This window comes from Salmo salar, chromosome ssa24 (assembly GCF_905237065.1).
Source record: "Salmo salar chromosome ssa24, Ssal_v3.1, whole genome shotgun sequence".
Classification (NCBI taxonomy): Eukaryota; Metazoa; Chordata; class Actinopteri; order Salmoniformes; family Salmonidae; genus Salmo; species Salmo salar.
In genome coordinates, this window is record NC_059465.1 from 25,306,404 (window position 1) to 25,378,492 (window position 72,089).

At 42.0% G+C, this 72,089-nt stretch overlaps 2 protein-coding genes and 1 long non-coding RNA gene across 12 annotated transcripts; all 3 read left to right on the forward strand.

Moving 5' to 3' along the window:
- Positions 1-8,685: 8,685 nt before the first annotated feature.
- Positions 8,686-14,548, forward strand: LOC106585448 (phosphatidylinositol 4-phosphate 5-kinase-like protein 1). Of its 4 annotated transcripts, XM_014171658.2 has the most exons (11): positions 8,686-8,777; positions 8,893-8,952; positions 9,659-9,847; positions 12,114-12,164; positions 12,313-12,467; positions 12,584-12,708; positions 12,802-12,836; positions 12,913-12,968; positions 13,043-13,152; positions 13,330-13,492; positions 13,699-14,547. In XM_014171658.2, the coding sequence occupies exons 3-11, from the start codon at positions 9,659-9,661 to the stop codon at positions 14,105-14,107; spliced, it is 1,293 nt and encodes a 430-aa protein (XP_014027133.1). In that variant the 5' UTR covers positions 8,686-8,777; positions 8,893-8,952; the 3' UTR covers positions 14,108-14,547. The 4 variants fall into 4 exon arrangements, with proteins under 4 accessions (XP_014027133.1, XP_014027136.1, XP_014027135.1 ...); XM_014171661.2 differs by lacking the exon at positions 12,913-12,968 and having other exon boundaries at positions 12,584-12,626; positions 13,699-14,548; XM_014171660.2 differs by lacking the exon at positions 12,114-12,164 and having other exon boundaries at positions 13,699-14,548.
- Positions 14,549-14,771: 223 nt separating this feature from the next.
- Positions 14,772-35,570, forward strand: shlb2 (Endophilin-B2). 7 transcript variants are annotated; one of them, XM_014171393.2, is made up of 14 exons: positions 14,772-15,070; positions 16,212-16,353; positions 16,603-16,614; positions 18,615-18,743; positions 23,849-23,982; positions 24,204-24,296; positions 25,590-25,601; positions 29,953-30,015; positions 30,436-30,459; positions 30,673-30,762; positions 31,439-31,539; positions 31,703-31,717; positions 31,857-32,058; positions 34,261-35,570. In XM_014171393.2, exons 1-14 carry the CDS (start codon positions 15,008-15,010, stop codon positions 34,366-34,368), a joined length of 1,188 nt encoding a protein of 395 aa, XP_014026868.1. In that variant the 5' UTR covers positions 14,772-15,007; the 3' UTR covers positions 34,369-35,570.
- Positions 35,571-39,973: 4,403 nt separating this feature from the next.
- Positions 39,974-42,630, forward strand: LOC106585449 (uncharacterized). Its single transcript, XR_006761788.1, has 2 exons — positions 39,974-40,553; positions 42,070-42,630. It is a non-coding gene; the product is annotated as an uncharacterized lncRNA (long non-coding RNA).
- Positions 42,631-72,089: the final 29,459 nt, after the last annotated feature.

Sequence of the window (72,089 nt, forward strand, 5' to 3'; positions counted from 1 at the left end):
GTTTGAGGAGAGTGCACAATTTTGAACATGAAAAGTTATTAATAAACAAATGAGGCACATTTGGGCAGTCTTGATACAATTTTTTAACAGAAATACAATGGTTCATTGGATCAGTCTAAAACTTTGCACATACACTGCTGTCATCTAGTGGCCAAAATCTAAATTGCACCTGGGCTGGAATAATACATTATGGCCTTTCTCTTGCATTTTAAAGATGACAGTACAAAAAAATACAAAATAACAGTTTTTTTCTTTGTATTATCTTTTACCAGATCTATTGTGTTATATTCTCCTACATTCTTTTCACATTTCCACAAACTTCAAAGTGTTTCCTTTCAAATGGTACCAAGAATATGCATATCCTTGCTTCAGGGCCGGAGTTACAGGCAGTTAGATTTAGGTATGTCATTTTCGGCGAAAATTTAGAAAAAAAGGGGCGGATGCTTCATTTGAAATATTGTCAGTTCAATTTAAATATTGTCGGTTAATCATTCCACTTAAGCTGGCTGGCTAGTTAGCTGACAAACTAACATACTGTGCAGAGACTACCTACATTACTTCAGCTGGCTGCTTTGAGCAAAACTTGAATGTAATATAACCTATTCTAGGAGCCTATTGTTTGTGTGTGATCTTTATTCATTGTTCACTTGTTTTTCAACAATGTCAGGGACAGGCAGGGATGACTGGGGCCTTCAGCAAGTAAGATAGGGGTTAAGAAATTATTTGAACATCACAGATATAAATTCCCACTGTGCCCATGATAAAGTTAACTATATTACTTTAGTTGGCTGCTTTTACCAAAACGTGTATGTAATGTAACCTATTCTGGGAGCCTAGTGTGTGAGGAATATTTTTGGACCATTGGCTACTGACAAAAGGTGTGACGAGAACACTGATCCAGTGCCTCCTCCCTGCAAAACCCAATTTGATTGGAATAAAACCTCAAGGTAAGATAAAAACTGATTTGTGTACAAAAAACTATTTATAAGATATTTACAGATGTTCACTGTTGCAGTGCCAACTTTGGGAGCATGTGGTCCTTGAGGAACCTGTCTAGTGCAGCAATATGAGTCTGCCAGAGGTCGTCACGCTGGATGGGGATAGTGATGGAGGCTTTGGTGGTCCACACAGCGAAGAATCAAGTGTCCCTTCCAGTGATGTGGAGCTGCCTTTGGACCTCAGTGAGGATGCTCTTCAAGGAGGTGGTAAGACCCTCCCTCCTCTTGGATATAAAAATCCTTTGACTTCACTGCCTTTTCAATGGTAGGGACACTTGACGTCCACCACTGCTGTGGTGCCCACCAGACCATCCGGTGAGGCACCCAGGATCCCAGACCCTGTGACCCAAAGCCCTGACTCCTGCACATCCATTCCTGTGGACATTTTGAATGCCTTGATGCCCACCTCTTCATTATCTGTGCTCCACTTTACACACAACACCCCATCCAACGTCTGTGATCTGAGTACCCTTTTTAGCAGTGACGGAGTAATGCGCTTGGCCCTAACCACTACTCCACAATTGCTGGCCGTCAACCTTCCTCACCTCATGGTGTGCCAGTTTGGGTTGTTGCGCTGTCTAACTGTTGCCTGCCGTATAGCATTTACATTACATTTACATTTAAGTCATTTAGCAGACGCTCTTATCCAGAGCGACTTACAAATTGGTGCATTCACCTTATGATATCCAGTGGAACAACCACTTTACAATAGTGCATCTAAATCTTTTTCTAAATCTTAAGGGGGGGGGGGGGGGTTAGAAGGATTACTTTATCCTATCCTAGGTATTCCTTAAAGAGATGGGATTTCAGGTGTCTCCGGAAGGTGGTGATTGACTCCGCTGTCCTGGCATCGTGAGGGAGCTTGTTCCACCATTGGGGTGCCAGAGCAGCGAACAGTTTTGACTGGGCTGAGCGGGAACTGTGCTTCCTCAGAGGTAGGGAGGCGAGCAGGCCAGAGGTGGATGAACGCAGTGCCCTTGTTTGGGTGTAGGGCCTGATCAGAGCCTGAAGGTACGGAGGTGCCATTCCCCTCACAGCTCCGTAGGCAAGCACCATGGTCTTGTAGCAGATGCGAGCTTCAACTGGAAGCCAGTGGAGAGAGCGGAGGAGCGGGGTGACATGAGAGAACTTGGGAAGGTTGAACACCAGACGGGCTGTGGCGTTCTGGATGAGTTGTAGGGGTTTAATGGCACAGGCAGGGAGCCCAGCCAACAGCGAGTTGCAGTAATCCAGACGGGAGATGACAAGTGCCTGGATTAGGACCTGCGCCGCTTCCTGTGTGAGGCAGGGTCGTACTCTGCGAATGTTGTAGGATCGGGTCACCGCCTTAATGTTAGTGGAGAACGACAGGGTGTTGTCCAGGGTCACGCCAAGGTTCTTAGCACTCTGGGAGGAGGACACAAGGGAGTTGTCAACCGTGATGGCGAGATCATGGAACGGGCAGTCCTTCCCCGGGAGGAAGAGCAGCTCCGTCTTGCCGAGGTTCAGCTTGAGGTGGTGATCCGTCATCCACACTGATATGTCTGCCAGACATGCAGAGATGCGATTCGCCACCTGGTTATCAGAAGGGGGAAAGGAGAAGATTAATTGTGTGTCGTCTGCATAGCAATGATAGGAGAGACCATGTGAGGATATGACAGAGCCAAGTGACTTGGTGTATAGCGAGAATAGGAGAGGGCCTAGAACAGAGCCCTGGGGGACACCAGTGGTGAGAGCACGTGGTGCTGAGACAGATTCTCGCCACGCCACCTGGTAGGAGCGACCTGTCAGGTAGGACGCAATCCAAGCGTGGGCCGCGCCGGAGATGCCCAACTCGGAGAGGGTGGAGAGGAGGATCTGATGGTTCACAGTATCAAAGGCAGCAGATAGGTCTAGGAGGATGAGAGCAGAGGAGAGAGAGTTAGCTTTAGCAGTGCGGAGAGCCTCCGTGACACAGAGAAGAGCAGTCTCAGTTGAATGACCAGTCTTGAAACCTGACTGATTTGGATCAAGAAGGTCATTCTGAGAGAGATAGCAGGAGAGCTGGCCAAGGACGGCACGTTCAAGAGTTTTGGAGAGAAAAGAAAGAAGGGATACTGGTCTGTAGTTGTTGACATCGGAGGGATCGAGTGTAGGTTTTTTTAGAAGGGGTGCAACTCTCGCTCTCTTCAAGACGGAAGGAACGTAGCCAGCGGTCAAGGATGAGTTGATGAGCGAGGTGAGGTAAGGGAGAAGGTCTCCGGAAATGGTCTGGAGAAGAGAGGAGGGGATAGGGTCGAGCGGGCAGGTTGTTGGGCGGCCGGCCGTCACAAGACGCGAGATTTCATCTGGAGAGAGAGGGGAGAAAGAGGTCAAGGAACAGGGTAGGGCAGTGTGAGCAGGACCAGCGGTGTCGTTTGACTTAGCAAACGAGGATCGGATGTCGTTGACCTTCTTTACAAAATGGTTGACGAAGTCATCCGCAGAGAGGGAGGAGGGGGGAGGGGGAGGAGGATTCAGGAGGGAGGAGAAAGTGGCAAAGAGCTTCCTAGGGTTAGAGGCAGATGCTTGGAATTTAGAGTGGTAGAAAGTGGCTTTAGCAGCAGAGACAGAAGAGGAAAATGTAGAGAGGAGGGAGTGAAAGGATGCCAGGTCCGCAGGGAGGCGAGTTTTCCTCCATTTCCGCTCGGCTGCCCGGAGCCCTGTTCTGTGAGCTCGCAATGAGTCGTCGAGCCACGGAGCAGGAGGGGAGGACCGAGCCGGCCTGGAGGATAGGGGACATAGAGAATCAAAGGATGCAGAAAGGAAGGAGAGGAGGGTTGAGGAGGCAGAATCAGGGGATAGGTTGGAGAAGGTTTGAGTAGAGGGAAGAGATGATAGGATGGAAGAGGAGAGAGTAGCGGGAGAGAGAGAGCGAAGGTTGGGACGGCGCAATACCATCCGAGTAGGGGCAGAGTGAGAAGTGTTGGATGAGAGCGAGAGGGAAAAGGATACAAGGTAGTGGTCGGAGACTTGGAGGGGAGTTGCAATGAGATTAGTGGAAGAACAGCATCTAGTAAAGATGAGGTCAAGCGTATTGCCTGCCTTGTGAGTAGGGGGGGAAGGTGAGAGGGTGAGGTCAAAAGAGGAGAGGAGTGGAAAGAAGGAGGCAGAGAGGAATGAGTCAAAGGTAGACGTGGGGAGGTTAAAGTCACCCAGAACTGTGAGAGGTGAGCCATCCTCAGGAAAGGAACTTATCAAGACGTCAAGCTCATTGATGCACTCTCCAAGGGAACCTGGAGGGCGATAAATGATAAGGATGTTAAGCTTGAAAGGGCTGGTAACTGTGACAGCATGGAATTCAAATAGCCTCTTGCAGCTCCACCGACAGCGCCATGCCAGGCAGGATGCCTGCATGCCCCAGGTGCCCTTGTTTTTTTAACAATGTCCGGTACAGACAGGGATGACAGGGATGGTAGTTGTTGTTCTGGGACAGGTTCAAGGACACATGCAATTCCACTGAACCTGCGACAGAGACGGTTCCTTAGCCATTGAAGATCCTCCTCTGTGGGCTCTAGGGACAGAGGCTTGTAGTGTTCGTTGTCGTGGACGAATCAGAATTAGTTGGGTAACATAGATAATTAAGATGTTTTATTTGTATAATATGCTTATTTGAGGTACTTGTCATTAGAAAGTGTCCATTGGACTCTGGTGTCTTTTCAGTTGCATGTCTACCTTAGCTGGGGCTCAGACACTTGGGGCCCAGAGAGGGGAGAGGTCAGACTTGTCGTCATGGGAATGTGTCTTTACCTATGCTTAAACCATGTGAAGGGATGGCGTGATTACTGGGAAACCAATGACTTGTCTCCACAATGTCTGTGAGCAAGTCACACCCTCCTTTTCCTTATTGTGGGGAGGTTTATGGCAGTGTCTGGGACCATGGTCTCTTAGATCTCACACTTATCCTGTGATAATATATGGCCTAGAGGCTCACTCCCTCCAGTGAGCCTGTCCAGGAGTGGGGTCAAGAGGGGGTTTGCTTGAGATGGGAGTATCTAGAGTTGACAATTGATATATGCCATTGGATGAAATAGTTATGTTCAATACCGTACCAGGGAGGGACAGTTCTAAGGAGACCAGATACTGGGCTATACCATTAATCCTGTTGACATAGCAGTTACTGTCTGATGTGTTTTATGGATATCTGTCATACAAAACGTAACCTTTGTGAACTGTTACTAAGTATCTGTGGTTTGTCAATGTACGTTGAAGGGGCTGTATCGTTGCTATAAAAGATCCCTGTAGCCATTCTGCAATCACCTCATTAAATGATTCATTCGAGAGAATGCATTATTGGGGGTCAAGAACTTTTGCAAAAGTATCTTAATTAAGTATTAAAAATGTAGTTAACTCGGACTGGTGTGTTTGTAACTCCTCATTTGGTAATGCAGAAATTAGCCACCACATCGTCCAGGTACAGGTCCTCCACTGACTGCATCTCGATGGGCACGGCTGGCTTCCTCCACTCACATTCCACATCCATACAGCTGACATTGTGAACTGCATAAATAGCCAATGCAGCAGCATGGCTACACTTATGAGCGTCACGGCTGCATTCGCATGTGGTAGAGAGAATCCCCTGGTCACCTATAGAGACCTGCCAAGAGGAAGGATGTTAAGTGCCACATGCCTTTCAATGCATGACTTTAAACACCTTCAAATGCCTTTGTTTTAAGAAATGTGCTGTATAAAGTTTGATTTGATTGATGGTATTACAGCTGTAAAGTATTGAATCAACTGTAATTTTCATGAGGACAAGTGCCGTTTTTCCCTAAACTTAATTGATAACTTGGGATTTTATCACTTGGCATATCAATCATACAGTGGGAAGGATCCTATAAATCAAGACTGTGTGAATGCATGTTTTTATTCATTTATTTCACCTTTATTTAACCAGGTAGGCTAGCTGTACCATTCAGGATAAATAAATACTGTGCTCTGGTGATGCAACTACAATACAGGCTGGTTGTCTAAACAAAGTCAATAATTCTGAATGTCAATAGATTGTTTGATTCATTCTCATCAATGACAACATTCTAGAACTGAGTTATCACTCATCTAAGTCTGGTATACAGGGTAATCTGGTTAATGATTATATAATTGATTAAGTGTCTCTTTCCTTGTTCAATGTTGACAGCTGTGTAGAACACATAGTATTGCTAAGATGCTCAAACTTAATAGCTACACTCACCAACACAGGATAAACTTTATCCCATGCTGGCCCTTACCCAGTGGTGGAAAAGTACCCAATTGTAATACTTGAGTAAAAGTATAGATACCTTAATAGAAAGTTACTCAAGTAAAAGTGAAAGTCAGCCAGTAAAATACTACTTGAGTAAAAGTCTAAAAGTATTTGGTTTTAAATATACTTAAGTATCAAAAGGAAAAGTAAAACTATAAATCATTTAAAATTAATTATATTAAGCACGGTCACACTCCAACACTCCAACATTATTTACAAAAAATGCATTTGTGTTAAGTGAGTCCGCCTGGCCAGAGGCAGTAGGGATGACCAAGTGTTCTCTTGATAAGTGCTTGAATCTGACCATTTTCCTGTCTTGCGAAGCATTCAAAATGTAACGAGTACTTTTAGGTGTCAGGGAAAATGTACGGAGTAAAAAGTACAACATTTTCTTCAGGAATGTAGTGAAGTAAAAGTAAAAGTTGTCAAAAATATAAATAGTAAAGTAAAGTACAGATACCCCCAAAAACAACTTAAGGAGTACTTTAAAGTATTCTTACTTAAGTACTTTACATCCCCTCACTATAGCTGCACTTCTCCACATGGCCAGACTTTTCCCCTTTTAATGCTTTTGAAAAATACCATAAGGTCTGAACTAGACACCAAAGTTGACATACTGTACAAACATTTATCTAGGCAAAGTAAAACAAAATGATTTTTACAGCACATGGATTCATCATGGATTGGGCACAGAAGGTCTCTGATCGCGCTGGTGAATGGTAGCTGACAGTGTTGGCTAGAGATGACGTGTAGGAACTTCTTGCAGGAATTTGTAGTCTTGCAGAGGTCTTCTCTGTTGCTAATTAGCGGTCAAACAATTTTTGTTGTATATTGAGGCAAATATATTGATAAAACTCACCTTGTCCGAGAGACAATTACACGTTATCAAAATGTCATGCCAAGGTTACCCTACAGCTCAGCGTTCAACACCATAGTACACACAAAGCTCATCACTAAGCTAAGGACCCTGGAACTAAACACCTCCCTCAACAACTGGATCCTGGACTTCCTGACGGGCCTCCCCCAGATGTTAAGGGTAGGCAACAACACATCTGCCACACTGATCCTCAACACTGGGGCCCCTCAGGGGTGCGTGCTTACTCCCCTCGTGTACTCCCAGTTCAACCACGGCTGCATGGCCAAGTACGACTCCAACACCATCATTACGTTTTCTGACGACACAACATCACCGACAGTGATGGGACAGCCTATAGGGAAGAGGTATCTCAATATGAGCAAGACAAAGGAGCTAATTGTGGACTACAAGAAAAGGAAGGCCGAACAGGCCTCCATTAACATTGACTGGGCTGTAATGGAGCGGGTTGAGAGTTTCAAGTTCCTTGGTGTCCACATCACTAACAAACTATCATGGTCCAAACACTAAGTCGCGAAGTGGGCATGACAACACCTTTTCCCTCTCAGGAGACTGAAAAGATTTGACATGGGTCCCCAGATCCTCAAAAGGTTCTACAGCTGCACCATCGAGAGCATCCTGACCGGTTGCATCACGGCCTGGTATGCCAATTGCTCGACATCCAACCGAAAGGCTCAACAGAGGTACATCACGTACGGACCAGTACATCACTGGGGCCAAGCTTCCAGCCATCCAGGACCTATATACTAGGCGGTGTCAGAGGAAGGCCCAACACATTGTCAAAGACTTCAGTCACCCAGACTGTTCTCTCTGCTACTGCACGACAAGCGGTACCGGAGTGCCAAGTCTAGGTCCAAAAGCTTCCTAACAGCTTCTACCCCCAAGCCATAAGACTGCTGAACAATTAATAAAATGGCCACCCGGACTATTTACATTAACACCCCCCCCCCCCCCCAGCACATGGACTCAGTACGGGAACCCCCTGTATATAGCCTTGTTATTGTTATTTTATTGTGTTACTTTTTATTTCATTTTTTTACTTTAGTTTACTTAGTAAATATTTTCTTAACTTTATTCCTTGAACTTCATTGTTGGTTTAGGGCTTGTAAGTAAGCATTTCACGGTAAGGTCTACTCCTGTTGTATTCAACGCATGTGACAAATTACATTTGATTTGACCAAATACATACTTAATTTGAAGTGTTTGAAAAATTCACTATGTGAAAAATGAATGGTAGAAAGATGATTGGAATCATTTCTGTGTTTGAACACTAGGTTTTATGGGTATTATGACACATCCAATGTGGGGAACTATTATGGTGCTTTCAAGACAACTGGGAACTCTGAAAAAAAAACAAGGTAAAATCCTGACATCAGTGATCTTCAGGTCTAGCTCTAGAAAGATGCCAGAGTTTCAGACTTCAGACAAACATTTTCACCAGTTGGAGCTAGTTTTCTTCCAAGTTCCCAATTGTCTTGAACGCACTGAAGTCGTAAGTTGCAGATTTCCAAGTTCCCAGTTGTTTTGAACATGGCCTACATCACTACAATAGGAAGTAAACACCCTCACTGCTTTGCACACAACTTTTAGGTCTCTGCAGGTGTGATACACCCTGAAAATCTTGTCCAACACGCTTACTGTGGTACTACTCTCGGCTGGAGAAAGAGTTAAGAGAATATAGACAATTGTCATGAAATGTGCTTCTTTTTCTATATATGGCTAAACCAAATGCTATTCAATTGAATATGAAAATAATGACTAATGATTTTCACTGAATTCAGATATTCTTGGTACAGCCAGGCATCCAAAGATACAGGACAACGTCAGGAAACCAGGTTAAGGTAAGAACCACTATGTTCACAAAAGTTATCAGCTTTCATGCCAGTTACTCAGACATTGTTTACTGTTGTAATCAATATACAGTTGTCCATGTTCTCCCCAAAAATATGAATTTCTTAGCCACGAGAATTCCAATTTCTTCAAATTAAAAACACCTGTCTAACTTGAAATTGAACTACTCAGTATACACTGATTGTACAAAACATTAGGAACATCTGCTTTTTCCATGACAGACTGACCAGGTGAAAGCTATGATCCCTTGTTGATGTCACTGGTTAAATCCACTTCGATCAATGTAGATGAAGGGGAAGAGACAGGTTAAAGACATGGAGACATGGATTGTGTATGTGTGCCATTGAAGGTGAATGGGCAAGACAAAATTAAGTGCCTTTGAACGGGATATGCTAGTAGGTGCCAGGCACATCGGTCTGATGAGCGTGGTTTTTTTCACGCTCATCAGTTTCCTGTGTGTATCAAGAATAGTCCACCACCCAAAGGACATCCAGCCAACTTGACACAACTGTGGGAAGCATTGGAGTCAACATGGGACACATTGTAGAGTCAATGCCCTGATGAATTGAGGCTGTTCTAAAGGGAAAAAGTGGGTGCAACTCAATATTAGGAAGGTGTTCTTCAAGTTTTGTGCACTCAGTGCGTGTGTGTGTGTGTGTGTGTGTGTGTGTGTGTGTGTGTGTGTGTGTGTGTCAGATGGAGAAGAGGATCGGTCAGCCTTACTCTGGGACAACAAGGCGGAGGCGGTGGTGGGGTCTGAGGAGGCGCTGGAGAATGTTAGGCCTGTTTGAAATCAACCAGGAACATGAGTTCTACAGCTTCACCTGTCTTATGAAAGAGGGGCTGCATGCTGCCCTACAGACCGGCATCGACCCACCAGGACCTGTCAGTAAAACTATAGACAACAATATACACACTATTTCAACTGTCGCACAGAATACATTTTTATACCATAGTAACTTACTACATTGACACACCTCTGAGAGAAGTACTGTACATACAGTACTTGCATTGTACATCTGTCCTGAACAAAAAATGTAAATGCAACAATTTCAAATATTTTACTGAGTTACAGTTCAGTCAATTGAAATAAATTATTAGGCCCTAATCTATGGATTTCACATGACTGGGCAGGGGCGCAGCTACTTGGGAGCCAGGCCCAGACAATCAGAATTCGTTTTTCCCCACAAAAGGGCTTTATTACAGACAGATATTTTATACAGACAGATATTTTATATTTTTGTTCAGCATATTTCGAAGTACAATGCAAGTACCTCTTCAAAGAGTTTCTTAAATAATCCCACGGCACCCCCCCCGCCCCCAATTTAATAAGATTGCCTTTTGTGAACTAATACTCGTATTTGACCAATCCCCACTACTAGCACTGTCTTTGGTAGCTACTTTGCGGTAACAGTTACTTACTATGACTGAGATATGTGGTTGTCCCATCGACAGTGCATTCGGAAAGTATTCAGGCCCCTTGACTTTTTCCACATTTTGTTACATTACAGCCTTATTCTAAAATGTATTAAATTATTTTACATACAATACCCCATAATGACAAAGCGAAACAACAAGTTTTAGAAATGTTTTGTAAATTTAAAAAAACAAATGCCTTATTTACATAAGTATTGAGAACCTTTGCTATGAGACTCGAAATTGAGCTCCGGTGCCTCCTGTTTCCATCGATCATCACTTGATTGGAGTCCACCTGTGGTAAATTCAATTGATTTGGAAAGGCACAAACCTGTCTATATAAGGTCCCACAGTTGACAGTACATGTCAGAGCAAAAACCAAGCCATGAGGTCAAAAGGAGTTGTCTAAGAGCTCCGAGACAGGATTGTGTCGAGGCACAGATCTGGGGAAGGGTACCAAAACATTTCTGCAGCATTGAAGGTACACAAGAACACATTGGCCTCCATCATTCTTAAATGGAAGAAGTTTGGAACCACCAAGACTGTTCCTAGAGCTGGCCGCCCGGCCAAACTGATCAGTCGGGGGAGAAGGGCCTTGGTCAGGGAGGTGACCAAGAACCCGACGTTCACTCTGACAGAGCTCCAGAGTTCCTCTGTGGAGATGGGAGAACCTTCCAGAAGGACGACCATCTCTGCAGCACTCCACCAATCAGCCCTTTATGGTAGAGTGGCCAGACGGAAGCCACTCCTCAGTAAAAGATGCATGTCAGCCTGCTCGGAGTTTGCCAAAAGACATCCTAAAGGACTCTCCGACCATGAGAAACCAGATTCTCTGGTATGATGAATCCAAGATTGAAATCCAAGCGTCACTTGCGGAGGAAACGAGGCACTGCTGATCACCTGGCCAATACCATCCCTACGGTGAAGCGTGGTGGCAGCATCATGGTGTGGGGATGTTTTTCAGTGGCAGGGATTGGGAGACTAGTCAGGATCGAGGGAAAGATGAACGGAGCAAAGTACAGAAAGATCCTTGATGACAACCTGCTCCAGAGCGCGCAGGACCTCAGACTGGGGCGAAGGTTCACCTTCCAACAGGACAACAACCCTAAGCACACAGCCAAGACAATGCCGGAGTGGCTTCTTTGAATGTCCTTCAGTGGCCCACCCAGAGCCTGGCCTTGAACCCGATCGAACATCTCTGGCGAGACCTGAAAATACCTGTGCAGTGATGCTCCCCATCCAACCTGACAGAGCTTGAGAGGATCTGCAGAGAAGAATGGGAGAAACTCCCTAAAGACGGGTGTGCCAAGTTTGTAGCATCATACCCAAGAAGACTTGAGGCTGTAATCGCTGCCAAAGGTGCTTCAATAAAGTATTGAGTAAAGTGTCTGAGTACTTACGTAAATGTGATATTTCAGTGTTTTTTTTAAATGTCTTTTTATACATTTGCGAACATTTCTTAACCCGTTTTTGCTTTATCATTCTGGAGTATTGTGTGTAGATTGAGGGGTTGGGGGGACAATTTAATCCATGTTAGAATAAGGCTGTTACGTAACAATGTGGAAAAAGTGAAGGGGTCTAAACACTTTCCGAATGCATTCTAGCTACAGTATCTTAAAATGAATGCATTAACTGTAAGTCGCTCTAGATAAGAGCATCTGCTAAATACCCATAGTTTTTATCGTGTTGCATATGACAAACCTTTCATTGTGGGTTGATTTATTATTTCACTCAGGATGAACTTTCTGCTGAACATTACAAATCGGAGCAAACTCAAGTCCACAAGGTGCTCTTTAAACAATATTCACATGAATAACACTATGAATCACTATTCGCATGGAAAACCAATCCTGACAATTTACTGTCTATTTTAGTAAATGTTTTGTGGGACATATCTGTTTTGATCCATGGTCCTCTGTTGCCTGTCCCTGTAGGACTATGAGATGCAGACATTTGCAGGACTGGTGTTTTCCAGCCTGCGGCGGTCCCTGGACATAGAGGAGGAGGAGTACAAGAGATCCCTCTCTTCAGACTGCTGCTATCTACAGTTCATGAGCAACTCCAAGAGCAAGGCTGACTTCTTCCTCACGTGAGGCCAACTGAAGGACAACATACAAATCATAAAATCAACACATTTAATCTATCCCAACTCTATAGTAGCACATGTAGAAAATGCCTTATTTTTTATTTATTTTTTACCTCAAGGAATGACAAGAGGTTCTTCCTAAAGACACAGAATAAGCGGGAGGTAAAGTTTCTTCTTTCCAACCTGATGGCATATATGGATCACTTGGAGAAATACCCCCACTCGTTGTTGGTCAGGTTCCTGGGTGAGAGAGAAAATATCCCATGAGAAATATTGGGTAGAATGTCACCTGTTGCATATAATTTTGTCAGCTGTGCATGCTCTTTTCTTATTCCAGGTCTCCATAGTATCCAAGTACCAAATGAAACAAAGGTGATTATAATGAAGTACACATTAAACACAGCTGTAAAAAAACAACTATTTTAACTCTTCTCTTAATCTTTCTCAGAAGTATTTCATTGTGATGCAGAGTGTGTTTTACCCGGACGAGAGGATTGATACAAGGTGAACATCATTTGTGATGTAGTTAAAAAAAATCTATTTCTGGATTGTGTGACAATTTTGTCCTTGTCTCTTAGATATGACATTAAGGGCTGTGAGGTGGGTAGGTGGACTGACCCTGCATCTACTGGAAGCCCAGTTAAGATTCTGAAGGATAACAACTTTGAAGGAAAGCACATCATTCTGGGTAAGAGCCTGGTATGCCCTATATCTGCCAGCACCTGACGGAATGGAGAAAGTAACATTTTATTGTGTTGTTTCCTTGTGTCTTATGACTTAAACAGAAAGGGAAATGAAGTGCCATTCACAAAGGTAAAAACACATGCATTCCCCTAAGACGTAAACGTTTATCATGTGTTGACAGATCAGAAGAGCTCCTGGCTTGTGGATCAGGTTGAAATAGACACAGCTTTCCTCCGTAGCCTCAATGTGCTTGACTACAGCATCCTGTTGGCCCATCAACCCTTGCACAAAGATGAGCTGGACGGGAAGCACTCCTTTAGTAACCTTATTGTGCGCACTGAAAAGTAGGTGTTCCGTGGCGCACAATCTACTGTATGGAAGAAAAAAAAATGTTACTGAGTAGTCTTTATTGGACACTCCAGACATGCAGTTGTTGCTCAGCTAATGTAAGGTAACACAGTGAGAAGATCATTGGTAATGAGGGCTTTTACTCTTATCCTGATTGTTATCTCTTTTGTTATTCAGTTCTTACACGCTCTTTCCTCTGCAGGTCCATGGCCCAAGACAGTCCCACAGAGGAAGATCACCCCACTACTCCATTGTTGGGGGGAGACTCTTCTCGACTGGAATCAGATGCAATAGACAGTGGGTCAGACCATTCAATCACCTGCCAGGAGATAAACCTGCCCTCTGTAAACAGTACAGATGCAGAACTCCAGGAGTTCCATGCTCATCACCGTAGGCTGCTGCCTAATTTCAAGAACTCAGTGCATGTCATAGATGGGCCAGAGCTGCGCTACTTTGTGGGTATTGTAGACATTTTTACTGTGTATGGTTTGAAGAAAAGGCTGGAGAACCTGTGGAAGAGTCTGCGCTTCCCTGGCAGAGCCTTCTCCACTGTCAGCCCATCTACCTACTCCCAGAGGTTCTGCCGGTGGGTAAAGGACCACACCAAGTAAAACGGACACTGTGTCTCTAGAAATGCATCTAGCCATCTCAAAGCCAATTGAAAGACACAGATAATCTGGGCATTTTTTTCAGTTTTTGTTGGTAACAGTATGCACAATAAGTGGCACCACAGCTTCTGTTGTAGTGGTGGTAGCCTATTTCAAAATACAGATACAACACGCACAATTTAATTAAGCAATAACGCCTGAGGGGTTGTGGTGTATATGACCAATATACTGCGGCTATGGGCTGTTCTTAGTCACGACTCAACGCGGAGTGCCTGGATACAGCTCTTATATTGGCCGTATACCACAAACCCCCGGGGTGCCTTAGTGCTATTTGAAACTGGTTACCAACGCAATTAAAGCAGTAAAAAGAAAAGTGTTGTCATACCCATTGTATGTCAGCCAATCAGTATTCAGGGCTCAAACCATCCAGTTTATACTTATTATTAAATTTGTTCATATTATTATGGTATTCTGTGTGTTTATATAAATCAATTACCAACAGGAATTTCACTGAAGATATATTTTACCCAAACAATTATGTGCCAAGTTTCTCAGAAAACAATCACGCATGAATATCTATGACATTTTCTTGCAATTAGTCGTGAATACGGAATCAATAATAAAAACATGTCACTGCATAATAAACCATACGCTGCATAAATTGTAGTATGGGTAGACGATAAAGGATATAAGTAATGATTCCAGGATGATGTGTAAATACCGGGGACACATTGCTTGACAGTGACAGATCCGAGCTAGCGCTGTCACTGACTGGGCAACGTAACGTCATGTCCCTGACTGGACATACAGTAGCTAGCTTGATGCGGTGAACTCTCGTGGAGACAGTGTGTGTTCATCATATATAGCTAACGTTAGTCGTTGGTTTAGCCAGATAATACTGACATGGATTTCAACGTGAAGAAATTAGCTTCGGATGCAGGAATTTTTTTCACTCGAGCTATACAGGTAACTCATCTAACAGTAACTATATTTGTACATTAAATGTATTTCGTGTCTCCAATAAATGGACTAAATAACGTTACTAAAGTTACTGTATACTGTTGCTCGCTAGCTAGCTAATGTTCGATAACTAGCTAGTTGACGTTAGCTAGCGTCTGGCTTCAGTAAAAACTGGAAGCATCATTACATATCTGATTTATGCATATTTGCCAGTCCTTTAGCTAGATATTAGAAGGTTTCTGTGCCGTCTGCTATAGCATCAAGCTAGCAGTGCCAGTGGCTATCGACAGCTACCTATGTTTTGGCTAACAAACGTTCGCTATCTAATTTAGCTATGTTTTTGAAAAAACTATTTGCTTTTCGGTTTCGGGTACAGTCAGTGTATCTATGTCTATGGGGTCAGATGTAAAAACTGGAAGCATCATTACATATGATTTAGCATATTTGCCAGTACATTAACTAGATATTAGAGGAAGGTTTCTATGCCGTCTGCTATAGCCACTGGCACTGCTAGCTTGATGCTAGGTAGCTATGTTTTCGCTATCTACTATAGTCATGTTTTCGAATAACTCTTTGCTTTTCGGTTTCAGGTACAGTCAGTATCTATGGGGTCAGACGTGACCTTTCGTACCCTCACCCCCCCAAAAAATGCCAACGCAAGAGACATTTCATTATTGTGACTGTGTAACAGGTCATGATGAAAATCTCCCCAGGGAATGACAGTCAGACTGATTTCCTAATGACTATGTTGCACATAAAGCAATGAATGTCAGCTCAGCCCATAGAAATTGCATTCAGATTAGTTTATCTTTGTATCTGAACCCATTGGCAGAGGATACTGGGAATGGGGAAAAGACTGGTGAAATATTAGATGGGGAAACTAGCAGGTGTATTGTTTAATGGCCTATTAGGACTTGGGATTTAGTTGTATGCTTTCCAGTAGCCTATGAGGAGACCATGACATGAAGTGCATCCCCAGAACCAGTGATAATGATGCCGCTTCTAGTGGCATGACATAGGGCCACCATGTGAAAGAACAATGATACACAGAAACAGTGGAAGGTCACTATTGATGTTGAGTTGCTGCAATAGGCCTTGTTTACTGAGAACTGAAAGGGTGATGCTGTTATTGTTTCTTTTGCCAAAGTTCACAGGGGAAAAGTTTGGACAGGTAGAGAAGACTGAGCTGGATGCCCACTTTGAGAATCTGCTCAGCCGTGCTGATTCCACTAAAAACTGGACAGAGAAAATCTTCAGGCAGACAGAGGTTCTGCTGCAGCCCAATCCCAGTAAGGCCCAGCATACAAACTGAATTGATCAGGACAGAGGCCTCCAACTCCCACCACCCATCCCTACTCCCTGCTTAATGCAAACACACACGCACACACAGGATAGTTAACCAAAAACACATCAATTGAAAACCGCTTCAAAAACTTCAGATCAGTTAAAAAAAAAAAAGTGAAACATGGTGGTTAGGTTACACAGTGATGGAGAGCAGGGATCGCTAACCTGTGCCTTTCTGATTCTCCATGCTACAGTTGACAACACTGGTGAGTATCTCTGTCGTGCAATCTTTTCATCCGTGTGGTCTGTAGTGCAACAGACAAGTGTTACGATGCTGTATTGGGTGTTTTCAAGCACCAGTCTTTTGTGAAAACCTGTTGTTTAGCCTATCCTCTGTCGCAAGTAGTACTTATCAGTGAGCAGCTCAATAGCTGTGCCTGTTAGCCACACCAGACAATGACTCAGCACTGCAGGCTTGTTGGTAACATGCAGAAATTAATTCCCATGTTAGTCTCTCTACTAAGTAAGCTGTACCAGAAAAAATATATAATCTTTGTAGACTGAGAGTCATCTGTTCTTTCAACCAATCGATTGGTCAACATTTTAAAGTTAGTATTTTTCCATATATAGACACACCCTATTTTTGAATAAAATCAACTATGTGTAGGCTAATGAACTTTTCTGATGCTTTAAGCCGCCTCCGCTGCTGCTGGCCTTAGCAGATTCTGCCATTAAGCTCTTGAAGTTGCCGGTAATAGGCTACACCAGCGGTCGGCAACCTTTTCCATTTGGAGTGCCACGTTATCGTACCATTCCTACTGATCTGCGTGGCAGTTATGATTTTAATATGCACATTTTTGTGGAACAGGTTAATTTAATTTATAATAGTCTTCATAACTCAAAATCAATGTCATGTGGTTAATCAAAATTATAAATGAAAATGATACGAATGAAAAAGTAACTTCTATTGCCAATATGTAAAAATAGCCAACATAAAGCCAACAAATAAAAACATTGCATCCTGCAGGTAGAGAATATTCTGATGAAAATAAATATCCTATAAATCACATTGGCTCTGCATGGCCTATTTGCAAGGAACTTGAAACATTGTATCAACTATGTATTGTATTGGTCCAGCCCAAAGCTAGTGCTAGCAAACTTGCAACATTATATAAAATATTCTGTGTTAGAGTTTCCTGCCCCAAACAGACACAGTTGTAGGCTATTTTGCGCAAGGGATAAGAAGTAATCAGGTAGGCCTATTTTATGTTGTTTCCACCAGCTCAGAGCATGACATTTTCCCCCTTTCATGCTGAGTGGTAATCGAATTGGAGAGAGCTGAAAATATTTTTCAAATAGGCTACGTATAGGAACTGTTGTCATTTTCAGTGGATGTAAAAACGGACTTTGTTTACTTGCTGTTTTGAGGCGAAGAAAAAATGACTTAGAGAAGCTCCACAGGGATGGTGAGTTAAGACAATCAGAAAGGGTGTCAGATCCCCAAATAGACACACTTCTAGGCAGGCCTACATTTGCACATAGGCCATGTAGACTAGTCCTACTTCTATATGGTTAATCGGGTGTGTGTCCTAACTCAAGATTGACAGGAGCACTCCAAACAAAAGACAATGAATAGATTGACTACTCGTAATTGGAATGAAGTAAACCAAAACTTTTTCTCACAAGTGTAGCCTAGGTTGTGCACTCTGCAAACAACGTGTCCACTCCTACAATGACAACAGTAAGACTGTAATAATAATAATATATAGAATGCATTTACAGAAATGACCATAACCAAGGAAACATTGTAGATTAGAAATGACAGGAACTAATGGTAAATGTACTACTGGTGATACTGGTGTGCCATCCCCGTGGCCTCCGCAATGGATTAGTCCTCTCAGCCAGGCGTGAATCAGACGTGTCTCATGTGACAATTATTTAGTATATATTTGCCTCTGCTCGACTAAAAAAAAATCTTGGTCGACCAACAGCCTATGGACCAAACAATCGACCAGTCTACTAAATGGAGTCAGCCCTACTACTAAGGCTAGTTCTTTTCATTATCTGAGTGAAATAACATTTATTTCCATGACGACTTCATTCAACACCTTATTCCCACAATGTTGAATTACAATACTGTACATTCTCATACTGGGCATTGGCTTACTTTGCTTTGGCATTCTCCTCTCCCACCAATTTCCATTTTCATTTGATGGCTATTTTTGCCAGTACTCTCTTGAAGCAGGCCCCTTCTTTCGATCTGCAGGTTCCAGGATTGAGGAGTTCCTGTATGAGAAGCTTGACAGAACGGTTCCCTCCAGACCAAATAATGAAGAACTGCTGGGTCATTACATGCAAGATGCGGCAAAAGATTTTGGTCCTGGAACTCCATATGGTGAGTGTGACTCAAGCTACACGGTCTTTCCAGGTGGTATAAAAATGTTTTTTTTATTTTTTATAGGATTGGCAAGTGATAATACAATTTCAGAGAGGAAACTGAGGCCGTGTCTTGGGCCCCAGTCAAATCCAATAATTAGAATTTCTGGAAAATGCATTTCACCTGATGATCTTACTTAATACATCTCCACTCTGTGCTCTCTCCCTCATGCAATCCCTAAGAATGGCTCGAACCATTTGTGGTACATTGTCTTCAGAAAGCATTCACAGACCTTGACTTTTTCCACATTTTGTTGTTACAACCTGAATTTAAAATTGATTCAATTTAGATGTTTTGTCACTGGCATAAACACTATCACATCATGTGAAATTGGAAAGATGTTTGTAAAAGTTTTACAAGACTCATAAGTATTCAACCCCTTTGTTATGGCAAGCCTAAATAAGTTCAGGAGTGAAAATGTACTTAATAAGTTGCATACCCTATATGTCCTACACAAAACATTGGTTCAGCTGACATGAATTATCCTCCCTTCTCTGCAGTAGCTGTCGTAGCTTTGTATGCTTGGGTAGCTTTTCTGGCTTGTGCTATAGCCAGACTAATGTTAGATATTAGAGGAAGGTTTCTGTGCCGTCTGCTATAGCCACTGGCACTGCTAGCTTCGCAGAACTCTTTGCCTTTCGGTTTCAGGTACAGTCAGTGTATCTATGCGATCAGACATGACCTTTCGTGCCCCCACCGCCCAAAAATGCCAATGCAAGAGATATCTTTCATTGTTGTGACAATGTGTAACAGGTCTTGACGAAAATGTCCCCAGGGAATGACAGTCAGATTAATTTCCTAATGACTATGTTGCATTTAAGCAATGCATTGAGCAGTGAATGTCTGCTCAGCCCTTAGAAATTATATTCAGTTTAGTTTTTCTTTGTATCTGAACCCATTGGCAGAGGATACTTGGAATGGGAAAGACTGGTGAAACATTAGACAACTAGCAGGTGTATTGTTTCATGGCCTATAAGGGCTTGGTATTTAGTTGCATGGTTTAATTCCCCCAAACCAGTGATAATGATGCAGCTTCCAGTGACATTTCATAGGGCAGTTTCATGGGCACAATGTGAAAGTACAATGATACACAGAAACAGTAGAAGGTCACTATTGATGTTGTGTAACTGCAATAGGCCTTGTTTACTGAGAACTGAAGGGTGATGTTTTTTTTGTTTTTTTTTGCCAAAGTTCATAGGGGAAAAGTTTGGACAAGTAGAGAAGACTGAGCTGAATGTGCTTAACAAGTCACAATAAGTTGCGTGGACAAACTCGGTGTGCAATAATAGTGTTTAACATGAATTTTGAATGACTACCTCATCTCTGCACCCCACACATACAATTATCTTTAAGGTTCCTCAGTCGAGCAGTCAATTTCGAACACAGATTCCCACAAAGACCAGGGAGATTTTCCAATGCCTCGCAAAGAAGGGCACCTATTGGTAGAAGGGTAAAAAAATGCAGACATTGTATATCCCTTTGAGCATGGTGAAGTTATTAATTACACTTTGGATGGTATATCAATACACCCAGTCACTACAAAGACACAGGCATCCTTCCTAACTCAGTGGTGAAATACAACACATTACTGAGTAAGCAGGCTGCATCATGTTATGGGTATACTTGTAATCGGGAACGGAAGAAAAAAAAATGTATGAAATGTATGCATTCACAACTGTAAGTCGCTCCGGATAAGAGCGTCTGCTAAGTGACTAAAATGTAAATGTAATCGTTAAGGACTGGGGAGTTTTCCAGGATAAAAAATAAATGAAATGGAGCTAAGCACAGGCAAAATCTGGTTGTCTGCTTTTCACCAGACACTGGGAGATGAATTCACCTTTCAGCAGGACAATAACGTAAAATACAAGGGCAAATCTTCGCTGGAGTTGATTACCAAGAAGAGTGAATGTTCCTGAATGGCCAAGTTACAGTTTTGACTTAAATCTACTTAAATCTATGGCAAGACCTGAAAATGTTTGTCTAGCAATGATCAACAACCAATTTGACAGAGCTTGAAGGATTTTGAAAGTAATAATGGGCAAATTGTTACACAATCCAGGTGTGGAAACTCTTACAGGTTGTTGTGTGTAGATCAGTGAATAAAAAAAAAAATCTAATCCATTTAGAATTCAGGCTGTAACACAACAAAATGTGGAATAAGTCAAGGGGTATGAATACTTCCTGAAGGTACTGTATATCCATGTCAGAGAACCTCACCATAGTTGCTATTGATCTTGACTCTATGCTCTTTTTCCAAGAGTTTGTACTGTCACTCTTCCCAACGCTTTTGCTTATACTGATGATTTCACCCTAAAGTGAGTGAGCAGTGAGCTTGGTGATCAGGGCTGTTGTGAGCGTTAGTCAATTCATCTCCTGTCGCCCCTTCACTCCCCTGCGGTCCAGTCTGTCTCATATCTGTCTGCCCAATAAATCACCTTCACTGGCAATCCTGAGGATCAATAGTGCTCTTTCTCTCTCTGTTAATGTTGTTCAGAGTTGGCTCTGCAGGCCTGGCTCTGCAACGACAACCTTAATGCATGAAGTTTATGCACGTATTAGTTAGGCTGTCTCTCTGTGGAGCTTTTCCCCTTCAGTTGGAGAAATGTAACTTCTCCAACAACAAAAATAATGTATGAAATGTATGCATTCACTACTGTAAGTCGCTCTGGATAAGAGTGTCTGCTAAATGACTAAAATGTAAATGTAAAATGTCACAGAGACCTGAGTGATGGGTCATGTACAAATTTATTTAGGGCTCTGTAGACCTGTTTAGCTAGGAGTTGTTTTATAAATTAATTCAGCTAATTTGGAATGGAAAGCTCATGCCATTACATCCACGTTGGCTTTTTTCCAAGAGGAAAAATGCACAAATACAGTAGCCTATACTCAGGGTTGGGTAGGTTATTTTCTAAATGCAATCCGTTACTAGTTACCTGTCCAAAATTGTAATCAGTAATGTAACTTTTGTAATGCGTAAACTCAGTAATGTAATCTGATTTACATTCAGTTACTTTTAGATTACTTTCCCCTGAAGAGGCATTAGAAATAGGGAAAAATGTATGTTACCAGTTGAACAACATCTATTGCAGTTTACATAGCTGGCCATATATGGATGTTACATTTTACTTTATGGGTTGGTTATGTAGGCTTCTTCAAACCCATTGCTTTCTACTATATATAATAATACAATTCAATTATCTTTACCATAAATAAATATATATCATTTATAAGTCCAAAAATGGATGTAGCAACTACAGATTTCCCCTTTTAAGTCTATCAAATGTGTGAGGGTTTAAGCATGTGTCCATTAGGCCTATGAATTTTAAAAATATTTTATCGGCATGAATTCGATTGAACAGTATTATTCCATAGGCTGGGATCCGGACTATGCAGCTGTTGCGAGCGCATTTTTCACTAGCTGTTCACTGGTTTCAAAAACAATGATTGATAGGCAGTTTAAACTTCTTGAATTTAACCATTATTGGGTTCAAATACACATTTACATTTGTGAACAGCCATCCACAACAACCACAATGTAAGGCGCAAATTGCTAAATGCGCTATACAGATATCAATGATAAGTGATCTCCATATCGTCATAGACTACACCACTGCAGTCATCCTTGCCTCCAAGCGTTTATTCAAGTTGGATAATCTTTGGATGCAGACAGCAGTCACACCATTGGAAGACATAGCTTGGACTGTAGCCTACAAAAGCCTGTTCCTGCTCTTTTCCCGCGATCCATCATACACATTTGGTGTGTCATCATAGTGGTCTCTGACTCTCTCAGGTGGAACAAATTTAAACTTGCGCCTTTTTTCAATGCTGGTTTGAATGTCATTGAAGTGTCAAAGATTTTTTGGGGAAACATCCTTTCTGAATTTAAAAGTAATCCTCGAAGTAATCATCTAGTTTTTCAAAAGTATCTGTAATCTGGTTACAATATTTTTGGTGGTAACGTAACGGATTACAGTTACCGTTTTTTGTAATCCCTTACATGTATTCCGTTACTCCCCAACCCTGCCTACACTAAGCAAGTTACGTTTATATGCTGTAATTCCCTCCTCATGAGGGAAACAGGCATGTTTTAGTGATTTTGAAATAATTTATTTATAATGAATTAATTTGTACACAGGGTATTCAGTTCTGTAACTAGGCATAAATGTCACAGACATTTGGAACCGTGGAAGAGCAAGACATCAATCATCAATCCCCTTCTCTCCTGCCATAGCAACTATTACTAGATGGACACTCAGTTGCTTTAATCAGGCCATTAGTGGCCTGTTTCTCAGTGGTGGCTTTTAGTGATGCAGCCTTCTGTGTTGAAATAGTGGCTCTAACAGCAAAAACAGCAAAGATGTGTAGAAAAACATTTCCTCTGTATTAAAATGCGGTCTGTCCATGTTTGACACAGATTTGCATACTTCAAATTCTGCTAGTATAGATCTTTTTGATGCTATAATCATTGCTGTGTGTTGTTATTCATTAGATATTCCCTTGAGGTCTGTAATCTAGTCTGTTTTACATCTGGGGAAACCCCAATGTTAAAATGGGGAATTTTGAGTTTTGTTGTTTTGGTAAAAGTCATGTCAAGAATGTCGCCATGTCTAGAGGTTCCCTCAGTGAGGCCCTCCCCCTCTCTTTGCAGGTATATTGTAGTTGGCCAAGGTTCTCCCACACAGCTGCAGTGCATTCATTATTGATGCACTGGGTGTTGCTATCTAGATGGAGCTCTGAATCTACACTACTACACCAAAACAGAAGGCTTTGTGGGGTAGGCTCATCAGGGCATTGATAGACAGTTGAAGTGGCGTTTGTGCCATAGGTTACTGGGATGGGAATAGCCTAAATGTTTGATACAGGTTGTATTGCGCTACCATGTCCTATTGGTCAAGACTTTCTGTTTGTATTCTTCTGATAAGTAATACGTCATTCCTCTGATAAGTAGTAAGTACGTCTTCTGATAAGTAGTAAGTCATTCCTCTGAGTAATAAGTCATTCCAAATTAATAAGTCACTCCTAGGCCTATATTTCACATATATTGTGTGTGTGTGCTGCTGTAGGTAGCACCCTGATCAAAGTAGGCGATTGTGAGAGGAGACTGGGCAGTGTACAGAGGGAGTTCCTACAGACCTCCGCTATCGGCTTCCTCACCCCACTCAGGAACTTTCTGGAAGGAGACTGGAGGACCATCTCAGTGAGTCTGGCTATCTGGCCTCAGTGACATTTTGGGATTGCATGCAGACCAGTGTCTAGACCAGGATTTAATACAATGCTGATCAACACCTTGGGGTTTACCTTTCTACTTATTCCTATATGGATGTAGCAGAGTTTTAGGACCTAGCCAACTTAACCCCACACATATAGGCTACATTTATGTTGTGCAGAGAGTTGCTGATCTTCTCCTCCCTGTCTCAGAAAGAGAGGCGTCTCCTGGAGAACCGCAGACTGGACCTGGACTCCTGTAAAGCACGGCTGAAGAAAGCCAAATTAGCAGAGTCCAAGGCTGCGGTGAGTCTACCCTCCTCTCCCTGTTCCCCTTTAGCTGCATCATGTAGCCATGAGTCTACCCTCTACCCTCCTCTCCCTGTTCCCCTTTAGCTGCATCATGTAGCCATGAGTCTACCCTCTACCCTCCTCTCCCTGTTCCCCTTTAGCTGCATCATGTAGCCATGAGTCTACCCTCTACCCTCCTCTTCCTGTTTCTCTTCAGCTGCATCATGTAGCCATGAGTCTACCCTCTACCCTCCTCTTCCTGTTTCCCTTCAGCTGCATCATGTAGCCATGCGTCTACCCTCTACCCTTCTCTTCGTGTTTCTCTTCAGCTGCATCATGTAGCCATGAGTCTACCCTCCTCTTCCTGTTTCCCTTCAGCTGCATCATGTAGCCATGCGTCTACCCTCTACCCTCCTCTTCCTGTTTCCCTTCAGCTGCATCATGTAGCCACGAGTCTACCCTCTACCCTCCTCTTCCTGTTTTCCTTCAGCTGCATCATGTAGCCATGCGTCTACCCTCTACCCTCCTCTTCCTGTTTCCCTTCAGCTGCATCATGTAGCCATGAGTCTACCCTCTACCCTCCTCTTCCTGTTTCCCTTCAGCTGCATCATGTAGCCATGCGTCTACCCTCTACCCTTCTCTTCGTGTTTCTCTTCAGCTGCATCATGTAGCCATGAGTCTACCCTCCTCTTCCTGTTTCCCTTCAGCTGCATCATGTAGCCATGCGTCTACCCTCTACCCTCCTCTTCCTGTTTCCCTTCAGCTGCATCATGTAGCCATGAGTCTACCCTCTACCCTCCTCTTCCTGTTTTCCTTCAGCTGCATCATGTAGCCATGCGTCTACCCTCTACCCTCCTCTTCCTGTTTCCCTTCAGCTGCATCATGTAGCCATGAGTCTACCCTCTACCCTCCTCTTCCTGTTTCCCTTCAGCTGCATCATGTAGCCATGCGTCTACCCTCTACCCTTCTCTTCCTGTTTCTCTTCAGCTGCATCATGTAGCCATGAGTCTACCCTCCTCTTCCTGTTTCCCTTCAGCTGCATCATGTAGCAGGGAGTCTACCCTCTACCCCCTCCAGCTCTCCTTGTTCCCCTTCTATTACATAATGTAACCAGGCACCCCCCTCTACCCTCCACCTCTCCCTGTTCCTCTTTACCTGCATCATGTAACCAGGCGTCGCCCCCCTCTACCCTCCGCCCTCCTCCACCTCTCCCTGTTCCAGTTCAGCTGCATCATGTAACCAGGCTCCAGTTCAGAGTGAACTGTTACTGCTAACTAACCTCTATCTCTGTTCTAATTATGTTCACAGTGTGAGGGAGAAGTGAGTATTAGTGTAAAATATTGTCCACTTTGGTTATTTTTTCCCCCTTTTTTTTCTTTCTGACATGCTCTTCCCATTTTCTCATTGGCACTTTGAAGTCCAGTTGAACGCATGTGAGAAGCCAAGAGGGAGAGAGAGGACAGACTTTCACGTTCTTTTGAAAGTGAAAGAAATGATCTTGTGGCATGGTACACTGGAGCAAACCCATATATGACCCTAGAGCAGTGGTATTCAAACTTTTTCAGCAGGGACCCCATTTTTTTTCCCACCAGAATTTCTGGGGACCCCACCTCAAATGTAATGACACAATCATAAAATTACGATTTTTACATCTGTGTGTGTGCCGTGCCGTGCCTTCGGAAAGTATTCAGACCCCTTGACTTTTTCCACATTTTGTTACGTTACAGCCTTATTCTAAAATGGATTAAATAAAATATTTTCCTCATCAATCTACACACAATCCCCCATAGCAGACCCTTTGCTATGAGACTCGAAATTGAGCTCAAGTGCATCCTGTTTCCATTGATAATCCCTGAGAGGTTGCTACATCTTGATTGGAGTCTGTGGTAAGTTCAATTGATTGGACATGATTTGGGAAGGCATGTCAGAGCAAAAACGTGTCTCAAAGGAATTGTCCGTAGAGCTCCGAGACAGGATTGGTTTGAGGCACAGATCTGCGGAAGGGTACCAAAATATTTCTGCAGCATTGAAGGTCCCCAAGAACACAGTGGCCTCCATCATTCTTAAATGGAAGAAGTTTGTAACCACCAAGACTGTTCCTAGAGCTGGCCGCCCGGCCAAACAGGGGAGAAGGGTAGGGAGGTGACCAAGAACCCAATGGTCACTCTGACAGAGCTCCAGAGTTCCTCTGTGGAGATGGGAGAACCTTCCAGAAGGACAATCATCTCTGCAGCACTCCACCAATCAGGCCTTTATGGTAGAGTGGCCAGACGGAAGCCACTCCTCAGTAAAAGGAACACAACAGTCCGCTTGGAGTTTGCCGAAAAGCACCTAAAGGACTCTCAGACCATGAGAAATAAGTTTCTCTGGGCTGATGAAGCATGGTGGTGGCAGCATCATGGTGGTGGCAGCATCATGGTGGTGGCAGCATCATGGTGTGGGGATGTTTTTCAGCGGCAGGGACTAGGAGACTAGTCAGGATTGAGGCAAAGTACAGAGAGATCCTTGATGAAAACCTGCTCAGGACCTCAGACTGGGGCAAAGGTTCACCTTCGAACAAGTCCACGATCCTTAACACACAGCCAAGACAACACAGGAGTGACTTCGGGACAAGTCTCTGAATGTCCTTGTGGCCCAGCCAGAGCCCGGACTTGAACCCGATCGATCATCTCTAGAGAGACCTGAAAATAGTTGTGCAGCAACGCTCCCCATCCAACCTGACAGAGCTTGAGAGGATCTGCAGAGAAGAATGGCAGAAACTCCCAAAGTACAGGTTTTCCAAGCTTGTAGCGTCATACCCATGAAGACTCGAGGTTGTAATCGCTGCCAAAGGTGCTTTAACAAAGTATTGAGTAAAGGGTCTGAATACTTACAGTACCGACTTCAACTGTACATGCATGCATACATACATGCATACAGTTGAAGTCGGAAGTTTACATACACTTAGGTTGGAGTTATTAAAACTCATTTTTCAACCACTCCACAAATTTCTTGTTACTATAGTTTTGGCAAGTTGGTTAGGACATCTACTTTGTGCATGACACAAGTAATTTTCCCAACAATTGTTTACAGACAGATTATTTCACTTATAACTAACTCACTGTATCACAATTCCAGTGGGTCAGAAGTTTACATACAATAAGTTGACTGTGCCTTTAAACAAAGACAAAGATCATACTTTTTGGAGAAATGTCCTCTGGTCTGATGAAACAAAAATAGAACTGTTTGGCCATAATGACCATTGTTATGTTTGGAGGAAAAAGGGGGACGCTTGCAAGCCGAAGAATACCATCCCAACCGTGAATCACAGGGGTGGCAGCATCATGTTGTGGGGGTGCTTTGCTGCAGGAGGGACTGGTGCACTTTACAAAATAGAAGTTCTCATGAGGAAGGAAAATTATGTGGATATATTGAAGCATCATCTCAAGACATCAGTCAGGAAGGTAAAGCTTGGTGGCAAATGGATCTTCCAAATGGACAATGACCCCAAGCATACTTCCAAAGTTGTGGCAAAATGGCGTAAGGACAACAAAGTCAAGGTATTGGAGTGGCCATCACAAAGCACTGACCTCAATCCCATAGAAAATTTGTGGGCAGAACTGAAAAAGAGTGTGTGAGCAAGGAGGCCTACAACCTGACTCAGTTACACCAGGTCTGTCAGGAGGAATGGGCCAAAATTCACCCAACTTATTGTGGGAAGCTTGTGGAAGGCTACCCAAAACATTTGACCCAAGTTAAACAATTTAAAGGCAATGTTAACAAATACTAATTGAGTGTATGTAACTTCTGACCAACTGGGAATGTAATGAAAGAAATAAAAGCTGAAATAAATCATTCTCTTTACTATTATTCTGACATTTCACATTCTTAAAATAAAGTGGTGATCCTAACTGACCTAAGACAGGGAATTTTTACTTGGATTAAATGTCAGGAATTGTGAAAAACTGAGTTAAATGTATTTGGCTAAGGTGTATGTAAACTTCTAACTTCACTATACATACATACATATTGGGGAGCCCACTGCAGTTCCCAGTGGGGGTTGCAACCTCGACTTTGAATACTACTGCCCTAGAGTCAACAAAACTGAGTAGTACACAAATCATTTGTAAAATGTAACAGAAGTGTCTTTAAATTGGACCAGTGTATGGGTGCAACGTGACTAACTGCATCCAATTACCAAGTTCATCCTCCTATTAAATCACAAAGGCCTTTTTGAGACCAGTAGTGAGAGGAACGGCCCTGTCCCATGTGAGTACAGATGACTTGGGTTAAAAGTCCTGATTGCTAACATGCTTGCCCAATTCTACCATGTCCAGTGAATGTCTACCTCCACATCACATTCCCAGCTCCCACTCTCAGTGAGAGTATTTGAAATGTTAAGATTTATGGCTGTATTTTTCCTTCAGGTCAAAGATCTAATTTGATAAGATATGTTTTCTTGATAGCATGATTAAATAAACCGATATGCAGAGGAAACGCCGTAAATACATTTTATTTTGATTGTAGACTCATTTCAAATCAGACCTTTGAAACCTGTATGCATGGTGATTGCCACATGAAGGCATGCACATTTTGAAAAATGTTTGTTTAGCGTACATATTTATTTCCTGCAAAATATTTGTCTTTTAGAAGTACTTTAATTACATTGGGTTTTGGCCAGCCCAATGTAATGATTAAGAAGTCAATGGAGAGTAATTTACTGTATTCGATTAGATAGATGTATTGCGCTCTGAAGAGGAAATTATTTTCCACAGACCTCAACATTTTACAGAAACTGTACATAAAAGATCAAACCAACTTATCACCCAATCCCAGACATAACATTCACAGTTTCTTCGTCCATACTCCATATATGATAGATTAACCTTTGTGACCAGACGACCGGAACTATTCTCCAGGTATACTGTAGGCTACACATTCTATAGGCTACTGCACACATATATGTTTTAAATCCAGCACCTGGTTTGTTTGGGGTTAGAATGAGATGATGGTTGAAGGATGGCTTTCTTTAAGGGCTATGACAATGACACATGACAGGCTGTGTACACATCTCTCATGCTGCTGCGTTTATTTACACATGCTGCATGGTCGTCGTCCTTCTAGTCTAACACGCCTTGGGACTCCAGGCAGTAGATATGCAGCACAGGAGGTTGATGGCAACTTAATTGGGGAGGACGGGCTTGTGGTAATGGCTGGAGCAGAATAAGTGGAATGGAAACCATGTGTTTGATTTCATTCGCTCTGTTCCAGCCATTATTATGAACAGTCCTCTCCTCAGCAGCGTTCACTGATATGCAGGTGAAGAAAGATATTTGTACCATTCCAGGGCTCTACAGTGGGACCATTTTACTCACATATGCGCCTAAATATTTAGCTTTGGGACCTGGAATGTTTATATTGGAACACCAGTGTGCCTAGAAAAAGTTAGAATTTTAGCTTTAATATCTGAAATATTTTTCATACGTGCTCCTTGTAAAAAAAGGTCTGCATAGCGCTCTGCTGTCTTTGATTGGCCAGTGCTTGCAGAACAGACTTGTCTCATTATATCATCAAGATAATAACAAAGGGTTTAGTTTTTGCTATGTGTGCGTCCCTGTCACATGACTCTCTTATACTTTTGGTTTTTGTTTGTCCTTTTGTGTATGTGTAAACTGCTCTGCCGTGTCTGTAGGCTGTGCCTGATTTTCAGGAAACCAGGCCCAGAAATTATGTCCTCTCTGCCAGTGCATCTGCGGTAAGGAGCTTAAACAGCCAGTCCACTCTACACTAACACTGTACATGTAGCCTACTGTCACTTTACAAATTCAGTGGTATTTCTTCATATTGCCAGATTGCTTCCGGCATAGTAATATAGTAATCCATTATCTATGTGGTACTTGACTTATCACAGACAACGGTCTAATTTCCCAGGCACCACGACCAAAATTCGGTCAAAGCTCTTCAAAGGTGTTGTACTTCAATTGATCCAAATAAAATGAACTCTGAATGCAGGACCAGAATATTTGGAAAATGCTTTCTTTTGAATGCACCCCGGGTTGGAAATCTGTTTCTTTACTGTCATCAGTCTCAATCCAATCTAAGAATGTGTCTCCCCTGTGATGTCATCAGAATGTGTTTCTCTCTTCCCCTCTCTTGTTGCCCTGCGGCTTTTCAGCTCTGGAGCGAGGAGGTGGACAAAGTGAGTATGACATGTTTGGACACCATCCTCCTCCCGTACTGTATAAATAAGTCATATCTTTACTCCTAGTGATCTTTGTTTCTAGGTAAAGTCTGTCTCTTTTCACAAGTTATCACCTTCAGAGTTCACACAAGAACAAAACAGCTGATAATGGAAAATGGGGGCTGTAGTATTACATGATACCGCTCTCTGTTTGTTTTGGTTGTTCTGTAGGCAGAACATGAGCTTCGAGTGGCACAGACAGAGTTTGACAGACAGGCAGAGGTCACACGGCTCCTGCTGGAGGGCATCAGCAGTACACACGTGAGTCATGAGGTGAAACCTGTAGAGTGGACAAACATGGCCACTCTTTTCAGCATATGCACTGTTTACCAGGTAATAAGTTAGGGATAATCAATGAGGGGCTCTATGGAAAATAATGAACAATGTGGAAGAGGTGTTAGTGCGGCGTGGACTAACCTTCCACAGAGTTTCATTATTTTCCAGAAAATGCATAGAGCCCCAAGTTGATTATCCCTTTATACCATAATTTAACACATTTGCAGCAACACATTTTTTTTTATTTGCAGGTAGAAATGTGTTCAACATCCACTTAAGTAGGTAGCAATTTTACTAGATAGCTACAGTAGTTGCCTTGGCAACCAAACATACTTACTGGTTTTGCTAACCAAACAATCAGTCCTATCTTATTGATGAATTCGATTTTCATAATGTCATAATGTTTTCAATTCGACTCTTGCTTTCAAAAGCAGCTCAAACATAGAACATGTAAGACTGAACTATAGCTATTGAATTCTACTGTACTGATATACCGTGCATTATAGGGAAATAATGCATGCGCTAGAATGCACTTCAAGCCAATCAGAAACGAGTATTCAACAATGCCATGGTATAAATTGTTTTAACATGGTGGTGACAGGGTATGTTGAGGGGGAACAAGTAACAACTGTGTTATGTGTTTTGGGTATGTTGTCTGTAGGTGAACCACCTGCGCTGCCTGCATGAGTTTGTGGAGGCACAGACAGCCTACTACAAGCAGTGTCACCTGCACATGCAGGACCTGCAGAAAGAGCTGGACAGGTGAGGACTGGCTCTGGGTAGATGCACAACTTTATATTGGACATACTAGCATACTTAGCTGGGCTGTCTAGATCTGGCTTTTATTTGCTGCAGTGTTTGCTATCCAAATAGATGTAAGCTGTTTATCAATGACCATCTCCACTATTATCTCTTATGCTCTCAGTTCCAATGGAGATGTGTAAGTAACATTTGATGACGATTACAGTTGAACTCACCATTACTCAACATATTTTTGTTAACCGTTAGTAAAGTCTGATTATTCCCCAGGGAATGTGCTGTATAGCTTATGAATGTCTTCACTCCATTAACCTCTGCAGGTTTCCCAACGCGTTTGCTGGTAACCCAGGTCACTCCATGGCCTCCGGTGGCTCCTCTCCCCTGGACCCTGCCAGCGCTGTGGAGACAGACACGCTGAAGATCGAGGAGGTGCAGGCCCCTGCCACAGGCACACGCAAGGCCAAGGTCCTGTACGACTACGACGCTGCCGACACCAGTGAGCTATCCCTACTGGCTGACGAGGTGAGCACACGAGCACACACACAGAATTCTACCTGCACACCCGTCATTAGTTGAATCAGGTGTATCCATGCAGTGCTAGAATATGTGGTATGGTGGGCAAGAAACAGTCTTGAAACAACTAGGACTAGATGGAATATACAAGATGGTGATATTTTGTGTTGTTTGTAACTTGCTCTGTACATAATGTTTCTGCCACTGTCTCTTATGACCAAAAATAGCTTCTGGATATCAGAACAGCAATTACTCATCTCGAACTGGACAAAGATTATTTCTTTAATGAGTCGAACGCAAAGGATTTACTGCTGATACCAGGCCTAAATCCCCGAAATTCGCATGAAGAGGAGACGCCGATACAGGGGACGCAGTTCCGGGTGCCTTGTGAGAATTCGTCAGCAAGTGGGTAACCCGCCTCTACCATCCGTCCCATTGACCAACGTGCAATCATTGGACAATAAACTGGATGAGGTCCGTTTGAGACTATCCTACCGGGACATTAAAAATGCTAATATCTTATGTTTCACCGAATCGTGGCTGAATGACAACATGGATAATATACAGTTGGCTGGGTTTTCCATGCATCGGCAAGACGGAACAGCTACCTCCAGTAAGACGAGGGGTTTGTCAATGAGTCTATTTGTCAATAACAGTGTGAAATCTAATGTTTTAAGAAGTCTCAAGATTTTGCTCGCCTGAGGTAGAGTACGTCATGATAAGCTGTAGACCACACTATTTACCAAGACAGTTTTCATCTATATTTTTCGTATCTGTCTATTTACCACCACAAACCGATGCTGGCACTAAGACCGCACTCAACAAGCTGAATAAGGCCATAAGAAAATGCTCATGCAGACGCTCCTAGTGGCTGCGGACTTTAATGCAGGAAAACTTAAATCTGTTTTAACTCATTTCTACCAGCATGTCACATGTGCAACTAGAGAAAAAAAAGAAACTCTAGACCACCTTTACGCCACACACAAAGACACGTACAAAGCTCTCCCTCACCCTCCATTTGGCAAATCTGACTGTAATTCCATCCTCCTGATTCCTGTTTACAAGAAAAAACTAAAGCAGGAAGTACCATTGGCTCGCTCAATATGGAAGTGGTCAGATGACGCAGATGTTAAGCTACAGGACTGTTTTGCTACCACAGACTGAAATATGTTCAGGGATTCATCCGATGGCGTGAGGAGTACACCACATCAGTCACTGGCTTCATCAATAAGTGCATTGATGACGTCGTCCCCACAGTGCCCGTACGTACATACCCCAAACAGAAGCAATGTATTACAGGCAACATCCGCACTGAGCTAAAGGGTAGAGCTGCCACTTTCAAGGAGCAGAACTCTAACCCGGACACTTATAAAAAAATCCCGCTATGCACTCCGACAAACCATCAAACAAGTGTCAATACAGGACTAAGATTGAATCCTGCTACACCGGCTCTGACGCTCATCGGATGTGGCAGGGCTTGCAAACTATTACGGACTACAAAGGGAAGCACAGCCGCGACCTGCTCAGTGACACAAGCCTACCAGCCGAGCGAAATTACTTCTATGCGCTCTTCGGATTACCAGGATGTGTACTCAGTGTGCGCTGACCAACTGGCAAGTGTCTTCAATTACATTTTCAACCCGTCCTTGAATGAGTCTGTAATACCTACATGTTTCAAGCATACCACCATAGTCCCTGTGCCCAAGAACACCACAGTAACCTGCCTAAATTACTACCAACTCGTAGCACTCACGTCTGTAGCCATGAATTGCTTTGAAAGGCTGGTCAATGCTCACATCAACACTATCATCCCAGAAACCTTAAACCCATTCCAATTCGCATACCGCCCCAAGAGATCCACAGATGACACAATCTCTATTGCACTCCACACTACCCTTTCCCACCTGGACAAAAGGAGCACCTATGTGAGAATGCTGTTCATTGACTACAGCTCAGTGTTCAACACCATAGTGCCCTCAGCTCATCACTAAGTTAAGGATCCAGCCAACTTCAAACAACTGTGGGAAGCATTGGAGTCAACATGGGTCAGCATCCCTGTGGAACGCTTTCAACACCTTGTAGTCCATGTCCTGACAAATTGAGGCTGTTCTGAGGTCAAAATGGGGGGGGGGGGGGCGGCAACTCAACATTAGGAAGGTGTTCTTAATGTTTTGTACACTCCGTGCATGTTATTATTTTGTCTTTTCCCAGCTAATCACAGTTTACACAGTGCCAGGCATGGACTCAGACTGGCTGGTGGGAGAGAGAGGGAACCAGAAAGGGAAGGTGCCTGTCACATACCTGGAGCTGCTCAGCTAAAGAAATAAATGGAAAGACGCACGCTTGCAACATTGCACTCACATGCCTTCAAACATGCTGACGTTGACAAATTCAACCAACCAAATACACCCACATTCTGTACGCACACGGACCGCATTACATCATTGGTGAATATGAAGGCAAATGCACAACATTGAATACGGAGGAATAGTTACCATGACAACTTGGCAGAAAATTCTGAAATGTAAGATATTTACTTACTGAAATGCCCTATATTATCCAGGCTTTGGTGACCTTTGACAGCTGTGGAAAAAGCTTCATACAGCCTCCCCACACACTTGCACTTGTTTTAGACATCTTTCCCAAATCCATTACTTTTATGTAAAACATTCCATACACGCTGTGCACCTCTCGTTAGTCCACATTCCTATATTGTCATTTTCCTGGACACCTCTACCACTACCTGGCACTGAAACATTTCATGGCCGTATGCCCTGCTTAGTGACTAACCAGAAATTGAAGCACTCATACAGCGACAATTTGAAGCACTCCTAGTCTTTTACTAACTGCCTTAAAATAATGGGAGAGAGGCTGTGTCCATCTGCTATAACTCATAGAATGTATTGGACACACCGCAATGTCCACACCCCAGTTTTCCTGTTCACTTAGGACACTTCTTTTGAAGAGGACAAGCCAGATCTAACACAGAACATACATTTTGGCATGCAAAACTGTAACTTGTTATTATTTAAGTATCTGGTGAGTTATATTCCCATTTATGTCCCTTTTTTTTAGTTTGCTCTTTTTGCTGTTCTGTTTCTTTAACATGTCATTGTTCCTTCAGTTGTCTTTGTATGTTTTTAGTTGAATTGTTTGATCCGATGTTGTCTTTTCTGTGATAGTCTCAGTGTCTTCAAGACAGGACCTAGGCTGCTACATGTGCCACTGGCAGGAGTTAGTCAGACTACTCTGTTCAATGCAAAGCCTCTTTCTTTCTTGTGATCAGAATTTTAATGCCTGTATATTTATTTCTCATAGACCTTTTAGTACCAAAGCAAACTTAAATATACACGTGCATGCATGCACTCTGTCAAGGTTTGTGATGCTGTGACTGTTTTGCCATGTCTTGTTTTGACCCTTTTCTGCCTTTACTGTCAATGTATTTATTGTCTGTTCCCAAGCCATGCTGGGTGAATGAAAATACGTAGTATGTAATAAAGAAAATATATATATGCTTTGGACACAATCTAGTTTGTGTGATTTGTCAGTTCAGGTTCTTTAGTATTCTGGTGTAGCAGTCCGTCGGATTGTAATCATTATTTTCTAAATGCATATTTTTTTCAAATTCAAACTTTATGTCCATTCTGTAACTCATACTGGTAATTACAACACGCTCTCCTTTTTACAACACGCTCTCCTTTTTACAATATTTTCTATGAGTACTGCATCAACATGTTCATGCGTATAAAGTATTTTAATTTGGCATTAATGTAATGATTTCATTTCAAATAAACAATTAAAGAAAAATAGCTTAAACCCATATTTCAAATAAGTACTATAGGTAATTTGTCCACCAAATATGTACAGTGCCTTCAGAAAGTATTCACACTCCTTGACGTTTTCCACATTTTGTTGTGTTAAAAAGGGATTAAATTGAGCTTTTCTTTCACTGGCCTACAAACAATACCCCATAATGTCAAAGTTTTTAGAAATGTTTTCAGCTTTTCATTTTTAATTAATTTGGAATGTCTTGTCAGTAAGTATTAAACCCGTTTGTTATGGCAAGCCTAAATAAGTTAAGGAGTTAACATTTGCTTAACAAGCCACATAATACGTTGCATGGACTCACTCTGTGAAATAAGTGTTTAACATGGTCATTCAAAAAAGGATCTCATCTCTGTACCCCACACATACAATTATCTGTAATGTCCCTCAGTCGAGCAGTGAATTTCAAACACAGATTCAACCACAAAAACCAGGGAGGGTTTCCAGTGCAAAGAAAAGCACCAATTGGTAGATGTGTAAACATAAAAAAAGCAGACATTGAATATCCCTTTGAGCATGGTGAAGTTATTAATTACACTTTATCAATACACCCAGTCACTACGAAGATACAGGCGTTCTACCTAACCCAGTTGCCGGAGAGGACGGAAACCGCTCAGGGGTTTCACCCAATGATGACTTTAAAACAGTTACAGAGTTTAATACCTATCATAGGAAAGAAGTGATGGTCACAAAATTGTAGTTACTCCACAATATTAACCTAAATGACAGAGTGAGAAGGAAACATGTACAGAACCAAAGAATATTCCAAAACATGCATCCTGTTTGCAACGAGGCACTAAAGTAATACTGCCAAAAATGTATGTCCTGAATACAAAATGTTATGTTTTCGCAAATCCGACAACACATTATTCAGTTCCACTCTTCATATTTTCAAACATGGTGGTGGGTGAATCATGTTATGGGTATGCTTGTCAACGGCAAGGACTAGGGAGTTTAAAAAAATAAAATGGAATAGAGCTAAGCGCAGGCAAAATCCTAAAGGAAAACCTTGTCTGCTTTCCAACAGACACTGGGAGATAAATTCACCTTTCAGCAGGACAATAACCTAAAACACAAGGCCAAATATACACTGGAGCTGCTTACCAAGACGACATTGATTGTTCCGGTGTGGCCTAGTTACAGTTTTGATTTAAATCGGCTTGACTATGGCAAGACTTAAAAATGGCTGTCTAGCAATGATCAACAACCAACTTGAGCTTGAAGAATTTTGAATGTGCAAATATTGTACAAAGCTCTTATTTACTTCACCAGAAAGACTCACAGCTGTAATCGCTGCCAAAGGGGATTCGAACATGTATTGACTCAGGGTTGTAAATACTTATGTCAATGAGATACTTCTGTATAATAATTTTCAATACATTTGCAAAAAATAAAATAAATGTTTTCACTTTAGCAATAAGGGTTATTGTGTGTAAATGGGTGAGAAAAAAATCTATTTAATCCATTTTGAATTCAGGCTGCAACACAGTGGCACTCATTGTGCAGCCTGCGAGCCCTTAATTTGCGGCTCACGGTGATTTTCCTATTTTCCATTCATAATACATAATGATAAAACTTCAATTCAATGTGTTTAATGCATGCCTGAGTCACTTCACTGAATATATCGATTGTTCCCTGGACGGCAGATAGATGGCAGTATAGCGCAGCTGTTGAACAGAAAGGCCGAAATAGAACGTTTGCCGAAATAGAAGGCAACTGCTCAGCTAAAGCGACTGACAAATATCAGTTTGCTGCTAGCTAATTTTACAGTCTGGTCGACATGGATCAATTTATTGTAAAAAAAGAAAGGTAAATCTATTGACAATGAAAATGAGGGGGAAGAGCTGGAGAACAATGTGACAGCTATGAACAAACAACCACCGGAGAACCAGGAAAAATCAGGAAGATGGCGGCGGGGAAATGCAGCTAGCTAACGTGGCTAACGTGGCTCCGGTGGCCAAGAGAAGGATGCAGTCTATTCAAGAAGAACACAGAAAGTTCCAAGAGAAATGGACAGACAACTGTTTTTTTGTACTGCATGATGGGACTAGCTCACTTTGTCTTATTTGCCGGAAGGCAGTCAATTGTTTTAAATGAGCAAATTTAGGGCGGCATTTCCAGTCACACCATGCCCACTTTGACAAAACATATCCACCACTAAGCAACCTCTGTCGTGGAAATTGAGTACTGAGAGAGACTTTGTAATTTCTTCAAACAATCATCTTTATTTAATATCGATTAATTATTGCAATAATGAAACCGTCAACTGCCAAACTGAAATTTAAAAAAACATTATATAGGACCTAAAAATGCTTAGTCAGACTGGTTCCAACTCCATAAAATAAACCACCTTGGTTATCTACACAGGATGGTGTTTTACCCCCAACCTGGCTTAGTTTCCCAGATGCCAGGAAGATGAGACAATGAGAGATTGTTCTAAACCCTTGGATACTCGTGAGTTTGTTCATCTCCTGGCTATCTCTATCTCAGGTCACACACATCACATCTTGTCTATGGAATGCCAGCTGTAGGTTTTTAGGCTCCTCTCAGTTTACACAGACATTTTATAAAAACAGAAATGTCTTACTATTAGTATATAAGTGTTAACTATTAATGTCAAACAAATCAGGTAAATATGTAATTTTTCTGTCACACCTCAGAAACAATACAATAGCGCAACTCAAAGGACAGCTCAAAGGACAAAAACAAATGTTGGACAGATCTAGCACTGTTGCAGAGAAAACGACAGAGGCAACATATGAGATTGCTTGGATACTCGTGAGAAAGAAGAAGGCAGATGCGGAGATGATCAAATAATGTTTTTTGGCCTCAGCCGAAATATTGCTTGCCGATTTCACAAACAAGGAAGCTATTTTGAAGCAAGTTAAGGGACTGCAACTCTCCGACTCGACCATAACAAGACGTATAGAAGACATTGGTGAGGACATCGGTAAGCAACTGATTACTGACATATCCGTGGCGCCGTGTTTTAGTATTGCGCTTTATGAAAGCACTGATGTAAGTGACAATTATGTGTTTGGATCCGCTTCCCTCAAAATGAGTCGTTCAGAGAGGAACTTTTATGTTTACTGCCCCGTCAGGGACAAACACGAGAAGAGGATATTCTGAAAGCCCTCAAATCTGGCATCTGTGTGCACTGACGGCGCCCCAAACATGCGAGGGAAGAAGAAGGGACTCATAGGCCTGACGAGAAAGAGAAAGGATATTCCCGAATTTGTTACGTTTCATTGTATCATTCATCAGGAAGCACTTGTGGCTAAGCTCAAAGACTGTGACTTACAGAATGTGATGCAGCAAGTCGTGTGTGTGGTGAACATAATTATTGTGAGGGCACTGAATCACCGGCAATTCCGTGAGTTGCTGGAGGAATACCAGACAGAATACGGCAACTTGATATTCCACAATGAGGTGAGATGGCTGTCTCGTGGCAGAGTTTTGGAAAGATTTCTCTCTCTTCCCTCAAATCCGTGAATTTGTTCCAAGCAAGGGGAGAGAGAAGCCAGAGCTGGATGATCCAAAGTGGATATTGTTGGGTTTTATTTCACTTATTAGATGTGATGCATTACCTTTTACAGTAGATGTAGGCCTAAGTATGAACGGACTGTAATGCACTAAGAGGTTTATATTGTATTAACATAGATTGAGCAACATATAATAGACATGACTAACTGGAGGGTTGCTGGCTAGTAGGAGTGTAGGCTGAGTAGACTCTTGACACACACACACAATGCCTGGTTGTGGGGCCGCTCAAGGACAGGTGTACGGGAGGGGCTGGTAGAATGGAAGATGGCTGTAGCGCAAAAGCAGAAACTGTCCTAACTGTAGCATAAAAACAGGCACTGTCCTTGGGTGTCTGACTCTCGGGTACATACATGAAGATAAGCTAGAAGACAACTATGCTTGGCAACAAAGATGCGTCTAGAGGCTGGGACCAGCCTGCACGCCAACGATAGGATGAGTAAGTTTAAACCACGCTCATCCTCCCTCTGACAGGCCAGGTGTGAGCGGGAACTATCTCTGTCAGAGTATTTAATGAAGAACTTATGATGTCATTTTCAGTTCTCTGTTTGCCCTGCGAGGTGTTACAGTGAACCCGTATATACGAAGATTGCATTTACCATTTATTCTGCTTGACTAATTCTATTAATAAACAGCTGAAAATATATTCAGTAGCCTAGTGTTAAATTTTGTTCTGATACCAGAATTGAATTGACGCAGCCCTAACAATTGGTGACCCCAAATGTGATTCTGGTAGAAGGACTTCGCTGGAACTTGTCCGGCCGATTGGCCATCGCTCTCGTCGGACGATGTGTTTCACAAATCCTGACCGGTCAAACAAAAGGTAAGCAGACACCTATTGTGAATAACTAAAGTTCTGCATATTGGCATTATCCAAATTTATTTTGTGAAGCACCTGTTTGATGTAAGTGATTAAATTGTGGAACGTCCACCTGTTATATTAATAATTTGATTTTGAAACAATTTTGAGAGTTGTGGTGTGATAAATGCAATCTTGAAACCGATCGATCATTGATGATATAACAAGTGAATGTAATGTACTAGGTATTGAAGTACCAAGTGTGTATGTGGTTAGTCGGCGTACTTAACCGGAATGAGTGTGGGTGGATGTAGGTATAACAGCGATTGTAATGTACTAGGTATTGTCGTGTCTTTGGCTATGCCGGATTAAGTGATATGACATGCTAACTTATAAAATGATTTCTCTGTAATTAATATTACCTGATTAAGCTAATCATGTAAATGTAATTAACTAGAAAGTCGGGGCACCACGGAAGAACGTTTATAGAGCCGTTATCTTCCGAATAAACTCTTAAAATACTTTGTAATATTTTACATCGATAGCAGTCAATATTAACCCTTGTCTTATTTTCAGTCTCATAATGAAAGTTGTAAATTCTTGGCTATTTTCACGAACCCTGGCTAACAAGTTGAATCAGCAATACAAAATTGGGTTTAATTATTTATTTACTAAATACCTAACTAATCACACAGAATTACAAATACACAGAATACAATGATGTCATACAGAATTCACCCCTGGTGAACGGAACCTGTATGAAAGCTGGTTACACAAAGGAAAGGGGGTTGGGCTTGAGTGAAAGAGCGGGAAGATTTAGGAACACAGAAACAGCAGCTATGCTATCGTAAATACATTATCTTATGCATTCTAAATTACCGCCCATTTGGAAAAAGAAAATGCAATAAATATTTACTCTGAGCTGCGCTTCGGTAGATTGGTCGTATATGCTGGCCGGGTTGGCCAACAGATCTTCCTGTTACTCGGAAGAATGTCTCTGGTGGTAAATTGGATACGTGGTGGTACCTTCGTCCGTCTGTTAGACTGGATCCGTCGTCCGTCCTTTCCTAGCCCCCGTCTACAGCGGCCGCTGCTACTCAACGGCTAGGAAGTATCACTTCTGTAGTGAATAAGCTCAAAGTTCATACCATTCGCCACCAAAGCTCACGCCGAGGTTGGCTTAGTTCTGTTCTTGACATGTGTGTCCTTCTAACGTAGAGGCTGCAGACCTCACGTGCTGGAACAACGTGGTTATCTTTTCGTCAAAGGCTTATATAGTGGAGAGGGGGGAAGGATGTGTTTCATCGTTTATAACCCCTCCTCTTCACAGGGGTGGCCCACTGATCAAGCAGGGCACTTTCCTTATGAAAACCCAATTCTCTCATTTGGAAGCTAAAATTACATTTAATCTCCTAACAAACAATTCCAATATCAAACATTTCAATTGCATAACAATTCCATGTGACTCTGATAACTAGAGGGTGTATACTTTCTCAGATACAGTTTATGTCGTCCTGTCATCATTCATAATGTCCCAGATAACAACGAACTTTACATACATACTCATTACGTTCCCAAGCATATTTCCAACTGGTTTTATTACCAAAATATGGTTCCTTTTCCCCATTTGTTTGATGATCCCAGACTCTCTATATTTAACACAGGCTATTCAAGTCCTTCAGTAGGGTCAGAGAGAGGAAGGGAGAAAGGTATTTATGGGGGGGGGGTCATAAACCTTACCCACAGGCCAACGTCATGACAGTATTGAAGTACCAAGTGTGTATGTGGTTAGTCGGCTTACTTAACCGGAATGAGTGTGGATGGATCTAGGTATAACAGCGATTGTAATGTACTAGGTATTGAAGTACCAAGTTTGAGTGTGGCTGTCAAGTCTGGGACTGGTAGCAAGACTGAATGAAGATTGGGAGGTCAACCTAATCGTATGACTGAAGTACATTAGATACTAGTCGGCGTACTGTATCAAGTGTGAATTATCTACGGATAAAGGCGTTATACTGAGTAACCATTGAATGACTGAAGTACATTGGGTATTAAGTCGGCGTACTAATACCAAGTTTGAGTGACCTGCGGGTAAATAAGAGGTCGGGGACGGTCGACCTGAGTTATATCATCTAGCGCTGGGGAAATAAATAACGTTAGGAACGTACGTTAGAGACGTAAATTGACATTGATAGTTAGGTTACCATAGACTGAAATTGAAAGGGATGTAAATTAACATTGATAGTTAGGTTACCATAGACTGAAATTGAAAGGGATGTAAATTAACATTGATAGTTAGGTTACCATAGACTGAAATTGAATATGACCAACCAGGAGACCGAGAGGGTGCTGAAAGCACTGAAGTTAACACTAGAGATTAATGGGGGTAGAGACGGGAAAGAGTGGAAAAGGAGGGGGGAAATTATACAAGGAATGGATAAGAGAAGGTAGTATTAATGCACCCAACAGACTCCCAGTCGACGGGGAGCCCGGTAGAATATTGGAAACGCTAAAATGAAAAACAGACAAAACCTGTTCCGAGTGGAAGCAGGAGGGGGAAGCGCGTAAAGGAATTGCAGGAATTTACGGGAGTTGAGCGATACATGGAGTTAATTTTATTTTACTGGGACGATGCACATTAAACACAGTTATGTATAATGGCAGGGTATTCCTAGCAAACAGAATGGGCCTGTTTGCAGACAAACTGAAGGGGTTTTAAGGTTTTAAGCAATCTTGGGTCAAATTAGTCAAATAGTACGTTAAAATATGGGGTTTCATAGATTGGAAGTAAAATATATAATCCAAGGGTAGTGTATGTTCAATTAAAGTACACAGAACCATCGAGGAAGTTTAAAACAAATGATTAATGATTTGGGGAAGTACAGTGGAGTTATTATTAGGTTTTGTTTGTAGTTAACTTTTGGGGTTTTGAATCGGTGTAGTAGGATGAAATGCTGACCAAGTGGTTGTATTTTCTGGAAAAAGGAGCGTTTCAAATTCCTAGGGACAGGATATCTTAAAGGGGTATACACACATATGGAATCTTAAAAGTTATACACCCATGGAATCGTTGAGGTTTTGTTTTCTGAGTTTTAATTAAATACGTGAAATTCTTTTGATAGGGAATGTTCTGGGAACCTGGGATACAAAATGTAGATAAAGTTCTTTGCTTTCATTTATCTAAAGTAGTAAGAAACACGGTTCTGAAAGGGTGGTATGACTTTTGACCCCTCTGGTGACTTTTCCTTTTGTGGTCTGATCAGCCGCAATGAAAAGCCATTTGGATGGTGAATTTAAGGTCATTTGTGATACTGACTTTAAGGAAATTTGTAGAACTGATAATTATGATGGAGTTAAAGTTCTTAGACGCAGTTGATAATTTGAACCAATGAAAAGACTGAATGACGATAAGGGTACAATAATTTTTCTTTGTGGAGTAGTTCAGATTAGTCATTTTTGATCTGATTATGTTATTTGAACTCATAATGATTTGTTTAGATATGCAGCAATATTGATACATGGCTTGAGCCATGTATAAATAGGGGGAGTATGGTAGGGCAGGCGATAGAACAGGTTAGGATAATTACTTAACAACATTTTTGTAGAATATCCTTTCCAACATTTGGAAATGGACTTATTGAACTATTCCCGAATTGAGGGGAAGAAGGGGTGTTTAACAATAACAGATAAGTATAGCAAATGCGTAGAAGCGTTCCCAACTTACTTGGTGGACATAATTATGGTAGCTAGAATATTAGGTCAAGATATTATCCCTAGAGTTGGTTTACTGGGATCTATCTCTTTAAATGATGGATGACATTTTAGCTAATCAGGTAGAGCCTATAGAATGCCAGAGTTAGAGATACCAGAACAGGTAGACATAGAAGTTGAAGCAATACTAACAGAACACATGAGAAGACTGTTTGTTAACCAAGAATTTGTGTCCAACAGGTGAATTACAGGAGAAGGTGATTCACTCAATCCAACCAAGAGACTGGGTGTGGATCCAGTCCCTGAGGAGAAAAGACGGGAAGCAGCCCCGTGGGGAAGGCCCATACCAGGTGCTGTTAAACCATTGCCTTTGCCATTAGAAAAGCTGAGAGTCACTTGGGTCCACGTTATCCACTGCAAGAAGGTATGTACACATATCCACTGCTGATCACACACAGAGTTAGGAGAAGAACCGAGTACCAACAGGGTCCGGGGGTTACCTCCTTAACGAAGATTTCCTATCCCGACCGTTCATCACTGTGTGTGCTCCTAGAGGTGTGAGTATGGGGTGGTACCTAGCAGAGAGACTAAGGGCAGGAGAGGGTTGGCGGTTTTTGGGAAGAGTAGGGACTCTGAGCTGCATCATAGTCTAATCTTTCTGATACATTCAGATCCACCACCTTCTGGTACTAATCATACGATACCGTTGTCATTGAGAAGAAGTAGAATATAAAGTATATAATACACTGATGAGTGACTTACAGAATAAGGAGTCAAAGAAGATCAAGATGTGGGATTTAAGATTCATGAATGAAACCGGGGATGCAGTAAAGAGGTTCTCTGACCAATTATCCGCCACCTCCCTCATGACCTGGTAAAATAGACTGACTCTCGATATGTTACTGGCAAAGGAGGATGGTGTAGGTAGAATGATTAGGTTCATTGCTGTACGTACATTCCTGATAACACAGCCCATGTTTGGGAAATGGAAAAGTGTTGTAGGAACGGTATTATGGGCAGCTTTCACCTGTATGAGTGTGTTTGGGTTGTTGTTTGGTCCCGTGTGCGAGAGGTCTCATTTCCACGGTTCTGGAGAGATCAATAACGGAGCAGATGGTGAGTTCAGACCAGTGGGACGACAACTACCTACCGCCGAGCCTGGTGGAGGATTCATTCAACTATGAGGAGCCCATGATAAGATGAGACCATCTTTAGAGTTTCCTGAATTAGTTTGATTTTGTGTGAAATTTCTGAATCCAAAAAAAATAGATGTGTTATAATGTATGTGAAATATTTAGCCAATCGGGTGGATATAATGAAAGGTTTGACTAAAAGATTTCACTCAGAAACCTTATAACCTGTTGAAATGTATTCGAAATACAGCTATAATAATGGGTTAAAAACTATATTCCAATACTGTGTGAGTAAGACACTGTTACCAGAATGAGCAGGGCAGAGTTGATAAGACGACCTTGGGAAGGGAACAGGAGAAGAAGCCTCCCTAAGTTAGGGAGAGTAACAACGGCCTGGGAACGGCAGGTGGGCAGGAGATTAGAAGACAGGTGGCAAGGTTGTTAAGGAATGTATGTGTACTGTGGGAAAAATACAGCCGCCTAAAGCTGGGTTGAGTTCTTTACTGATGTGTGTGTAACAGAGATTTGTTAACTATACTCGCACTGCACTGACAGGTATGGCTGAGCAACTAGAGGCTACCACTAGAACCACTAGACAAAATAGATTGGAGTTGGATATGATATTGGCTAATAATGGGGGGTGTATAAAACGTTTGGTGAACAATGCTGTACTTTTATCCCTAATAACACTAGCCCTGATGGTAAGCATTACCAAAGCCCTACTGGAACTTGAAAAGCTATCTGCTGAAATGAAGGGTGTAGCAGGGGTATACGAGGGGAATTGGCTGAACATCTTTTTTGGTAAGTACACATCTATGGTGGTTACTGGATTTCTGACCCTAGTGCTTGTGTTCTTATTATTGTTGTGTTGTGTTGCCTGTATAATCCCTTGCTTGAGAAAATATCTTACAGAAGTTGTCAGAGCAACCGGAATGATGTCTTTGATGGAAGTGACCCCAGTGGATACTGAATCAACCTCTAGGCAAAAGACGGGTCTGTCTGAGGACGATCCTTGGTTTGCTGTTGGGGAAATGGTTGAATAAAGCTTATCCAAAATGTTCTCATATGTATTGAATGTAGTGGCAGGTGGATGTGAAGGTTTTAAGTACTGGGACAAAAAGTCTGTCCCATACATGTTAGGTGTAGCCACTGTCGCAAAAAGGTCTTCTTTTTATACGTTTTTTAAATAATATGTTCTGAATTTATCTTGTGTACTATTTGTCTTTCCTTATGTGAAGGTTTGAAGTTCCTGGGTGGCTGGTAGTCAACCTAGTACAAGTGAGGTGTAGCCGGAAGGACTTGAGGGTTTTTTAACTAATCATCTAATCATTAAAATGGGAATTAAAAATTGTGTTGAGTGACACCCTAGGGGGTGTCAAAAGGGGGAATCTCAAAATTTCCCTGACATTTTAAGAACTTATATATTCACACTTATCAGGTGTGAAAAGGGGGATTGTTGGGTTTTATTTCACTTATTAGATGTGATGCATTACCTTTTACAGTAGATGTAGGCCTAAGTATGAACGGACTGTAATGCACTAAGAGGTTTATATTGTATTAACATAGATTGAGCAACATATAATAGACATGACTAACTGGAGGGTTGCTGGCTAGTAGGAGTGTAGGCTGAGTAGACTCTTGACACACACACACAATGCCTGGTTGTGGGGCCGCTCAAGGACAGGTGTACGGGAGGGGCTGGTAGAATGGAAGATGGCTGTAGCACAAAAGCAGAAACTGTCCTAACTGTAGCATAAAAACAGGCACTGTCCTTGGGTGTCTGACTCTCGGGTACACACATGAAGATAAGCTAGAAGACAACTATGCTTGGCAACAAAGATGCGTCTAGAGGCTGGTACCAGCCTGCACGCCAACGATAGGATGAGTAAGTTTAAACCACGCTCATCCTCCCTCTGACAGGCCAGGTGTGAGCGGGAACTATCTCTGTCAGAGTATTTAATGAAGAACTTATGATGTCATTTTCAGTTCTCTGTTTGCCCTGCGAGGTGTTACAGTGAACCCGTATATACGAAGATTGCATTTACCATTTATTCTGCTTGACTAATTCTATTAATAAACAGCTGAAAATATATTCAGTAGCCTAGTGTTAAATTTTGTTCTGATACCAGAATTGAATTGACGCAGCCCTAACAATATTAAAGCTGGCTTTTTAAACTGACATTACCTGCCACCTGAACACGGTGAATATCCAGCTCCAAGGGAAAGCTACATCTCTGGGCAAAATGCTGCGTGTGGTCACAACATTTCAAAATAAAACCATCTCACTGTTCATACCTGACAGACAGTTTGTTCATTTCCCAAAACTCAGAGCAGTCCCCACATCCAACCCAGACATACTGCAACATTTTAGCTATGATGCATTTGTGCGTGTGTTGGAAGAGTTGGAGTTTGAGTCAAGATTCAAGGATATCATGGAGTACAAGGAGTTTTTGAGGACCCCTTTCATGTGCCAGTGTCATCTCTGACCCCAGTCATCACAGCCCTCTGTCTTGACCGTGCTGGCATAGAGAGTGAGATAGTAGAGCTGCAGGCAAATTACATATTGTAAGGTGAACTAAGATCAGGTGTTACCCATTTCTGGTGCCCTGTGTCAGACACAGAGTATCCACTTCTGAAGCACTGCGTGCAAAAGGTGACATTTTGTCAGCACTTACTCATGTGAAGCAACATGTTCAACAATTTCAAACAAAAACAGTGAGACAGACTGACTAATGCACACCTGGATTGCCTCACAAGGATACCAACAACAAACTATACATTTAGAATGAATTCAGTCAAGGAGCAGAAGGGACATTTTCAATCATCCAACTACTGAGGTAACCCTTAATATGGGTCTAATACATGTGATGTAGCCTATTTGATGTGTGTATGTATATATTTGTGATGTGCTGTACCTCAAATAAATTACATGTGTTCTATTGCTCTGAATTTGCTCTCAATTGATAATTGCTAATATTGGAAGATAAATTACAACAAATTAAAGATCGGTGCGGCCCTCTGAATGATTGTCTCAACCCAACGTGGCCCCCTTACAAAAAATAGTGAGTAACACGGCTGTAACACAGCAAAATGTGGAATAAATCAAGAGGTATGAATACTTTCTGAAGGCACTGTTCATGTTTATGTATATTTGAAATGTCATTACAGTTCTGTTTACCTATAGTGCCTGTACATTCTAGAACCTCCATACTCAACTGGTGGGCCGCGGTCTGGATCCGGACCCAGAATGGGGTCAATACAGATTTTTTGGGGGGAACTCGGTCGGTCTTCGACCCCTGGTATCATATAAACACACATAAGACATGGATTTATTTTTATTGCAGGAAATAATAAGCTTTAAAACAGCAAAAACTATCTCTGACAGCAAGAGGGGTGTGAACAGTTTGGTATCGCATGGGTTGCGAGGTGGGGGTTTGTTACTACGCCGATAAGTAACGATATCCATCTGGACCTTTGACACCTAGTAAATTTGTGTGACCAGACCTTCTCAAATAGTACTTGAGTACCCCTGTTCTAGAAGGTGCATTTTAACAAGATATCAGTTACAAAAACAACATTGCACAACCATATCCATGTCCTGCCATGGCAGCATGTACTGTGTGAGTAGACATGTATCAGGTGCACATTGAAAGTGAAGGGAAGGCCTTATGATGTGGGCTATGCTCAGAGAGCTATCACTACATAGCCCACACAAACAAACATCAGCCTGAACAGCACCAGCAGATGGGCCTTCTGGGAATCCCTCGTTTGCCTCCCTCATGTCCCCTATGGCCAGGGCAGCACAGGGCTAGAGGAAAGGGGAGACACAACTAGCACACTCAGGACATGGTCTGTAGCCATCAGGCATCTGTATTGTTTTAAGGAAAGTGAATACGATGTCTGTTAGAGTAAAGTAAAGTTAAATTAATTTACATTTCCCTGTAACTTTCCTTGTACTGCCTTAGATGTCTTATGTCATCATTACCATAAGGAAGGCCTTGATATTATCACTGCATTCCTGGGATTCCACACCTACACTAAAACACATGCCCACTCATTGCCCTAATTCAGTTCACAGCCAGGGCTTTGTTTGTGCACTATGATGTATACTTGAGTTACCTCATATGAGTACATGAGGGCGATGACAACACTCATGAGGCAGCAGAAGATTGCGACGAGCAGGGACTCCATCAGGAAGTCCTTGGGCCGGGGAAGCTCTCATTCCCCAGTGGAGGGCCATTCATGTACTGAAACAACATAGGTGAACACGCAGGGACACAATAGCCCATTAAAATAGCTGACATTCTGGATTTTGAATAGAGATTTAAAATAGAACTGGCACATTACTTTCATTGCAACACATGACAATATTTTGATATATTTTTTATCCAGAAGTCGTCTTGCATGATAAGGAATAAGACAAATCATTGTTAAACCATAACTGAATCATGTCCTGTGATTAGGGCTGTTGTGGTGACCATATTACCTGCACACCGGCAGTCATGAGTCATGACCCCATAAAAAAAATGGTGACTGTAGAGTCACGCTAATCTCCTTTTATTCACTCTGGACATGCATTAGTAGTAGGGTACCCAACACGCTAATGATCATCAGGTCACTAATGGCCTGGTACCCTGGGCTCTATTGTCCAACTAACCATTGACATCAATGCAAATGCAACTAAAATCAAACACTTTTCATCAAAACAGTATGTGCTTTTAAAAGTCACCTCACTGTGATTGATCAATATGAAGAAAGAAGTTCAACAACTGGTTGAAACTGAGTGGAAAACATGATCTTTATGGATGTTGTTTCAAAAACAACACAACAAAGTGGACAGCGGTTTCTAAGGCGATGATTAATTCAGAACAACCATATGCATATTAGAGATTATGCCAATGCATTGGCCTATATATGAGCCAAAGCCCCACCCCCCCCAAAAAAAGAAAAAAAAAGAATGATTGTAAGTTATACAATGCGTAGCACACCTCATATTGCACATGGCAGAAAAACATTTTAAACATTTAAAAAATGCTGATTTAACATATCTTTGGTACATAATTGGTCTACCCTAAATTAAACAAGTTCCGAGTTAGCCTACAATTATAGTGAATTTGTTTTTCATTTTGAATAGCCTAGTAATAATAGGGCATTTTATATTTTAACATTTAATAGACTGACACATTACCTTTAGCTACAGAATATCTCACCACTGTGCGTTTCCATCTCCTCCCCTCTCTCCTTCATTCCTTTCTCCAGCGTTCAGAGAGAGGGGCTGTCAGCAGTTTAGTGAAATATGTTTCGTTGTGAAAACATGTTACTATCGATGTTCCCGAACAGATTTCACTTGATTTCGCAAATTAAGCACTGGGTAGCTGCAGGAACAGGGTTGGAGAGCCCATGGCATAAAGAGTTCGGGCAGAATAGCACCTTTCGCACAGTGAAATTACCGGAGTAGCCTAACTTTACCTGACATAAGTGAAAAACGTACTAGCGGGAAAGTGGCCTCCATTCGCTATTTGAGTGCATATGGATGACATGTCTCTTTTTCTTGCCCCTGTTCCTGCCCATTTGATAATGGGCCATTCTAAATCAAAACTACACTGAACAGAAATATAAACGCAACATGTAAAGTGTTGGTCCCATATTTCATGAGCTGAAATAAAAGATCCCAGAAATATTCCATATGCACAAAAAGCTTATTTATCTCAAATTTGTGCACAAATTTGTTTACATCCCTGTTAGTCAGCATTTCTTCTTTGCCAAGATAATCCATCCACCTGACAGGTGTGGCATATCAAGACGCTGATTAAACAGCATGATCATTACACAGGTGCGCCTTGTGCTGGGGACAATTAAAGGCCACTCTAAAATGTTCAGTTTTGTCACATAACACTGTCATGACTGTCCTGTGAGGATCCAAATATTTCAGATCAGGTTTGCAACGAATGACTTCCACCAGCGTTGTCCGGGTTAGGGGAGGGTTTGGCCGGCAGTGATGTTCTTGTCCCATCGCGCACTAGGGACTCCTGTGGCGGGCCAGGCGCAATGCATGCTGACATGGTTGCCAGGTGTACTGTGTTTCCTCTGACATATTGGTGCGGCTGGCTTCCGGGTTAAGCGGGCATTGTGTCAAGAAGCAGTGCGGCTTGGCTGGGTTGTGTTTCGGAGGACGCACGGCTCTTGACCTTCGCCTCTCCCGAGTCCGTACGTGAGTTGCAGCGATGGGACAAGACTCTAACTACCAATTGGATACCACGAAATTGGGGATAAAAATGGGTAATAAAATAAAATAAACATTAAAAAAGAAAGGGATGTGCTTTGAGAAACTATGAGAGATAATAGTTTCACATATGGCCCTTGTCAGAGAGCGTGTCAGCCTGACGCAACCGCCCCTTTCTAACAAACTGTATAAAATGATGGGTTAAGAATGAACATATCACACCAGAGAGACGTTGAGCTGCAGCTCACGTTAAAATTGGTTTGAACTCTGAATCTCAACACGAGGTAGAGACGATAAACCTCACGACCAATCACTGGTACGCTTGATTAGCTGTCCTAGGTAATGTATCTAGAAAAGCAAAATTAAGTGGGACCATTCTACTACTCTGCTCAAACCATCTTATTACGCTACGCTCATCACCCAACTGGGAACCATCGACACGGCTGGCTAGCTTGTCAAATAAGCATCTTCCAGAGCGAATAGAAGGAGAATAAACTCTGTAGTTCTGTTTGGGACTACACGACAAGTCATCGGATACCGGACAACTACAGAAAAGGACAACAGTAGAAGACTTGTCAAAACCATTTCGGACATCAGAGCCTTACAAGCATGCCGTGAAAAGGCCTGGTTACGAGAGATACATGGCGAACCAAGGAATTGCACGTAAATATATTCATGATTTCTTACTCCAAGCAGGTGGCGGATTGTGTGCAAAGTATGAGTACTATAAGTGAGAGTAGTTTCTATTTGTACCAACATTGTCTCTATGTCTGTCACGACTTCCGCCGAAGTCGGTTCCTCTCCTTGTTCGGGCGGCGTTCGGCGGTCGACGTCACCGGTCTTCTAGCCATCGCCGCTCCACCTTTCATTTTCCATTTGTTTTGTCTTGTTTTCCCACACACCTGGTTCACATTCCCTCATCAGACTAAATGTATATTACCCTCTGTTTCCCCTATGTCTGTGTGTGGAATTGTTCTTTGTGTAGGGTGTTACGCTACAGGCTGGCTTGCACTAGGTTTGTTTCAAACCTAGGTTTGTTTGTTTTGTTTAATTCGGTTCATGTTACCGGGGTTGTGCTTTGTGCTGCCTCGCCTGTGCCTTTGGGCCAGGGTGTATATTAAAGTTCTCCTGTTATCACCCATCTCTGCTCTCCTGCGCCTGACTTCCCGGCAACCAGTCACTCACCCCGTTACAATGTCTCTGTCCCTCTCTCTCTCTCTCATCCTCTCCATGTCTTTTGTAACAAGCAGCCATATTGTTGTCAGTCCACTAGGGACCTGTTTTTAATGTATTAAGTGTGTATGTTTATCCTGTGTTACCATTTAGTTAGCTAGTAAATAAATAATTAAAGCAATTTGTCTAGTATTGAATCATAAGTAAGGCTTGGGTTTTTGCAGATGCAAGGAGGTTACGACTGTTCAGAATGATGATATGATACAAGGTTATGATTAATAAATTGACTGTTTATAGATGTGATAGGTAAAGAGCTTTTGAGTTTAATTCGGGAGATGGTAACTCCTTAAAGAACTGCTCTCGTGGTGCCCCAGATCCTATTGAGTTAATTGTTACATTATTAATTTAATCGGGTAACAATTAAACATAGTTAGTTGATTAGATAAATAACAGTCTTCAGATTAATGTTAAAAGTCAAGTCATGACAATACACTGCCACAGATGTCTCAAGTTTTGACAGAGCTTGCAATTGGCGCTGCAGGAATGTCCACCAGAGCTGTTGGCAGATAATTTAATGTTAAATTCTTTACAATTAGCCGACTCCAATGTTGTTTTAGAGAATTTGGCAGTACGTCTGTAACGGCTGTCTGGAAGAGGGAACCAAGGTGCAGCAGAGGATGTGTTCATCATTAGAATTTTAATTCAAATAAACAAGAGAACACTACAAAATGAACAAAAACGACAGCAAACAGTCCTGTTAGGAAAATTCTCAAAACAGAAACAATTACCCACAAAACCCAAAGGAAAAACATGCTCCTTATGTGTGACTCCCAATCAGCAGCAACGAGCTTCAGCTGCGCCTGATTGGGAGCCACACACATGGCCCAAAACAAAGAAATACCAAAACATAGAAAAAGGAACATAGAACGCCCACCCAATGTAACACCCTGGCCTAACCAAAATAAAGAACAAAAAACCCCTCTCTATGGCCAGGGCGTTACAGTGTCCAACCAGCCTCACAACCGCAGACTATGTGTATGGTGTCGTGTCTTTGGCTATGCCGGATTAAGTGATATGTCATGCTATTCTATAAAATCCTTTCTCTGTAATTAATATTACCTGATTAAGCTAATCATGTAAATGTAATTAACTAGAAAGTCGGGGCACCACGGAAGAACGTTTATAGAGCCGTTATCTTCCGAATAAACTCTTAAAATACTTAGTAATATTTTACATCGGTAGCAGTCAATATTAACCCTTATCTTATTTTCAGTCTCATAATGAAAGTTGTAAATTCTTGGCTATCTTCACGAACCCTGGCTAAAAAGTTGAATCAGCAATACAAAATTGGGTTTCATTATTTATTTACTAAATAAACTAAGCACACAGAATTACAAATACACAGAATACAAATGATGTCATACAGAAAACATCCCTGGTGGACGGAACCTGTATGATGGCTGGTTACACAAAGGAAAGGGGGTTGGGCTTGAATGAAAGAGCGGGAAGACTTAGGAACAAAGAAACAGCAGCTATGCTATCGTAAATACATTATCTTATGCATTCTAAATTACCGCCCATTTGGAAAAGGAAAATGCAATAAATATTTACTCTGAGCTGCACTTCGGTAGATTGGTCGTAGATGCTGGCCGAGGTTGGCTTAGTTCTGTACTTGACGTGTGTCCTTCTAACGTAGAGGCTGCAGACCTCACGTACTGGAACATGTGGTTATCTTTTCGTCAAAGGCTTATATAGTGGAGAGGGGGAAGGATGTGTTTCATCGTTTATAACCCCTGTCTCTTCACAGAGGTGGGCCACTGATCAAGCAGGGCACTTTCCTTATGAAAACCCAATTCTCTCATTTGGAAGCTAAAATTACATTTAATCTCCTAACAAACAATTTCAATATCAAACATTTCAATTGCATAACAATTCCATGTGACTCTGATAACTAGAGGGTGTATACTTTCCCAGGTACAGTTTATGTCGTCCTGTCATCAGTCATAATGTCTCAGATGACAACCGAACTGACATCCATACTCATTACGTTCCAAAGCATATTTCCAACTGGTTTTATTAACAAAATATGGTTCCTTTCCCCATTTGTTTGATGTTCCCAGACTCTCTATATTTAACAGGACAGCAGTCCTTCATGACAGCAGTCCTTCAGTAGGGTCAGAAAGAGAGGGGAAGGGAGAAAGGTATTTATGGGGGGGTCATAAACCTTACCCACAGGCCAACGTCATGACAGTCCCCCCATGTTGGGTTCAATCTTGCGATTAACCTGCATGTTGTAAACCAACATAAAAATGAACCTGGGTTGTCCTGGTTGTGGATCATCGTTGTGGTCCCCATCTGGCGGTCGACCCGGGTAGGGTGTCTGCAAATGAAGAAGTCCGCTCCAAGGCTGGGCAGCAGATGTCCAGTTGGTGGTTGCTATTGCAGTCCCCCCTCTGGTGGTTGACCCGGGTAGGGTCTCTGCAAATGAAGAAGTCCGTTCCATGGCTCGGCAGCGGATTGGGATCGCCGTTCCGGACCCGTCGTCTGGTCGTCCAGACTGGAATATCTGGGCAGTAACTTAGGCAGATGTTAACAACGCACACACACTCATGAAATATATCATTACATTTCCTCCCAAATGAGCGGCGTTGTGGCACTAACTGATGGTTGTATGGGGGAGTTGTTTATGGCTTTATCACTTTCTATGTGCCGAAGAAAATGAAACAAAATGAATAAAAGCATAAACAAAACAAAATATAGTTATGCCACCTTAATCATCTAATTGGACTGTATTCTATCTACGTCCATGGTCTTGGCAAAATGACCCTATCATGGCATTGTCTAATGTCATATTTAGGGCTTTCCTAATTTGCGGGGTGGCGCTTAGGGTACTATCCTAAGTTGACAACTATATGATAAGTCTACAGCTAGCTGTAAGGCACTAGTTTTGGGCAGTCTACAAGATGACCTATGGACTTCTGGTTAGAAAACTGGTGAGTGCTGTAGAGTCAAAGGCCTAGAAGTAAATGTTCAACTTTACTAAGGCTGGTATTTTGCTTGGACCCTTAAGTGATCCTAGCATAAATCCTAATTGGATGTTCCGTTGTGCATGTGCGTTTATGCTTACACAATCGCGCATGTCAAGGGAAAAAAAACAAGTATCCTGGCAGATTACAACTTGTTCAGAATGAGTCTGACGTAGTCAGGTAATTTTCAGGTCAATGCCTGGAGGTCAGTCAGAATTGGTGTCAAGGGAGTCTATAGTAGTTTTCTACAAGTCACGGTGTCTTCCACTATTGTAGTGGCGGTAGGTATGAAGTCTATTTCATAGCTATGTTATCCACGGAGGAGCTAACCTCACGACGGAAGTACTCTAAATATTAGACCAGTCGTACGTGGTGTGATCATGGTTCATGACTTCTAATAACTTTTCTCCTGAACGGAGGGTTCTATTTATTAGTGGCATGTGTTAACCATTGGAAGAGTGCAATGGAGATTCCCTTCCCCGTGTTGCACTCTGAGTGACTCCTATGTCGCTATTATCAATAGCAATTTAACTTGTGAGGTTACTAATCCTCTTACTGAGTGTTGCTGGACTGACTGTGGTATTAGTACTGGTATTCAAGGGGTCCAGTTGTCCTACCGATTTATTCTGAAATATTATCTACCGGAACACATGATTGGAGCATATTACTAGTTGTATTGTAGTTGAACCTACACATGGCAAGGAATGATTATTGTTGCCATTTGTTTTGGAGGTGGACAAGTCCATTGGACTTCCTTTACGACCAGTGTGGTACACCTCAGTACTATCTTAGGTGTGTTCTAAGATAATCCCCGTCTAGGGGCCTGTCTGCTCCTCACTGTTCTCATAGGGGAGTTTACAACTAGATTTGATTTATGCTCTGGCGGCCTCGTATGGTGTTGTCCGTAGTCTCAACCCCCCAACCGGCCTCGATGAGGCTCATCATGGGTCTGGGCTACTATTCCCACCCTTTGTGTCTCGGGACCCCCCCACCAGCGGGTGGTGTTGGTGTCCGAGGCGCAAATGAAAAGGTCGGACCCTATGTACGAGTTGTCAGTGGCCGCGTTATTATGAGAATGGCTGTAACCTTTCAACCAAATCTCCTGGTGTTTGAGCTTCAACACCCTCAGTGGCTGTCGAGGTCTGTCAGTCACCACCGCGTCCGCGTGTGGCAACCTCTTCAGTACCTGCAAACTGAGATGAGGATATCGGTCTGTGATATCGCAAAGTTTTTCACCAGTGGGAGTCATTGGGTCAGTTGCTGGACCGAAGCCATTAGTGTCATTGTAAGGGGTGACAGTCCCCAACAAAGCAGAAGGTGTATCATCGGAAGCAGAGTGTACTCTGCGCATCAATGTTTTTCTTGCTGAGACGGCCGCAGTGCTTGCGGAAGTGTCTGAAGGGCAAGAGAAGTTCATCTCAACTACCGTATTGCACGACTGCAAGGAGGAGGGAAGTTGCTCATTCACAGAGACAGCTGGCTCGAAATCATGAAAAGAATGGTCAATCAGATTGGCTGATGGAATGTGTCGAGATATCGTAATATCTCCTTGGATCGGATTCTGCACCAAGAGGTTTCTAAACGTCTTTTTCCCAAGGGGTGCTTTCGACAGATACCCCTTGTGAATGACTGCGTTGCAGGTAGCGTTAGGGGAAGACAGTGTGGTCAGTGGAGAAGGCACTGTGGCCTGTGACCATACCTGGTTGGTTTTCCAATCCATCAATGGGAGTAACCGATCCATCAAGTCTGCTCCAAGTAGCAGGGGTACAGTTTCGAGGCTGGTAACATACACAGGGTGAACGAGCGATACGTCCTTGAAGTGTAGTTTCAGCATGACTCTCAACGTGAGAGGCGAGGTAGTCTGAGTGACCCCTCGAAGTGTAGTTTCGCATCGCTCCACTTTTAACCAACGTTTAGTTGGCTTCAAAGCCCTTTTGAGATCATCAAACAATGTTTGAGAGATGAGTGATATTGTCGCACCCGAATCAATTAGCGCATGACAAGTTAAGCAATCCTCCAGGACTGTTTCCAGGTATGGCCGTTTAGATTCGTGGTTAGTGGACATATTCCCCACAAAGTGGAGTGGTCGTTCGCAACGACGTGATGTGCCCTTTCTGTTCAAGGTGGAAGCAGATTGACTTTTCCGATTTTGAATGGGCTTGGCTTTAACGAAGCGTTTGACCTTTTTCTTTGCAACTTTTGTATCAGAGTCTACAGACAAAGCCCGGGGGCTTGTTTCTTGATCAAGCGGGCCCTGGATAGGGTCTTGAATGAGAGCGGGAGAAATTTGATCTTTAACGTCCTTGCTATGGGTGTTAATTTCTGCGGACCTGGTGTCCGGTAATTCCCCGTCTAGTCCTTGTGTCTTATCTTTTACCCTTTTCTCAAATTGTTCTCGCTTTAGTTCTTCCCGTAGTGGGACTTCTGGAGAACATTGGTCTATGTTTTGATCGTCCTTCAACCCTTTGTTACCCTTGTGCTCTGACACTTTGTGTGGGTTAGGTGCAGGAACGTAGCGAACAGGTCGATTGTAGCGGTAGTCGTTTTGAAGGCGACGTACTTTACAGTTATTTCGACCGCGGCGGTTATTGGAATCATGGTTTCGTGGTAGAAACTGTTGTTGTGCGTCATCTCTCGACGCTCCAATACCTAATAATGCACCCTCTAACTGGTGTGAGTGCTCCTGGTCAAACTTCAAATCCGAGTGGTCAGGGCTCTTAGAGTTGCGAGCTTTTGATGCCTCAAAAGCTGTGCTTGCAAGCTCTCTGAGTTGTAAGATAGGCAAGCCAACGTGGGCTGCAGGGCCCAAGTAGGTAATGAAGGTGGGATACATGTTCGACAGAAACATTTGTTTGAATGGTAACAGCTCTTCCATTCCTGGTTCCGTGAGTAGGCTAAAGTAAGCTGAACGAAGCCTATGATAGAAAGCTTGTGGGTGTTCGTTCCGAGCTTGTTTGACCATGTTAGCCAGTGAGTTATCGTGTTTGCGAGTCGCAGAACCACTGAATTCTAATTTCAAAGCTGTGGCAAGTTTAGCGTAGTCATTTAGCACGTGTTGCTGTTGTAGACGAATGAACCTTGTCACGTGTCTATTCGACGTTTGCTTCAACAGGTAAACCCTGTCAGAATCCGTAGCGTTCGGGTAGCCACCCAACGCGTCCTCTATGTCAGCTAGGAACGTCTCAGTATCGTTTGGCTGACCTGGAACGGGGTCAAAGGTGGGGAAATTCTTGACAAGTTTGTCAAGGAATTCCGCGCCAAGCGGGCGGAGAGGGTTGGCTTCATCCTGTGGAGAAATTGGGGCCGACAGGCCAAGAGGAGAAGCCAAGCTTTGGCTTTGTTGGCCAAGAGGCTCCATATTACTCAGTGCCGAATGGCCAAGAGGGGAAGACTGAGGGACACATGATGGAGGCAATGTCTGAAACCTATCGTCTTCACTCCTTTGAGTACCGGACTCCGGTTGCTTGGATGGGTAGTCATGCTGTAGAGAGTGACCATTCTGGACTTCCTCCAGATGGTACCTAAGGGTGTTCTTCTGCTGCATTGCAGAGTCCACTTGAGCGCTTAGAGTACCGATTTTGGACATGTGAGTGTCACCTCTGCTCCTTTCGGTCTCAAACTTATCTGTCATGGTTTGCAGATAGAGGTCTCGAGTACGGAGCGAGAGATTCAGTGATGAGATTTCCTCTGCTTGCTTAGAGATCAATATTTCCATCCTCATCACCTGAGTTCTCTCATCATTCATTTGGTCAGCGACTTCAATAAGTTCTGCTGATTTGTCATCCAACTTTGTCATTGTGTTCATCAACTGATCGTCTTTGGTCTGCAGAATTTGGAGTAGAACATTGTTACCTTGAGTAACGTTCAACAAAACTGCCTGCATGTTATCAAATTGTGCGCTCCTGTTTATAGATAACTCGACAGATTTATCTAGTTTGGAGTGGACTACATCGTATTTAGTTTTGGCTATATCGAGTTGTTCCTGCAGATTACGATTTTGTTGGAGAGTTTGTGCTCGCTCATCGTCATAAGTATTAGCAATTACTTTTAATTCTTCCGATTTCAAACGCAGTTCCTCGGCTAGCAGAATGTTTTCACTTCCTGCTTTTGTCAATAGTTGCTCAGTTCTCTCCACCTTTGCCCTCATGCTAGCCATGTCTTGCACGTGCTTCAGCTGTGCACTGTGGTATTGGATCGATGCCAACCTTTGATGGCGATACATAAGTGCTAAAGTGGAGAGAACCGTCACAAAGCCTGTGTTTGATGGTTGATTTTGGACAGCGTTCGCAATTTCGGCTGTTTTTTCGCTAATGGCATAATTAGGGTTGGTATCGCTGCTGAGGTCAGAGATCAATCCTTTTATGGGTGGAGGTTCACTAATTAGCGGAGGAGTGGTGACCACCTCCTTTGGTAGCTTGCACATTATTAGAAAAATGTAGAGGAAAAATGTTCCTAATTTTTTCAATGTTTGGGTTTGGAATTCATTGGAAGCTGCAAAGACAAGTTTAATCTATTTATAGATGTTGATGAACCATCAGTACTGTACCAGTAATGTGGAAGTTGGACGTGAATGAATTTGCAAAAGCAAATTGAATTAATTAATCAATGCCAATGATTAATCCTACATGGGTAGGCTATCTGGGTATTAAACTTGAATTAACCTGAGAGGTTGCTTCATCCAGGTCAATATGCAAAGTTTAAGTGTCTCATTTGATTGGAAGAACATTAAGGTATGTTCAACAATTTAATTTATTAAACTGAATGAGACGATAATCCATACAATCTCCATTGATTGGATATCATGAGTGTAAACAGTGGATCAAATGTTGGGAACACTCCCCACTATGGTACACTTCTTCCTTGGGCCGAAGCCACATGGGATTCCCGCGGGGGGCGGGACTTCTGTCAGTACTGGATTACTGAATGGGTTTTGCAAAAACCAAATTTTACTGATTGATCAATTTTAATGATAAATCAAACCTGTATAGGCTATTTGGGATTTAAACTTTAATTAACCTGAGAGGTTTATTCATCTAGGTTAATGTGGGAAAAAGATTACAATGTCTCATTTAGAAAACTCATCAATTTGGATATTATTTAAAAGATCCACTTGAGAATGTAAATCTGGCAATTTCACTTATTAGTTCAATTGAATAAGACATCGATATCTGTCTGGATATCACGAGTAACGACTTGAGTGTCACCTGACTAATTCTTCTTGAAGGAAAGTACTGGTGACTCTTCAGAGGTCCCTGCTGGCACACACTGAAATCAAGCGGAAGTACCCAGGGCGGGACTTCTGTTCAGCAAGGCGGAGGATTTACAATGTGGCACAAAACAAAATGGCTGTTTTCCCTTTTGTTAGCTTAGCATCTCGAGCAAGCTAATGCTACTTTATGCCTGAAAAATGCACAACATAGGATTCCCTTGGCAAGGGAAAGGTTTTACTTATAACGTATTATGTTCAAACCCTTTTCGGCGATATTTGACGATGTTTTAACCAGAACTCGCGGCAAACAACGAAATGCACCGTGGTCTACTCGCATCGAAACGCGAGAGACAGAGAGATACTTATCGCTGGTCAAGCTAATCTCTCCTAAATTTCAATCGGCTGGCTCTTTGTCCTCGCTCGAGAGGCAGAAATAGCCCAGCGTTTGGCCAAACGCGCTATTTCTCAGATAGCTTTATCAGCCCTCATACAGAACTGTATAGCTTATGCTACCCACTGACTACGTCAGAGCACAACACGGAGGCGATTCTCCAGAGCACACACGCACCAATAATTCCGGTCTACAATTCCCATCATGTATATAATAAACTTGGTATATTATGTAATCCGCTTTTCAATTTTATATAGGCTGAATCAAAATGAAAGCGTCATCCTATTTTAGATTCCTCACAGGGGGCACCAATATGTTGTGTCTTTGGCTATGCCGGATTAAGTGATATGTCATGCTATTCTATAAAATCCTTTCTCTGTAATTAATATTACCTGATTAAGCTAATCATGTAAATGTAATTAACTAGAAAGTCGGGGCACCACGGAAGAACGTTTATAGAGCCGTTATCTTCCGAATAAACTCGTAAAATACTTAGTAATATTTTACATCGATAGCAGTCAATATTAACCCTTATCTTATTTTCAGTCTCATAATGAAAGTTGTAAATTCTTGGCTATCTTCACGAACCCTGGCTAACAAGTTGAATCAGCAATACAAAATTGGGTTTAATTATTTATTTGCTAAATACCTAAACTAATCACACAGAATTACAAATACACAGAATACAAATGATGTCATACAGAAAACATCCCTGGTGGACGGAACCTGTATGATGGCTGGTTACACAAAGGAAAGGGGGTTGGGCTTGAATGAAAGAGCGGGAAGACTTAGGAACAAAGAAACAGCAGCTATGCTATCGTAAATACATTATCTTATGCATTCTAAATTACCGCCCATTTGGAAAAGGAAAATGCAATAAATATTTACTCTGAGCTGCGCTTCGGTAGATTGGTCGTAGATGCTGGCCGGGTTGGCCAACAGATCTTCCTGTCCTCGGAAGAATGTCTCTGGTGGTAAATTGGATACATGGTGGTATCTTCATCTCTTTGTTGTTAGACTGGATCCGTCGTCCGTCCTTTCCTAGCCCACGTCTACAGCGGCCGCTGCTAACTCAACGGCTAGGAAGTATCACTTCTGTAGTGAATAAGCTCAAAGTTCATACCATTCACCACCAAAGCTCACGCCGAGGTTGGCTTAGTTCTGTACTTGACGTGTGTCCTTCTAACGTAGAGGCTGCAGACCTCACGTACTGGAACATGTATTTATCTTTTCGTCAAAGGCTTATATAGTGGAGGGGGGGGGAAGGATGTGTTTCATCGTTTATAACCCCTGTCTCTTCACAGGGGTGGGCCACTGATCAAGCAGGGCACTTTCCTTATGAAAACCCAATTCTCTCATTTGGAAGCTAAAATTACATTTAATCTCCTAACAAACAATTTCAATATCAAACATTTCAATTGCATAACAATTCCATGTGACTCTGATAACTAGAGGGTGTATACTTTCCCAGGTACAGTTTATGTCGTCCTGTCATCAGTCATAATGTCTCAGATGACAACCGAACTGACATCCATACTCATTACGTTCCAAAGCATATTTCCAACTGGTTTTATTAACAAAATATGGTTCCTTTCCCCATTTGTTTGATGTTCCCAGACTCTCTATATTTAACAGGACAGCAGTCCTTCATGACAGCAGTCCTTCAGTAGGGTCAGAAAGAGAGGGGAAGGGAGAAAGGTATTTATGGGGGGGTCATAAACCTTACCCACAGGCCAACGTCATGACAATGGCAAAAATGTCAACATTGTGAACAGAGTGCCCCATGGTGGCGGTGGGGTTATGGTATGGGCAGGCATAAGCTTCGGACAACGAACCCAATTGCATTTTATCGATGACAATTTGAATGCACAGAGATACCGAGACAAGACCCTGAAGTCCATTGTTGTGCCATTCATCTGCCGTCATCATGTTTCAGCATGATAACGCACGGCCCAATGTCACAAGGATCTGTACACAATTCCTGGAAGCTGAAAATGTCTTCCATGGTTCTTCCATGGTCTGCATACTCACCAGACATGTCACCCATTGAGTTTGTTTGGGATGCTCTGGATCGACAGCGAGTTCCAGTTCCCGCCAGTATCCAGTATCTTCGCACAGCCATTGAAGAGGAGTAGGACAACATTCCACAGGCCACATCCTGGTCAACTCTATGCAAAGGAGATGTGTCACGCTGCTTGAGGCAAATGGTGGTCACACCAAATACTGGCTGGTTTTCTGATCCACACCACTACCTTTTTATTTACATTTTTACCCCTCTTTTTCTCCCCAATTTTGTGATTACTATCTTTTCTCACGGCAGCAACTCCCCAACGCACCCGGGAGAGGCAAAGGTGAAGTCATGCATCCTCCGAAACATGACCCACCAAACCACACGTCTTAACACCTGCTCACTTAACCCAGAAGCCAGCTGCACCAATGTGTTGGAGGAAACACTGCCACAAGGAGTCACTAGAGCACAATGATCCAAGTTAAGGTCCCCCGGTCAAACCCTCCCAATTGTGCGCCGCCCTACGGGAATCCCTGTCACGGCCGGTAATGACACAGGCTGGGATTGAAGCCCAGGATGTAGTGCCTCAGACCGCTGCGCCACTCAGGAGGCCCTCCCTAACTTTTTTTGCAGGTATCTGTGGCCAACAGATGCACATTTGTATTCCCAGTCATGTGAAAATCCATAGATTAGGGTCTCATTTATTTATTTCAATTGACTGATTTCCTTTTATGAACTGTAACTCAGTAAAATATTAATTTTTTTGCGTATTGCGTTTATTTTTTGGTTCAGTATAATTTTACATATACTCAGCAACTAAAATAAACGTCCTCTCACTGTCAACTGCGTTTATTTTCAGCAAACTTAACTTCCCTGGGCTAGGTGGGACACTTGCGTCCCACCCTAGTCAACAGCCAGTGGAATCGCGTAGCGCGAAATACAAATACCTCAAAAATGCTATAACTTCAATTTCTCAAACATATGACTATTTTACACCATTTTAAAGACAAGACTCTCGTTAATCTAACCACATTGTCCGATTTCAAAAAGGCTTTACAGCGAAACAAAACATTAGATTATGTCAGGAGAGTACCCTTCCAAAAATAATCACACAGCCATTTTCAAAGCAAGCATATATGTCACAAAAACCAAATATACAGCTAAAATTAAGCACTAACCTTTGATGATCTTCATCAGATGACACTCCTAGGACAATATGTTATACAATACATGCATGTTTTGTTCAATCAAGTTTATATTTATATCAAAAAACAGCTTTTTACATTAGCATGTGATGTTCAGAACTAGCATACCCACCGAAAACTTCCGGTGAATTTACTAAATTACTCATGATAAACGTTCACAAAATACATAACAATTATTTTAAGAATTATAGATACAGAACTCCTTTATGCAAACGCTATGTCAGATTTTAAAATAGCTTTTCGGTGAAAGCACATTTTGCAATATTCTGAGTACATAGCTCAGCCAATCACGGCTAGCTAATTTGACACCCACCAAGTTTGGGACAACCTAAACTCAGAATTACTATTAGAAAAATTGGATTACCTTTGCTGTTCTTTGTCAGAATGCACTCCCAGGACTTCTACTTCAACAACAAATGTTGTTTTGGTTCCAAATAATCCATAGTTATATTCAAATAGCTCCGTTTTGCTCGTGCGTTCAGGTCACTAAACGAAGGGTAACGCGCAAGCGCATTTCGTGACAAAAAAATTCAAAATATTCCATTACCGTACTTAGAAGCATGTCAAACACTGGTTAAAATCAATTTTTATGCTATTTTTCTCGTAAAATAGCGATAATATTCCAACCGGGCAACGTTGTATTCATTCAAAGGCTGAAAGAAAAAAATGGAGAATTCTCGTGACCGCGCATCTCAGTCTCACTGTCCCCAGGCTGACCACTCACAAAGCCTGCTGCTGTTCTTCGCCCAGAGACAGCAGACACCCCATTCCACTTTCTGGCGGCTTTAGAGAGCCAATGGGAGCCTTAGAAAGTGTCACGTTACAGCACAGATGCTGTATTTTCGATAGAGATGCAACAGAAGGACAACAAATTGTCAGACAGGGCACTTCCTGTATGGAATCTTCTCAGGTTTTGGCATATGAGTTCTGTTATACTCACAGACACCATTGAAACAGTTTTAGAAACTTTAGAGTGTTTTCTATCCAAATCTACTAATTATATGCATATTGTAGTTTCTGGGCAGGTGCAGTAACCAGATTAAATTGGGTACGTTTTTTATCCGGCCGTGCAAATACTGCCCCCTAGCCCCAACAGGTTAACATGTGTAAATATTTGTATAAACATAACAAGATTCAACAACTGAGACAAACTTTTTGCCAGTCCTGTCTGGTCCAGCGACGGTGGGTTTGTGCCCATAGGCGACGTTGTTGCCGGTGATGTCTGGTGAGGACCTGCCTTACAACAGGCCTACAAGTCCTCAGTCCAGCCTCTCTCAGCCTATTGCGGACAGTCTGAGCACTGATGGAGGGATTGTGCGTTCCTGGTGTAACTCAGGCAGTTGTTGTTGCCATCCTGTACCTGTCCCACAAGTGTGATGTTCGGATGTACCGATCCTGTGTAGGTGTTGTTACACATGGTCTGCCACTGCGAGGACGATCAGCTGTCCGTCCTGTCTCCCTGTAGTGCTGTCTTAGGCGTCTCACAGTACGGACATTGCAATTTATTTCTCTGGCCACATCTGCAGTCCTCATGTCTCCTTGCAGCATGCCTAAGGTACGTTCATGCAAATGAGCAGGGACCATGGGTATCATTCTTTTGGTGTTTTTCAGAGTCTGTAGAAAGGCTTCTTTAACTGTGACCTTAATTGCCTACCGTCTGTGAGCTGTTAGTGTCTTAACGACCGTTCCACAGGTGCATGTTCATGAATTGTTTATGGATCATTGAACAAGCATTGGAAACAGTGTTTAACTCCTTTACAGTGAAGATCTGTGAAGTTATTTGTATTTTTACAAATTATCTTTGAAAGACAGGGTCCTGAAAAAGGGACGTTTCTTTTTTGCTGAGTTTATTAGTAAAGACCAGATTAAATTGAGAATAGTCTGATGGGTGAAAATATGATCAATTGATGCGAGAACAGCTGTGCAGCCTGAGCCAAGTAACAGAGTGCAAGCTTTTTTTGCAACTTTCTCAAATCATCAATAGTCTATAGTTGCATCATGCATCCCATATATATTTTGATTTCTAAGGCATTCTAAGGTTTGTATCACTCACAACTAAAGTTGCCAAATAACTCTAAATCTAGTTTATAGACCTGTTTCAAATGATCACCTTTACGCTCAACATAGCCACTTTATATGCGCTCTCTCGCTTTGGAAATATCCTTTCTATTTTATTCAGCTAAGTTCAATTATATTCTTCTTACTACAAAATAATATCAAATAATGGCATGGAACTTAGAAGCATATTTTGTCTGCTAAATGAACAAGCCTAGAGCCTATGGCATGGCGCATAGCGAGAAAACATACAGTAGGCCAACTCATTTTCTGTTCTTCTGAAATGCACTTTCTTCATAACATAATGTTTCTTTAGACCTGCCCAAAATACATAACGATTTATTGTGATGGTGTATATTCAATTGGTTTATTATACTTTTTTAAAATGTAAATCTTCCAAAGGTGTGCATTAGCAGCTTGTATGTGGGAGGCCTGGAGATGCTAAACGTGTTTATGTTAATTAACGGTCAATTACCATAAGATCGGCAGTCTTTTACATGACAATAACCGGTTGACAAAATAGTTATTTTGCTCTATACTGATATTGTTTCTCTTTTATTTTGTCATAGGGTAGGTGGCTGGGCAAGGGCATGAACTGGGCCTGGTAGAAGGCTGGCTTGTTGGGTCCTGGCTGGCAGGCTATGATACGGGGGCCTGGGTAGTGAGGTGGTTTTGGAGGTAGATAAGGTAGGCCATCTTAGGGTCAGGTGGGCTGTAGGGTGGGTGCTTTTCTAATGGGGTGGATGCTGTCATATCTTGGTGAACCAAGAAGATCTGTGGTTGACACACGGTCGAGCACGTCCCTCCTGACTGGTCAGTCTGGCCTGGCAGCTGATCCTTGGTTAACCTCCCTTCACTGTCACTGTGAGCTCTACTGCAGACAGGCAACGGAAGTACTGTCTGCCTCAGGCACTGCAGGAATACTCTCATTATTATGAGTGGGATTTGCTGGGCAGAGAGTGTGGACACTGTCACTGTTTGATGTTAGATGGGTGGCTTGAACAGGTGAGCTTGTACATCTTGTGTTCCTGGGTTTCCTTCCTGAACTGCTGTCCTCCCATTGGACATGGCCTGGCTCTCAGTGCCGGATGGTTGAATGACTGAGGAGTAGAAAGCGGAGGGATAGATAGGATGAAGGTTAGACTGTGTGTAATTGTTAGTCAGCTGGCAATGAAAAATGTGACTAAAAGCTGTTCACTGAACATTCTGCTGGATAACTAGAGCATAATAGCAACCTAAGTTATTTTCAGTGTGAATTTTACCACCCTGAAAGAATATTGATTGTTTTAAACAATCCCATATTTTATTTTACATCAACCCAATGCATACAGTTTGGCCAATGTTGTACTGTTTGTTTATGTCTGACTGACCAAAGTCAGCATTTTATAAAATAATAAACTACAATTTTGGTTTGTAGTACTAAACATGCCTTAGAGTCAGAAATGAACAGAGACTAACCTATTTTGCCAGGCAGCGTACAGTACAGCACAGTATCCAGTTGGAGAACGGTAGAGAGGAGGATTCAGGGGGTCATCTGTAGAAAATGTCTGATCCAGACTACAGAGACAGAATGTGGGAATCTTGTGCCTCCACTCCTCAGAGGAGAAATATAATTATGTTTGTTTAAAAATTGACAGGCTGTGTGTGTGTGTGTGTGTGTGTGTGTGTGTGTGTGTGTGTGTGTGTGTGTGTGTGTGTGTGTGTGTGTGTGCGTGCGTGCGTGTGTGTGTGCAGTGTGTGTTTTAGGATGTGACAATGAACTCAAAAAGGGGGAGTGGGATTATGGCTGAAGGTGGATTGAAACCTGGATTGTAACGTAACCTGGATACGACAACATCACAGTCTCTCTGGTCACACCAAAACCAATGTCAAAATAAACAACCATGTTTTAGAAAAGGATAAGCTTATTATCATGACTGGGAACTGTGATAACATTTGATAAAAAATAATTCTGATGGATTGTTTAAACAAGAATCAAATGAACCGTGAAGAACAATTAATTTCCAAACGGAAAACCCAGAGTGTGACTCAGTGATCAGGTATCTAGAGCACCGTACTTCCTTTCCTCATCCACTACAAAGGTTAGTAACAAAGGACAGGATCAGCAACAAGCATCAATAGGAGTATCTACAGTCCACTTTCCATTTGGAAACAAATGTGCGTTTAGAAAAGTTCTGATATTGTCAAATACAGTCAGGTCCATAATTATTGGCACCCTTGACAAAGTAGAACAAAAAAGACTATAAAATAATACAAATACTGAGCTATATTGCATTCTCCAATGTATTAATTAATTATTTTATACTAATTAAATTGCTCAGAGAAAGAGATTGTGTAATAAAACACATTTCAAAAAGATAGGGTTCAAAATGATTGGCACCCCTGTTTTCAATACTCCAGCACCCTACCCTTGCGACGACACTGAGCCTTTTTGTAAAACGTTTTATGAGATTGGAGAATCTGACCACAGCACCACTTGGAGTTTGATAAACGGCATTGGGACTTGAATGGTAACCGGTGCTTTGGTCAGATGACATAAAAATAGAGCTCTTTGGCCACGCACACCAGTGGTGGGTTTGGTGTTGGAAAACAAAAGCATCTGCAGAAAAGTATGTCATACCTATTGTAAAATATGGTAGTGGATCTTTGATTTTATAGGGATGTTTTGCTTCCCCTAGTCCTGGGGCTCTTGTTAAGGTCAACAGCATCATAAACTTTACCAAGTATCAGGACATTTTAGCCAAAAACCTGGTTGCCTCCTTACGGTTGTCATAAGGAGTAGACCAAGGTGCAGCGGGAACGTGTATACTCATCTTCTTTATTTTTATTAAAAGAAGGAAAAACAAAAGAAACACACATACAAAACAACAAACAACACTAAACAGTCCTGTCAGGTGCACAGACACAAAACAGGAGACAACTACCCACAAATTCCATAGAAAAAACACCCCTCTTAAATAAGACCTTCAATTAGAAGCAATGAGGAGCAGCTGCTTCCAATTGAAGGTCAACCCCATTAACTAAACATAGAAATAGAAAGACTAGAACTAACATAGAAATAAACTAACAAGAACATACCCCAACAAACTCCGAACCACATAAAACAAACACCCCCTGCCACGCCCTGACCAAACTGCAATAACAAATAACCCCTTATACTGGTCAGGATGTGACACCGACACTTGTTCGCAATTGGATCTTCCAGCAAGACAATAACCCTAAGCACTAATCAAAATCCACAAAGAATTGTTAATTTACCACAAAGTCAACATTTTACAATGGCCATCCATCTCCGGACTTGAACCCCATTGAAAACCTGTGGTTTGAAATGAAGAGGGCAGTCCATAATATGTCTGTATGGAGGAATGGTCTATTAAAGGCTCAGTGACATAATCGTCTCAAGGGGAGGGTGCAAGAGTATTGAAAACAGGGGTGCCAATAATTTTGAACCCTATTGTTTTCAGATTTGTATTTTATTCCGTTTATGCTCATCTACATCAAGGGTGCCAATAATTATGAACCTGATTTGTATTTCTCTCTTTTTTTTATATAACACAGATTGTCATCACACTTCTACCTTTCAATTATAGTTGCTAGTTTTAGATTTTATACTTATTTTCCATACTTTTATAATGATTTATAAAGTGTTTTGTTTTTCAAACTGCACATACAGTGCCTTAGGAAAGTATTCAAGACCCCTTGACTTTTTCCACATTTTGCTACGTTACAGCCTTTTTCTAAAATGCATTAAAAAAAAAAAAATACTTTCAGCAATCTACACACAATACCTCATAATGACGAAGTGAAAACAAGTTTTTAGACATTTTTGCGAATGTATACAAAATTAAAAACATAAATACCTTATTTACATAATTGATAAAATGGCGCTGGAGCAGAAGGCAGACATTTTATGTGCCCCCAACCAATTGAATCCTACAAACCATATATGTGACAATTTTTCCATTTTAAGATAATCAGTTATTTTTATATTATTCATTGTGTGTACCACATTGGGTGTTTTATGGTTGACAAATAATTCACCATACTCATATCTTCCAACAACAATTGATATTTTTTTGTTATTTCAAAAAATACTTTTTTTATTGCCGTTTTAATTTTTAGAATGTGGAAGAACAGTATATCTCCAGTGATGATTTCAGTTTGTGGAAGAACAGTATATGTGACATTTTGCATGACACTTGTAAGATGTCCTTTTTTAATACCTGATATGATGTTTTAAGTACTTTCAAGTACAGATGCCCTTCATGTAAATAACTTAAATGCAATATGTAGTTAATTCATTTGTATGGAGGTTCATTTAAAGGTGGTCTATCAACTTTAGCACCGATGACTTTTCTTAAAAGTTGAGTCATGAAATCTTAGTCTCATTTAAAATGAAGCCCTCAATGTGAACATACCATAGAATAACTACAAAAATAGAATACAATTAAATTAATTCAATCAAAAGAAGTACAACTTGTACATATCAAATATGGATCAATGTGATGTGCCAATATGCATGTCCATTATGCAGGTCCCTAAGGTCAATATTACAAAACGTTCAGAAAACCATTATCTTTGCGTTTAACACTATGATCTGCAATTAAGTTTTGAATTGCGTTAAACCCATGCTAAAGGCAAGAAACGTCCTTCTGTACTGAGGTGACAGCAGTAAATAAGTATTAACTGCTTAGAGTTGATGCTAAATGTGGTGACAGAGATGTATATTGTAATGAATAAAAAAAGGGAATCATTAGGATTTTTTATTGTTAGAACAACATGTTGCATGTTGATGGGATGTTAGTAAACTATTCTCTGTGCAATACATGTGACTTTTAACCACCTCACTGAAGTGATCTGTAGTCCAGCTGGTCGCTTGAGAACAGAATCTGGGATGTGACTGAAGTCTTCACATTGCATCCTCATCACCTTGAATGGTTTTGCTGGTTGTGCTTGTTGTTTCTCGTATGGGACAGTGTAGAAAATGTTGAACAGATGCAGCTTGCGCTCATCAATCAACTTTCCACAATCCTTTCTGCACGTCGTGGAACACGCTCTTCCCTGCAGGATACAGTGTAACGTTACATATAACTAGCTAGCTACTGTAGCCATGTCGAATCATCCGGTGGATGGACAAAAAGTAGCTAGCTATGTTTCTTCTATAATCTAGCAATAACATTTGTAACGATAATGTATAAGTTAGTAGCCAACGAACTTTAGCTAATATGTTTTCTCTATAGTTACAAATTAGACAACCCAGAACATACATGTTAGTTACTGTACTCTATAGCTAGCTAGCTTGATTGTTTGATATACGGTTCTTCCACATACCTCTTTTGGACAGCTTTTCCTATTTTTTTCTTGACCCTTACGATTTGTATAGGGTTTTCCCGCATCCCGTAAGATCTTCCTTTGCCTGTCTTTCCATTCTTTTAGTTTTGTTTTACGTTTCTTTCCCACATTTCGGTGATTTTCATCAGCAACAGAAAAGTTGTGCGCTTGTCCGTCCATTCTGAGTGGTGCACATAAACGGTTATTCCACGAGAGCCTATCTTTAAATTTAAACATATTGTTAATTAGCGCGTGGAAAGCTTGTGAAACCGGTTCACTATAGAAAAAGGGTGTCCAATAATGATTTTTCATGTATATCTCGTTTTTTTGAAAAATGTCACATATACGGTTCTTCGTCTGTAGGATTCAATTGTCTTTTTTTGTTTGTTTTTCTGCATTGTTTGTAACATT

Excerpts from the sequence above, each read along its gene's own strand:
- LOC106585448 (XM_014171658.2), top strand. The coding sequence starts at position 9,659 with ATGGAGAAGAGGATCGGTCAGCCTTACTCTGGGACAACAAGGCGGAGG. Across the intron at positions 9,848-12,113 it reads GCATCGACCCACCAGGACCT|GATGAACTTTCTGCTGAACA; the intron begins GTCAGTAAAACT and ends TATTTCACTCAG. Across the intron at positions 12,837-12,912 it reads AAGTACCAAATGAAACAAAG|AAGTATTTCATTGTGATGCA; the intron begins GTGATTATAATG and ends AATCTTTCTCAG.
- shlb2 (XM_014171393.2), top strand. The coding sequence starts at position 15,008 with ATGGATTTCAACGTGAAGAAATTAGCTTCGGATGCAGGAATTTTTTTC. Across the intron at positions 23,983-24,203 it reads GAGACTGGAGGACCATCTCA|AAAGAGAGGCGTCTCCTGGA; the intron begins GTGAGTCTGGCT and ends TCCCTGTCTCAG. Across the intron at positions 32,059-34,260 it reads TATCCCTACTGGCTGACGAG|CTAATCACAGTTTACACAGT; the intron begins GTGAGCACACGA and ends GTCTTTTCCCAG.